Source organism: Camarhynchus parvulus, chromosome 4 (genome assembly GCF_901933205.1).
Source record: "Camarhynchus parvulus chromosome 4, STF_HiC, whole genome shotgun sequence".
Lineage (NCBI taxonomy): Eukaryota > Metazoa > Chordata > Aves > Passeriformes > Thraupidae > Camarhynchus > Camarhynchus parvulus.
The window spans coordinates 25,445,449-25,506,396 of record NC_044574.1 but is presented as its reverse complement, the minus strand read 5'-3'; the positions used below and the strand labels follow the sequence as shown (position 1 = coordinate 25,506,396).

General features: G+C 37.6%; 1 protein-coding gene across 2 annotated transcripts; it reads left to right on the top strand.

Annotated features, from left to right (window-relative positions):
• Nucleotides 1-3,377: 3,377 nt before the first annotated feature.
• Nucleotides 3,378-54,266, top strand: GABRG1 (gamma-aminobutyric acid type A receptor gamma1 subunit). Of its 2 annotated transcripts, none has more exons than XM_030947312.1 (9): nucleotides 3,378-3,611; nucleotides 20,180-20,328; nucleotides 27,908-27,975; nucleotides 41,162-41,382; nucleotides 44,155-44,237; nucleotides 45,427-45,564; nucleotides 45,693-45,845; nucleotides 48,974-49,185; nucleotides 53,988-54,266. In XM_030947312.1, exons 1-9 carry the CDS (start codon nucleotides 3,520-3,522, stop codon nucleotides 54,264-54,266), a joined length of 1,395 nt encoding a protein of 464 aa, XP_030803172.1. In that variant the 5' UTR covers nucleotides 3,378-3,519. The 2 variants fall into 2 exon arrangements, with proteins under 2 accessions (XP_030803172.1, XP_030803173.1); XM_030947313.1 differs by lacking the exon at nucleotides 3,378-3,611 and adding an exon at nucleotides 16,243-16,316.
• Nucleotides 54,267-60,948: the final 6,682 nt, after the last annotated feature.

Genomic DNA, 60,948 nt, shown 5'->3' with positions numbered 1-60,948 from the left:
CAGTGAGCTTGGGCAGAGTTTAGATGCTAAGCTGCTCAAATTAGTGCTCCTCCTGTTTGTATGCGTATTCCTCTACCTGGAGAAATTTCAGTTAATTACGAATATATGTCTTCTCTGGATTTTCCACTACTAGGCAGCAGCAGAGCTGACAGCTGAGATGTGATTTTACATTTAGGTACTTACAATCTTTACCAAATTCAACCCATGAATTATTTTTATTTTTCCATTTGTCAGCATGTTATCACTTCCCATTTTATAATTGATATTCTACACTGTGATGATTTAACAATATATTGACTTTTTTTCAATATTCACCAATCTGAAACTTTCATCTGAGAATTTTTGTGTTTCTTTTTGAAACCATTAGGTCAGTAAGTAATCAGTTAAATACAATAGTCTCAAGACCAGATTTGTAAGAACTCAACTTTTTAACATGGAAAGTTAATTGCTGACAGTAGTCTCAAGCAGTTTCTGAAAGATGGCCTTAATTTCCTACTGACCCCAGAACTATGCATCTTCTTTAACAAACTCCTGATAGACCTAAAATGGTTTTGAAAGACAGTGAATTATGAAGCTCTGTTCTTCTATTGATAGACATTAAATATGACTGAAGAAGACAGAGATGTGGTTTTCCATTGCAGAAGCCATTCTGGTTTGTTCCTGCTTAGTAATAGTAGTGATGTGAATCCTACAGTTTTGCTTAACGTTGGCTTACTTGATGATTCTGAAATGATGCCTAGCAGATCTGAAGAGACATGATTAAGTCGTTTCTTCATCTTGGTGGGTTTTTTTAAAGATGGCCTTCTTACTTCCAGCATCAGAAGGTGTTTTTAACTGAGAATTTAAATACTGTTGTTAGGTTAGCTGTGCCAGTACCAAGCAGAGGAGAAATATCTGCAGGTCTTGGTAACTAACTCACTATCTTTTAGTGTATTGTCCTGTATCAACATCTCCTTCTTTTGACATCCAACTAGGTGATTTCCCCAGCTTTTCTTTGATATTCTTTTCTATTTTGCAGTTTTAAAATTCATTTATTGCTTATTTTATTTTCTTCAGGAATAGAGACAATCTGAGTTGATTTCTTTCCCTTCATGTTTTCTTCTGATGGTGAAAGATTTTTTTGTTATTTTCTGTTCCCTGATTGCTTTTCAAAATTTTTATACCTATTTCTCATCTAGTATTTGACTTAATTATGGAATAATTTCTTCTCTAGTTTTTAGAGGGATGGATTTCTATTGTTTACATGAAAGTACAAGAAAAATTCAGATTTGGGACTACCTGAAACCAGCTTGTCCAGATGTCATCCTTAGTTTTGTGTCATTTGAGAAATATCATTGGCACTCCTTTTAATTTTTTAACAGTACTTCTATATGCCTTAGTGTTCTCAACCCTGAAATCAAATGAAAAATTCAATTTTCTCACTATTCATGCTACATGTTATTTTAGCTGTAATCTTCCACCTCTTTCACTGTTAGCAAGCTGCTGGATCATCACAGGGGTGAAATTAAGTTTTTAAGTAGATGCTCCAAAATGCTCATGTAGAAAGAAGATGTCTTGGAATCCTGTAAGTATGTTTAAACTTCTTATGTCAAATTTTCACAGTAGTTACTTTAATTGTATATCTTTCAGTGACAGGGTGGAATTTTATAGACTGGTAAAGAGCTTTAATGATTCCAAAAACATCAGAATGCAAAGACATAAACATTTATTGCATATTTTGCAAAATGCAGTTGGTTTGACAGATAAATTTATGATTAACCTAAGGACCATGACCACTTTCAAGGCAGAGGGACTTCCCAGAGAGAAGGGGACTTGGAGGTGGGCTGTGCTCATTGTCCTGCTGAGAGGGACAGCACTCCTGCTTCTTGGAGCTAGTGCCACCAGCTGCAGCAGAGGAGCTGCTTCTGCACTTACTCTGTAATAAATGCATATGCTCTGAGCTCATGCCTTTGCCATCATGCTAGGATGCTGCCTGCTGTGTTAATCCACCAGTAAAGAGACCTCAGGTCATGCAATAATATGTGCCTTTACCGTCTGCCAGTACCCCCAGGACTGGCTATTAATTTTCAAGTTGTTGAATTTTCATTTAATGCACTGCAGCTCTCTGAAGCATGGTGAGTTTCTTTAACCATTAAAGCAGTAAGCTGTATATATAAAATAATAACCAGATGATGATGTGTAAGGAAGACATAACACTGCCTTTCACAGGAAGAACCACTGGATGGAGGATTATTTACATTTCTGTACAGTGACAACTTGACTCAAAGGAGGATGATGATGATGGCTATAAAACGGTTTGCTACTTCCACCGAGAACTCGGTGCACAGGTTACTCCGTAAGTGCCCTGCGAACAAGGGCATCGCCGGGGCCAGGGATTTGGGTTGGTGACAGGCAGAAGCCGAGAGGAGAAATACGCGTTATCCAAGCGCTGGTCCCGCCGGGACGTGCCCACTCGCCCCTATTGCCTGTCAAAGCCTGCGGGCGCGGAACCTGTGGTCTCTGCCCCTTTTCTGCCTGGGGTTCGGGTGTGTGTGTGCGGGCTTGCTGGGGGCACGTCTGGCTACCTTCCCGCCTACGTCTCCGGAGAGAGACCGGGAGGAGGGAGCAGCTGAGAGGAGACACGAAGGAATAAAGAAGAAAAACCCCCATACCCTTTCGCTTTGCATGCCCTGGCGCGTTTCGCAGCGCAGCACGGCGCATCGGCCGCCTCCCGCCCGTCCCCGCGGGGCGCTCCGCGGCCGCGCAGAGCCGCCCGCAGCCGCCGAGCCTGCGCGCAACTCCCGCGGCTGCCCCTGCGCGCCCGGCGCGCCGCCTGCCTCCAGCGCGGCTCTCGGGACTGCGGCTGCAGGGCTGTGCTCCCTCTCCTGGGGACCAGCGAGGGGATGGCGGATGCCCCCTTCCCCGCCGCTAGGGCCGCCTCCCGCAAAATCTCGATCGCGCCAGACGTGGAGACGCGCAGTCCCCGCGGGTGTCCGTGCACATCCCCCGGCGCTTCAGCTCCCGGCTGCGGGTCTCCGCTAGGCAGGGAGGACCGGACCGGCTGCCTCTCTGAGAGTCGCCCTCCGAGTAGCTTCAAAAATAGAAATATTTAAATGTATATGTGTAGCTTTAAGCATGTATTTAACATTTTATACATTTTGCCTATTTATATTTACATGTATATGTATATACGTAAGGTCTTCTTCATTTCCCTCTTCGGAGAAAAATACCAAATCAATGCCACCCTTTCTTCCAGGCATGTTTCCCTTCTAGTAAAGGAGGCTCCACCTCTGCTAGGGATTGATTCGTCCAGCAGTTTTTAGGATAATTTATGAAGCAACCTGATGAGCCTATTGGGCGAGTTGCTCCGTCCTTGCAGAGTGGGTTTCTACCTGTTTGGGTGTTTTATTTTATTTTTTTCCCCCCCTTCCCCTCCCCTCCCTCTCCCTGCCGTGTGCCGGGGGGTGGTGGGATCGGTAGGGTCGCAATTTCCCAGGCTCTCCGGAGAAAACTCGGGCAAGGGAGAGCTCCTTCTCGCTCATGGATGCGTGGGGGGGCCCCGCGCCCCGCTGGATCTGCCGCCGCGGGGCCCGGCTGCTGCTGCTGCTGCTGACCGTGCGCCTGGGGAGCGGGTGAGTACGGCGGGAGCCGCACCTGCCCCCGCCGGGACCCGCTACCTGCGCATCGCGCCCCAGGCTAAGCTCGGGGGCTCCGGGCGGGGGCAGGAGAGGCGGCGTGTTGCGCCGCCAAACTTCAACCAAAAAGGTGTCGGTGCTGCCGCTGTGGCTCCTGCAGGCGGCTGCGGCGGGAGCCGGCTCCGGCAAAGTAAAACTTCAGCCGCATCCCACTTGTTCGCTGGGCGGGTTGGTGAGTCCAGGCTCGGCTCGGTGCTGGAAAAGTCCCCCCATGCCGAGGGCAGCCCGGTGCCCCGAGCTCCCGGCGCGGTGCCGCCCATCCCCGCCGGCGGCTGCGGGAAGAGGGCCCAGGAGCGCGGCCGGCGCTGCCGCTCCTGCGGCTGCTGGTGCGGGGCCCCCAGCGCGGCCGTGGGACCCGTGCGGGGCAGCCAGCGCGGCCCTGGGACCCGTGCGGGGCAGCCAGCGCGGCAGGGCTCCTGCCGCTGGGAGAGGGATCGGGCTCACGCGTGGGATGGAGCAGGGCAGCTGCCCAAGTCCCCGAAGTTCGAAACGTGCGTTTTAAGGGAGTGTTAGAAAATTGAGCTGGAGACCTCTCAAGAAGAAACAACAGTTTGGTACAGCTGCGTACATGTGTTATTAGTACCCATAACAACGAAAAGCAATGTGATAATTCAGCTCCATTAATGATGCAGAACTAATGTGAACCATTCCACAGGTTATACTCATACAAATCAGAAAGAGCACTTCAGGTATAAATAAAGGGTATTTTACTGTTGCTCAGTGTGTGTTTCTTTTAAATGGAAAACGAAGTTATGATTCTAGAGGATATAAAAATGTGTAGTGTAAAGGCTAGCAAAAAAGAGGAAAAAAGGGAAAAAATTGTTAGGCATTTTTAAAGTCCATCTAGATCCCTTCACAACACTGAATGATGTGTGAGGTATGTTGATCTTATCACATCTCTCATCTTCAGAAGGCTGCTGTGTTATCCTAGTAGAAAAAACACTGATTATACTTTTCTTAACCCGTGTCTTTTAAAACCTTTATAAATTATGGAAATGTTTTTCAAAGGCATTGATGAAAATGATGCCAGTGCAGCTGTGTGTCTTCAGAATATTTCTTAATGATCGTAGTGTACCTCAGGTGTGAAAGAAATTATCAAGTGGTTTGAGAGAAAAGAATATGCATGCTAATTTATCAGTTCAAAGACTTTGTAACAAAGGAGGAGAACTAGCCAAAAAAAAAATTATTTTGCTTTGCTTGTCAGACTGTGGTTGGGATTATAAAACTGGGTGTAGATTACTGTGGATGCATCTCATTAACATTATAATCTATAAATAAGTTGATAAGAAGTGAGAAAAAGAGGTAACTTACATGCATTGTTTTTTTCTGTGTTCCAGGACATCTCAGATAAAAGGGAACCTTTGGTATGAATATCTATGTATCTGAATCAACTGTTTTCAGCCTTGACTTTTTTTTTTCAGAGGCTACATGGAAAAATGGTGTTTGAAAGATTTCCCCCCCTTCCTTTTTTTTCCTTTTAAGTGATCTCAAATGGACATGTGTTGGAGATCATAGTTCTCTGGTATGTAGTGCATTGCAGTTCATGGGTGCTTGCTTAGGACCTTTGGCACTCTCTAAAGTCTGCTGCAAAGTAGGATGTCAATACTATTTTTCTGCTTCTTTGGATGCCTCTCTGTAGTTTCAGCCCAAGATTCTCCTTGAAGCTCAAACTAAAATGCAGGAGTAATGCTTTTTCTCAAGAGTAGACCAGGCTGCACCAACTCTGCCAGTTTTTCTAAAACTATCTTGCAGGAGCCAGTCTGCCTTTTCAACAAATATTTTTAAAAGGATGCAAATTGCATCATTTTTAGTGCGCATGTATACACAAAGTACTTTGTGCTGAGTATGAATAAAGTTGCTTCAGCTGCAACAAATGGAGCTAAAGCTAAGCAAAGGCACTGGAAGTTGAGCCCAACCAAGAGTTTATTCTATTAAGATAGTGCCCCAAAAGCTTTGGTTCCCACACACCAAAGTGTGGGAACTCTTTTCCCATAAAGAAGTTGTTACCTCCAGTTCTTCACCTTCAGCACTAACAGATCAGAATGGCCAATGCACTTGATTTAATTCCATGGGTCAGTATTTTGAAGGACTACTTTTGTCAATCACAGATATCTCTTCTGTAGCAGAAATTGGGCCATGAGTCTTTATACAGGATATGTGCAGAGAAAGAGTACTTGCCCAGCAGTTACTGCAGTCCTAAATGTCTGACAAACCCATTATTCTTGTTGAATTCAAATAAACAGATAATTGATAGGCAGAGCATAAGAACTGACAATATAATTAGTGTTATTTTCTTAGTTCCACCCATACAAGTACACCATAACTGTAACTTTTCTTCCAGTTTATATTTCTTTAAATGGTATGTGCTGGTCAGCATGCCTAAAGGTATATTGTAAGCTTAACTTAATTTTGCCCATATCTTCCCTTTCGTTTTGTAATCTGATGTTTTAAAAGCAATTATAAACGCTCTATTGAAATGCAGCTGTCAGCAAGTACAAATGTCAAGTGATATTTTCTTTTCAAAGTATCTGTTAGGAAAATATATAATACAGCCTACGTTTTCCTCTCATATAAATTCCTGGATCAGAGTTAAGCCTGTCATAACAATGTTGGTTTCTTAGTGCTTGATAATAGTGATTTACTGCTTCATTTGAACATCTGTGATGTTTATTCATTATTATCCTCACTCTTATATGCTTTGTTCATGATGTGACAACAAAGAACTTGTTATTCAGCAGTCCCAGTGGTTTAAAATACAGTTTATTTTATTGAAAGTTTGTTAATATTTTCTTTTGTTGGTATAAAGTTTAAAGATACCTAAATATTGAGGAATACTTATAGTCTTTGCACATAATCTTCTTACAGCGGTTTCAAGGAAACCCTCAAACTATGTCAAACTCTTAAATAAAGAAAAGGCTCTCAGCAAATTGAAACAAATTTTCATTTACTTTTAACTTTCTGTTTGTTAAATCTGCCTGATGTTAAAAAAAGCACCTCTGCTGCAAATTCAAGCCTTTTTGAGCTGGACAGAAAAGTTTAGAGGTGAGAACTTGTTGAGCTTGTTCTTTTTCTGAATACAGAAGTCTATCTACAGAGTGGATTACAAAGGGATCAGGAGAATAGTGAGGTGTTTTTTTCTTTGAAGCTCTAGACAGATTGTACTAATCTGGGTAAAACAGAACAGCTAATACGTAGGACCACTTAAATGGACTAGGTATATGCATGGTTTGAAAGTGATTTGCTTTGGTTTGGGCTATCTTACATATATATAAACTAAAAGAGTCATATGTGTTGCATTCACAGAAAACCAAAAGTGATCATCTCAAACCCCTTTTTTGTAGTACCATTTATGATAGAAGAGAGTAGCACTTTCTGAATTACCTGCATAACTCTTTCTTGCACTGCATCCTAAATTGGTGATGTGCATGAGTAAAATAACAATATCATAACTTAGTTGGTAAAGAGCAGCAGAGACAAGTACTAATTACAAATGACTGTAACACACTGACAGGAACCTTTCAAAGGCTGGTGGATGACAATGACAATAACTTTTATTTCTTAACAATTTCTCTGAATAGTAATAATTTGTACAGAGTAATTCAGATGCAACCGAATTAATCTGAAGATGACACAGAAGTCCTGATTTTGAATTTTTACACGTGCAAACATTATTTAAGACTGAAAATAATGTGGTGAGTTCAGTGGCCTACAGGTCAATGTAAAAAATTGATTATATATATATATATATATATATATATATATATTTATAAACCTAAAATGGTAAATCATGGAGCAACACTGAACTAATAGAGGTGACTAGAGAGATTAGGAAGGTCATCAGGAGTTCATCAGAACAGAATTTATTTCAAAGAAGAGGGCAATTTCAGTGATATGGATATGATGGAAATAAATAGTTTCTACAATATGCTTTAATTGAGGATTTTCCAGTCAGTAGGATCTGTTGGGATAATCTGGTCTTATATAAGAATGTATAAGAGGCTAAACAAAACTGGAGAATTTACCCTGGTGCCTTTATTAGGTTTGCTCCCTCAGTTTAACTAAGTCCCTGCATATAGACTTGCTGAGGAGGAATCCAATGAAATATTATATAGTATTTCTAGTCTGAGGTTTCTCTGGCTTCCAGCCAGTGGATCTCCTGTTCCCAGTGTAACCTGCTACACCTGGCTCAGCCACTGGATCCCCATGTCCATCTCTTTGTGGGGAAATCCACATCTTCTTTTATACTTCTGGTTCTGCAGGGGAGCCTCAAGGTATAGACCAATGGCTGCAGCTGCTCTTCAGGAGCAGAGTGTGGTCGGCATCCATCTGCTCTTTGACAAGATAACCAGTCATCAAAGCTACTCCTTGTTCTGCCTCTGCTGAGTTTTGCCCTGACAAGAACTCACAGTGTCTCAAGTGAATCCCGAAAATTCTTAAAGGAATCAGCATTTTGGTCAGAAAACATCCTGATGCCTTTCTCTTTCCAGCCTAGTCTTTCATAATTTGGTGTAGAAACCTTCTCACCTCAGAAGCTCCGGTTGGTCAGATTCCAAGCAGTTGTTGCAGGATGAATGATCTAGTCCAAAATGAAAGTTGTACACAAATGTGTCACAATTGGAGACACTCTCTGCAGTATGGAAATGTCCACTGAATTGGGTTCAGCCATGCTGCAGTCATATGAGCTGATCTTTGAAGCACATCCCTAGTAGGTGTAGTTTAAGAGACGACTTGATAGCCACTTACATTCTCCTCTCACATGAGTAAACTGAGATACCTACATTTCTTCAGAAAATATTTAATTACTTGCTTGACCACTTTTAAGCGCTTTCCATTTTTTTTGTCTGAAGAAGAGATAAACACAGAATATTTCTTCACTGCTATTTCATACTGCTCAGATCCTGTCTCACAGGATTAGCTCCAGTATTGTTCAGGTGTAACTCATGTTCTTTTTGCCTTGGTTGTCAAATCCTTTTCTGTGTCACTGCATTCATGTCGGGTAAGGTATGAATGGCTAATTCTGTGTTTCTAAATTTATATGCAGCAGTTTTTCTTTGTTTTAAGGAAAATAGACAGACTTAGTGGATAGGAAAAATCTGAGGTAGAACAAAGGGGATACATCCCCTTTGGATTAAATTATTTGATGTCTCAAATAGATTGTTAGTCCTTTCCTTTAATATGGTTTTCTTCTTGTTTAAGGCAGTGTACCATGAGGGATTAAGTGTTATTATTAGTAGTGGTAATGTAGTATTATTGTCCAGTTTTTCTTTCTAAATAAAGTTTGACTGGATAGAATTTATATTAGTAGAAAAATGTAGCATCAAGTGTCCATTTAGGTGGTAAATTGTCAATGTAAGTCACAATTTTTTTTTTATTCCATTGTCCAATGTTAAGTTTGCATGACAGAATAAATTATGTAGATTTTTTTAATGTAAATTATGTAGATTTTTTTTAATAAAGTGTCCTCATTGTTTTCTCTGGAGGAGAACAGTTCTTAATATCATCACCATACAGCCATTGTATATGGTTTGGGTTGTGTCAGACCTGCTGCAGGTGGCCTGTGGACCTGTGCCTTAGGTTCTTGCTTTGCCAGTGAGGGCCATCCAGCTCATGGCCTATGGTTTGTGTCCAGCAGGGGACAACTCTGACTACCATAAATTTTAGTTACCATCTAACAAGAGGTGTAATTCTTCTGTTTGAAAGATATGTGTAATGTAATACACAGCGTCAGAGAAGACAATTTTGTGCATAGAGGCAGCAAGCTTTTGATTACATGGTTTAAGTATTTCCATTAGTCCTTACAGAGTATATTCATCTTTCTATACAATTATTCATTAACTTAACTGACCTTTGGATTAGTCCATAATTGCCTAATTTTACACCAAAATTTCAGTAGAGCCTATTAATTATATTTCTAGTGGGTACATGTTGTCATTGCCTAGTTATTGTAGTTGAATGGCTTTTTTCTGTAATTTCAAGCTGAATTTAGTTATATGCTGCAATTACAGTGTGCAGTTCAATGCAAGTCTCTGGTTCTATTGCTGCTTCAGTCCTTGCATATTTCTTTGGCTCTTGTGGGAGGAGGATGGCACCTGCTCAGATGTGTAGCAGAATTTGGAACTATTTCAAATAAGTTTGGTTTTGTGAAGGGTTGTAGTAGATTTCTTGTCACCTGAAGATTTTGCAGGAAATGTATGATGAATTGTGTTAGAACAAATACTCAAATGGATATGCTGAAATACCATCAGCTTAAATGACTGGAAATGCCTTATAAAGGATTGCTCATTTGATATATTTTTTGAGATGCTGGTGATATTTTAAGCTAGAAAATTGATTTTGCAATTTGGTGAATTTTATAGTTAGTATGGGATGGCATTTAATTAGGTTAACATCTTTTTTTTTGAGGTTATGGTTCTCAGCATTCATTTATCAAAGGTTTGTTTTAAGTCTAGTTTCACTATGGAAAGTGTATCTTAGATCAAAGCACTTAGCCCATCAACAGTGTATCTGCTCATTTTGAATTTGATGGCAATTAACCTTTCATCAGTCAAGTGTAGATAATGTGTGAATGGTGTGCTGATGTGTGATACATGGATTTATGTGTTCCTGTCTTTGTGTCTTTGTGTGATGATCAGTCTGAAACTTCCAGGAGATGTGGTACTGCCATGGTTAGTACATGTTTCACATATCCAGAGAAGTTATCAACACTGTGTCCTTCCCTAGCAGTTTGGGAATATTTGACCATTATTTAATACCTGTTGTCCCTCTTCAGTTATATCTACTTAGGTTCTATAATTTGCTTTGGTTATCCTCTTACTTTCTGTTCAAGTCTTCATTTGTTTCCTGCTGCTTTGTCTAGGTGAACAGTGCACTATGGCTGTTCACATTCTGCTTATTTGATTGCGTGGTATAGCCAAAACCCACAAAGAAGGTAAAACTTACCAACTGAGAAAACAAGATTGCACCTGAAGTCCTGTGTTCAGTTCTGGGCCCCTCGTTATGAGAAAAAACATTGAGGTGTTGGAGTGTGTCCGAAGCAGGGCAATGGAGCTGGTGAAAAATCTAGAGGTTAAGTCCTGTGAGGAGTAGCTGAGGGAGCTGGGGTTGTTTAGCCTGGAGAAAAGGAGGCTCAAGGGGCTCTTATCACTCTCTACAACTGCCTGAAAGGAGGTTGTAAAGGTGGGGGTCAACCTCTTCTCTGAGGCAACTAGAGACAGGACAAGAGGAAATGGCCTCTAGATGCCTGGGGAGGTTCAGGTTGGACATTGGGATGCATTTGTTCCCAGACAGCATTGGAAGGGGCTGAGCTGGGTGGTGGTAGAGTCACTATCCCTGGAGGTGTTCAAGAAACAGCTCTGTGGCACTTGATTCCATGGTCCGGTTGACAAGGCGATGATCAGTCAAAGGTTGGACTTGATGATCTCAGAGATCTTTTCCAAACTAAATGGTTCCATGATTCTGTGAAAAGACATCATACAACATGTCCTTCAAGTTTGTAATCAGCAGACAAAATAATTGCTGCAAGGAAAGAGAAGTGAGAAGTGTGTCCTATTTCCTCCTTTGTCTGGGGTGGAGCAAGAACTGCTCAGAGCATGAGGAATAATGATTTCAGCATAATGTTTCTTGAAGACATTCTTTTTCCACGTTGAAATATTACTTTTTTACCAAGTTCATATGTTTGCAGACAGGGCTGCTGTTCTGAGGGAGCAGGAGAGCTTGGGGTAATGGGTTGACAGGAACATCATAAAAGTCATTAAGGATGAGTGCTAAAATCTTGCGCCTGGATGGAAGGTCCCCCTCAGCAGGACTGGAGCTAGCTAGCTGGGGAGCAGCAGCTCTTCCGAAAGGACCTGGAGTTGCTGTTGGAGAGCATGGCACCTTGGCAGCAGGGAGGGCCAGCAGCCTCCTGGGCTTTGGGATCAGGTACACATTCAGGAAGGTGAGGAAATTGACAGTCTCCCTCTGCTCAACCCTTGTGAAACTGCATGTAGATACTGCATCCAGTTCGGGGTTTAAACTGGAGGGAGCTCAGGAGAAGATACCCAACTGGTCAAGCAGGAGCACCTGTCCTAAGAGGCAAGGGCTGATCTGACTGGAGAAAATGTGACTTGGTGTGGATTCAGCATCAGTCCCCAGCATTTACTGGGAGACAATCCTGAAAACAGAGGTAGGCACCTCCTAGTGGTGTGTGGTAAGAAAATGAGAAACAATGGTGATGAATTGCAACAGGGAAATCTCAGCTAGATATAAAGAAAAAATTGCTAGAAAGATAATTAAACAGCAGAACAAGATATCCAGTGAAGGTTTGGGATGTCTTTCCATGGAATTTTATATACCAGCTGGATTAGGCAAGCACTCTGGTCTAAATTCAGATTTGGCCCTTTGACTAGAAGTAAACTTCTCAAGATCCCTTCTAAATTTTATGTGAAAACTAATAATTTCTCTGGAAAATTTCAGAAATCAGCTTGTATTTTTTGTTTTGTTTTGCTATGTGTGCAAAGTGCATGCTCTCTATTGTGTAGCACAAAAAGAGAATTGTAGAAATAGGTAGTTTTCTGCCTCAGGTCTCCACAACTGAGTATTTTTGTCATCACATATGGAGATAAAGATATGGTCAAAGTAAGATTGCTATACTAATCAAGCTGAATATGTTTGAGAATCCAGCAGCTCTGAAGTGGTGCAGAGAATTACCTGTAATTGGCTACAGAGATGTGAGAAAAATTGTCAATTGATTTCTGGGCTGCAGCTTGGTAGGAGTAGAGGCAGCAGTTATACTGGTCTGACCATATCAGTCTTTGGATGAACTTTCAAGGAGAGAAGATAAACTTTGTATTATGTTAGAAGATTGATGGATAAAGAATATTTGAGATGCTTTGAGTCTTTATGACAATTTAGTGAGATCTGTAAAATCTATCTGAATTAATAGCATTTGACCAGTGTTATTTCAAACAGCATGCAGCATTATGTGAAAATGGACTTGAAGAAGAGCAATTTGTGTGGATCTCAGAACAAAATTGTTCTCCCAGAAGATAGTTTTAATAGTATCTGTTGTTCCTCTTGTTAAAAATCCACATTTCTATAAATATTTTTTGCAGTCAGACTGTGCCTTTATTCAGTGCTCAGAGTTAAGTCTGGTTGTATTGTTCAGTAATTTTGAATTAATTTTTAATATAAAAGTGTCACAAAGATGTTGAAGATTTTATGAGAAATGTGATAATGCTTTTAAGTGAAGGTATCACTGAGATTAAAATTAGTTGGACTGAAGTTACTGTGTGTTGGAGAAAATGTTTAATATCTTTCAGAGATGTGCTTCAAAGATGAAATTATTCAAAAGATCTTAATCATCCAATACTTGTGATATGTATGAAGATATCACAAGGTTAATAGTCCAAACACTCAGATACATAGGCGACACTTTTTGACAGGAGTGAACGCCGGAGGTGGATGTTTTATTCTGTTATTGCTGTGATTGTTCATTTTTTTGCAACAAAGCTTATTTAATACCAAGTGGACTTCCCTATGTAGCTTATACTTCTAATCTAGTGTTCAAATGTTTCTGTGTAGGAATTCCTAATATTTTTTCCACACCTTTTCCCTGATAATTAATATCCAAATTATTCCCTTCACTAAACACCAAGGAAGAAGGAGGGAAAGAAGAAGCAGGGCAGGAAATTATAAACAGCCAGACAAATATGAAATAAAACAAATAGCACAAGGCACTACGTGTATTCAGAAGAAGAATCAACCTAACAGTATGTGGTCGGTATACTGGACAAAACATACAGGGAGTAAGTAAAACATACTTCCGTGGGACAGAGAAATACATTTTGACACACAAAAGAATATGCCCAAGTCTGGCAAGGCAGAAAGGGGGGGAAATAGATGAAAATGTTGGAGATGGAATAGATGGGGAGAAAAGAGATTTTTGTCAAGAGAATGTCTAAGCCAGCTTGGGAAGGATAAAGAGGAAGGACTATAATATCAGTAGCTCTATATCCCACAGGATTACAAGGAGTAAGTAGTGCTTTTTGGACACATATTTTCAGTAGCTGTATTTTTTTGCTTGCAGTTACTTTTATTTTCCCAGAAAATTTCTGTGACACATACAGCATATCAGTGAAGATGCTGATGATGAAATGCAAGAGTTCACTTCCACAGAATTGTAATGGAACGGATGACTATGAAGTCAGCCATAAAGTCTGAAAGATGAGTCTTGAGAGATGAGTCTTGAGAGTGAATGGTTAAACCATTCACTACTGACAGCTAGCAGTGATAGTGAGCTTCCAAGTCTTTTCTAGAAAAATGGGAATTGAGTTCTATTTTATGAGTCATGATTATGTGGTCCTAATTATTTTTTCTGTTTGAGAGTAGTATTTGCATACCTGAAAGAGTGCTGGTAAATTCTCAGCTTCTGAGGGTACTACAAGTCTATCTGACATCCATGTTTTATCTTAAGAAGATTCAAGAACATATGCAAATATATAATTTAAATTTCTGACATGAGAGTAATTATTCATTCCACACTGAAGTTGCATTTTTCTCTGTATTTAAGGAACTTTGCTCTGCTTCAGGCATTTCATAAACTTATCATCCTGCCAGAGTTCAGATTTTCGTCTGCACCTGGTCCTATGCCTTGGTCATTCACATGACACGACTAAGTACTTGCGTTTGTGTCTTCTGAACTAGAATCACCAGCCTCTGTACAAATGTCTGACTCTGGACATAGGTGTGTCAGTGACCATGTTTAACTTTTCAGCAGAGCCTTAGGTCTTTTTTCATGTGTGGAATTTGGCTAGCTCAGGTGAGCTCTGACCTCATATTGATGGGGCCATGAAATACACTTTACCACATACAAGCATATAATGCTTGGTGTTCTGGAGCAAGCTAGTGTCTGGTTGGATGATCTGTTGGAAGACTTCCCTGGGAACCTTACCTGTCTTGACTGACTTGTTATGAAGGCCAGTCTAGTTAAATGCACTATTTTGACAAACCTGTGAAGTAGTATTACTGTTTACAAAGGAATCTGTCATGTTAACACTTCAAGAAATATTTTTTTTTTTTTTTTTTTTGGGTTTAATAAAGGTTAAATTGCATTATATTTAGACAAAGGATGTATCCTGGGGAGCACAGCCAATGAATAACAGCTGTCTTACGGCATATTTCATCATTTAGGTAAGTGTCACTGTGCCCTACCCTGTGCTGGTAAAACTAGGTGAAGCAACTGAAGATCTTCAGGTAAATGAAGTAACACAACTAACCTTACTGTTTTCATTCACATATGTAAGGCAACAAGGAAAGAAGCGTATTTGTTTCAGCTTCGTCAACTTAGAAATTATCTGAAACACTCACTTTCCTCCTTATTTATTTATTAAATAATCATCAGAGTATTTCTTGTACAGAAGGATCACTATCTCCAAATAGACAAGGCCCCTATGAAGGTTGTCTAAACCTTATGGATACCAAGAGCTTGATTGAGTTGCTTGTGCACAGACTTAAAGCTTCAGCAGAGATAACTCAGGTTCCTTGACAAGTCTCTACTTTTCCAGAGGTCTACAGGTTCCCTATGAATCAGCCCATCTTGGAAGACTGGATATCCTGTGTGTTGGATAGGAATAGGAGCCTGGGAATGGACAACTAAATTGATGCTTAGCTATATTTAAATACTCTCACTTATGCCATACATGTACTTCTGTGTGTAATACTTTGACATGCATGATGCAAATAGCAGTCAGAACACTTTCACTATATTAATTTTTCTTCCAGTTAATTGTATAACTTGACAGATGTTAATTGCAGCACAAAGGTCACCTGACTGATTTTTCTCATATTTAAAGGAGAACAAAAACCTACGATATTAATGTCTGAAGAGAAGCACATTGCCTGATGTTGAAAAGACTTATTTAGGCTTTAGTCACTTGTGCCCAGAGATTTATTAGTCATGGTAATGTCTCCAATTAGTTGAAGGACAGAGAGCATAATGGGGGCACTTTTTGCCTAATTGCTGGTAGCTGTGTACATGCAGTTTACTGTTGAGTTTATGAGGGTAGCTGAAGTGTTTCAACAACAAGCATCTTAAGAGATGAGGTCTCTTTCCTATTTATAAAATCATTAAAATCAGAATTAGCACTGCTTTAATAGACATAAAGTAGCACTGTGCCATGGAACAGAAATGTTTCAATATTTGATGATGTATTTTTGTTCTCAGTCATAATCTCTCCAGACATTCTGAAAAAGACAATGAGTGAACTTAGCTGGAACAAATACATTTTACAGTAAATGGAAAGATGATCAAGTATTATGTTCTGTGTATAGTGAAATAACCTTTAGATGAACTTGGAAAGGAAAAGAATTCCTCTTTAATTAAGTTTGCCTTTCTTCTTAGGGTTGTGAAAGAGACAGGATAGTGCTACCATTAAAATGGGAGTGGAGTTAATTGGCATTAATCTTCATAGGTTTTTCAGATTTATTTTAATGGCAAAGAAGTAAAAAGGTCCTCAGCTCAAGTTAACTGTCACTAAATAATTGAATGGCATACCTGAATTTAACATTTTATTTTCTGGTTTAGAATGAAGTTTTCTGCGTTCTGATTTTCCTTCTATCCCATTCCAAACCCTGGAGAAAATGCTGGAGATACACAAAAACTTGGTAAAAGATTAACAGTTTTAACCCATCTTGTTTTCTAAAGTGAATGTTTCTTTATAGAACATGGCCTAGCAAGGTCGATTAACTGATAACACCATCTCAACTGATCCTGCAGACTTTTTACATCTGAAGTGATTTCTATCTTTAAAACCAACTAATTAAAATCTCTTTAGCATGACAAATGTTTAGCATGACAAATCTGTTTAGCATATTGGTAATTCAGATTCCTGGAAGGGAATATGTATACAGTGCCTGTCTCCTTGCCTTCACATGACTAGGTGCTCTTTTGAGGGAGTTTTGTGCAACTCCCCCCAAACCAACTGGGTTGACAGTTCAAGTTGGCAGGTGGTGTGCTCTGTTTCACTGAAGGGTGTACAAAAGACTTGCTGTACATTCTGGTCACTCCCTTCTTCCATCCAGTATCATTCATTCTTACCACAGCCTTGTTGCTGCACATCAGTGGCTGTGGTTTAGGAATCAGAACTGTAGAGCTGGGTGCCATCAGCATTTCAGAGATATTATAGTCTTTACTGCACACTTGGTGATCCTGGGCACATTATAAAGACAAGTTTAGAAGAGGGTATTCAGGTAGTGAGATGGGTTAATCTCAGTCAATCACCTCTGAAAAGGCCGGTTAGAGAGGAATAGAGTGAGAATAGCTGTTTTCACAATGTAGAAGAGCAATAATTCAGGTCTTCCACCTTTGGTTACATTATTATCTCATTCATGTTGGTTTCTTTGCTGTTTTAGCAAGTGGGTTAGTGAGTCACAAGCTCTTGTTGGCCTTGTGTACTAGTGTAGAAGTCAATTGTGTTTCTTTTCATGCGGTTGGCACTTTTTTCAGTGTACAATATTTCCAAGATAAAATCAAATAGTTCCGTGTAAATAGTCAGAAATGCGCATTTTAAACCAAGACTTGTCAGACACCAAGTAAAGAAATGTTGCCCCTAATAAAACTGTCTTCTTAAATGGATTTATTTACTGGTGCCTGGAAAATCGCTCAGATGTTGGGATGGAATTTTTCCCTCTCCCCTGGAATTGCATTAATAGCTTTCTGTAACCTGTCATTGTATACCTATTTGTAGTTCAGAGTTTTAAAATTGGAGGAGGACCAGAGATACTGCAATTAAGTAAGACAAAAAAGTGAAAAAATGAAAAGTGAAAATCTGAAATCTGTTTTTATTTGAACTTTTTCTTCTTGTTAACTTCTGGTTTATTTAAATATATTAAATTGTAGAAAAGAGCCAAGTGGAGATCAGGTTGCTGAGAGAGGTTGTGCAGCTTCCATTTTTGGATGTCTGCAATAGCCAACCTGATCAAGCCATGAGCAACCTGCTGTGACCTCAGAGAAAGCCCTGCTTTGAGCAGGAGGCTGGACTAGAGAGACCTCTCATGATCTCTTTCCAACATGATTTGTCCTGTGAATCTATAAATAAAATTAAGGACTCTTTGAAATGTCAAGATATTCAAGTGACTGTGAGTTGAGGTGTTGTGGTTGTAACTCCTGTTTGGTTTAGGTGATCATGTATGACCTCTTGTATTTTCCATTTTGGCTAAATCTCTGCTGTTCTTAATAGCATTGTGGAAAAAAACTTTAAAGAATAACAAAGTACTGTCATAATCACTTCAAATTTTCTGCAAAAAATTGGGCTGACCCAGAGAATCAGGTGCCCTGTATATGTAAGGAACTCCGTTAATTTCGCTATACTTTCTACTGTTTATGGGACGGAAGACAAGAAGGTCAGTTTTATGATGGTTATGTGCCTTTCCTTAGAGAGCTAGTTATAAATTAACTTTTAACTCCTCATCATCTTAATGCCTCTGGGAAAAGTCTAGGAATGCCTCTGCACTCTGAGCAACTGTAAGCTAATTTATAAAGTAATTAGATGCCAAAAAGTGCAAGCAGACCATAAATAGATATAATAATAATAAAAAAAAGCTGTGTGGCAACAGCACATGAAAGAAGTAGGTAGCTCTGAGGGAGAAAGAGTGTACATTTACAAAACTTAGCTTCCCAGTTTTAGTGCTCCCATTAGTGGGATCCTGCTAATGGGAAATGTTAAATATTTAATATCTGACATTTCTCCATGTAGTGCAGTAAAGATTAAGTATTTTATGGTGCATTTCAATTTAAAAGAATGAAAGCACTTTTCAGGCTGTTACAGGGAAGCTGTCAGTGAGCCTTGTATTTAGACTGCGTATTACTTTCTGCTATAATAGACTCTTTCAACTTGTTTGCAGCAAGCTAGGTATGAAAGTTCTGATATCTGAACGGTGCTTTTTGTTCATCCTCTGGAAACCTATTGAGCTGTGGCAAGGTTTCCTTTCTCAAATTAAGCAGGCATGCCACAGCCACTGGGAGTTTCCACAGCCATGACAGTTTTGATTTTCAGTGAGACTTGCTAGTGTTATCCAAGAGGTGATGCAAGGCCTTTCTATTACAGACTGGTTTGAGGCATTCCCACAAAGGGCTGCAATAAAAGGCAGGTATGCCTTATCTCACTCTGTCCTTTCCTGACTTTTTCTGTCCCTTCTTCACATGGAACATACTGGTGGTCCTCTTTCCTGTAGTAAATTTGCTGAAAATTTCCACTCTTAGTTTCGAGGGCAGCATATGTCTGTGTAATTTAGAAGCCCTTAATAAAGCAGTAACATTTTTAGTTTTGGTGTACAATGTGAATTGGCACAAGGATAGTAATTTAATTACTTTCTTTTTACTGGAATACTGTGCTTTTGTTGACGTTGGATCTGATTTGTAGGGGCTGCATATTTTCTGTAATTGCTAGCCAGTGCCCATTTGTGAAGCTAGGTTGTGTGACTGTTAGTTACTGCTGTCAGTCTCAAGCAGTTTGCTTGACCTCAATAGCATTTCCTTGAAATAAACTGGATGAGTAATATAGATAGCAGTTTTTAGCACTGGAGGAATACTGAAGTCCATACTCATTTGATTGAAATGGAAAGAAAACTACTTTCAGGCATTCTTTGACCTTTTGGTGATATCTCAGTGAATTTGCAGATGCAACCAAGGTATTGCATTTTTTTTAATGATCTAGGGATTTACTATCTATTGCTGCTTATCTAATTAAAAGATAGGTAATAAATAAATATGTAATTATTTTCCTTGTACAATTGTTTCATCTTGATAAAATAGGTAGCTAACAAATGATCTGAAAATGGAGTACCATTCCTTTCAGTTAACTATACCACGTATACGTTCAGAGACATAATTGGCATATGTCTGCAGCTTCTGCTTCTGCCAATGCTTAGTTGTAGCACATGGATGTAATGCTTGCTTGCTTAAAATGTGAATGGAGTTTAATTAGTATGCCAGTCTTATTTTTTTACATCATATAACAGAGTCTACTAGGAAGGAGATTCTGTTGATGCTTTTTTAAGTAGCATACAATAGGTATGCTATTATGAAGATTAAGCATCTCTGAGAAATATCAGCAGCATTACTTGGGAAAGAAATGCATGTAGGGAAAAGCTTTGGAATTACACTTTTGTTTACAAACAGGAAAAGGCTGACAGTAAGATGATGCCTGCTGCTGCTTTTGTGGGTTTGATTCATGGCTTGAGTTTTTCTATATGGGTGATGTGTAAATGCCTCTATTAACACTTACACTCTCCACCATCATAAAACAAAATGTTGGTAAATATTTATATATATATATTTTGTAAATAAGGGCCTGCTTCTTTCTTTTGGCATCAGAATGCATTTGTGTTTGCACAAACTATTCTAAATAGTGTTCAATGTTTTTATCTCTATCTTCTCCAACTCTTGTTTATTCAGTTTCACTGTGTCTTGTGTTTTTCCCAATTTTGTTTTTTTTTTTTTGTTTTTTTTTTTGAATCACACAACATAGAGCTGATAAAGCAGATGATGAGGATGATGAAGATCTAATGGTGAATAAAACATGGGTCCTTGCACCAAAGATTCATGGTGGTGATGTAACTCACATACTGGACTCCTTACTTCAAGGATATGACAATAAGCTTCGGCCAGATATTGGGGGTAAGCTCATAAAATGGTTCAGTGTAATAGAAAATGTGAACTAGAGATGGTGTGCATTTTGTCAAAGATGGCAAAACTATGCTTGTTGCAATATTTAAAACTCAATATAGCAAGCTAAATGTAAGAATAATAAAATACAGTAATTTTCTGGAACTAGTAAAAAAATGTTCTATACAAGATAAGACCTCATGTTCTATTTATAATTTTTTTCTTATGGAAGGTATTGGTTTTGGGGGACAGTGAGCAATCTGTAATAAATCACTAAAAGGCAATTGTAATTTGCTTTGTTTAACAAAGATCTTCTGTCAGAAGGAATTGTAGATATAAACCAGCCATGGCCATTTCAAAAATTGATCTTAAGTCTTTAGAACTTCATTAGAGAATTATCCCTAGACATTTTATTCTTACTGTAGGAAATTCATTGTGTCTATTTTGAGCAAATATAACTCAACTCAATTGTCTTCTTCCCTTAGGTAAGATTTTGAAAAAAATTTCAAGAGTCTAAAAATATAACTTAGGACCCATTTTTAAGTGGAATATAGGAAGAGAAACTGCATTGCTATAGATCAAAATTTGCAGCTATACGAAGGCAATTTTGTCTTTCAATAGTCAACAAAGCATCAATTTGTATATAACTATTAAGCATAAATATTTGGAAGAATCTTGTTTTGAAAACATGTAGTACATGAAACCTTGCCAGCTACTTGCATGCAGGATCAAATAAGAAAAACAATATATTTTCTCTGAGTTTGTTTCCTGAAATGTGAAGGAAGAGGTGGAGGACATAAGTATTTGTGATGTACCTGGCATTCCCTATCAAAGGAATGCCATGTAAGTCTGTAAGCTGTTTATATATTAAACAGCACAACAATCTAGACCTGTTTCATTTATGTAGGGGAAGAAAAAGACACGATCTCAAATTATGCATCTTCCTTTGAAAGCTTCTGACAAATTGTTTTCTTTCCCAAACTTCTTAGTTCTGTTTTATTGGTGACTGCTATCTTAGAGATGTTGAAAGGCAATAATTCTCTCCCTGTCATAATATAATCACATACGAATCTCATGAAGTTTGGTTTAAGTCTTTTCCTTCATGTTAATTTAATTGAATTACTAAAAACATTTAGACAACACGAAAAGTCCTCCAGCATGTTTTTCCTTAAATTCTCAATGTGTGACAAATGTATAGCTCACTGTTGTTTTTTTCCCCATTTGATGCAACGGGCAGAAAAGTGATTGTGAAGAAATAAACTGTCTCTTCTAGGATTCCTTCTGATGATTAGCTTGTAGGTGGGGATGAAAGAAAAGAGAATTTTCTTTCTCTTCTCTCCCCATAAAACTTACAAGTAAATGGAACAAATACAGAGGAGGAATTTATTCTGACATGTCAAATGCATTTAGATGGGCATGGAAGAATTTTGATGTAATTCTTACCTTTATTTTTATGGTTATGTTCTGAGTCTTGATAGGACAAGAACTGTCTTTTTGTGAGTAACTCAGTGTACAGCTTTTTGGATTCAAAATATCAGTTCCCAAAAGAAGACACTTAGTTCTAGATTCTCTTTCATAAATGTACCTCTTCTCGTAAGTTCTGTACCAATATGACATTGGTATCTGGGGCCTGCATCCATCCACTACACTAGAATAAAAAGTTCATTAATAATCAGCCAGAGTAATGAAAAAAGGAAACATTTGGGAATATTCACTTTGTTTTGAAGAAATGTTAAGCATGATTCTGCCACGAGGAAGAAATTTTGGACAACATAAGATGAAATTTCTGACTTCAGGTGAAAGCACTGCATTCTGTCCAGTTGTTTGGGAACTGCAGCAGATATTTGGCAGACAGAAAAACAAAATCAGGCTATAGTTTATTCATCTTAATCTGCTTCAAATATGTGGATAAAATCTGGTGTCAGATTCGTTCCTTCAGAGTGTATGTCAGTTCTTGTACAACAAGGTCATTGAACTGGAATTTTCATTCTCTTTCAAAACATTAGAATCCCACAGAACATTCTTATGATTGAATTACAAAGCTCATTTACAACAGCAACATTTTTTGTTTTGAACTTGGACTTCTTGGGTTTGAATCCCAGAGCAGAATTTAGTTTTCTTCCTGATGTTGACTCAGAATTTCAGCATCTCACAGTGAGATACAAGTTTCATTGTTAAACATGCAGTTAGTTGAGGGACATGCTAAAGGAGAGCCAAATGAAAATTGGAAATTTGGAGGCAATACTGAAATTTAATAGGGGAAAACCACTCTGTCATTTTCTGTTTGTCTCATTCAAATATCCATGAGGTGTAGTAATTGCTTAACTTTTACCCTTTGCTATGTTTAGTAATCTTACTAGCCTTTAACTCAATTTATGTAGTAGTCTTGAGTTGTTTGGAGCATAAATGTTCTATTAGTCTTCTACTCAGTATGAAGTAATAGTAGTTATCTGATAAAGTCTCCTATCTGTGGTATAAATATGTGTAATTACAGACACAACCTTGGAGTGTTGATATACTAATAAAGCAGTATTATCTCACTGTAACATTATCTTCTAGGTGCATGATTTTATAACCATACTGTTTCAGCTCTAGTCCTGCATCAAAGTCACTATTATTTTTGAACTTTCCTTTTTAAAGGAAAGAATTCTGTCTTCTCATTTTTCACCCCTCTCATCCTAGGGGCACTGATCTATTAATATTATCCTATCAATGTACAGATAATTTTTTGCAGCAGTGATATGTGTATGTGCGAAATACAACTGCACTATCTGAAAATTTAATTAAAAATAGGAAACAGTCATCACATATCTACAACTTTAGTGAGTGTTTTCATTAACAGTTTGAGACAACTCATCATTGATGGAAATCTTAAGAATGGTGGGAATTTAAGGATAATTGCTCATGGATGTAGAAAAATTGGATACCTAGAGAAATGTGGATAGTTGTTATTGCCCCATAAGCAGAACATGGGTAAATAATTACATCTCTCAAGTGCACTAATATGAATAGCCATGTTCTAAGAGATATAAAGAATACATGGAAAATACAGGGCTTTCAAACAGAAGTGCTAATTCTCAAAAAATAAATGTATTAGAAGGTATTCTGTTGAACAGGTGCTCCTAGTGTAGCAGCGATGAAAGTATGATATAGGCAGAAAAGTAATAAACTCAAAATGATGCCTAAAGATTTTTAGATTTTTATATATTTTTCATATATTTGTAACTTTGCAGACTGTTAATGCATAGTTATAACTTCTAGTACTTTTCCTGACTTCTCCTATTTTTTAACAAACTCTTACTAATACATTCTTGGAATTCTATTTATTAGTCTAGCAAGGACACTTTGTTTTGCACCATACATTCTAGATACAATAATGTGGAGGATTAAAAGATTGGGGGGCTCCAATGGAGCAGGACCTGGGGCAAATTACCTAGCCAACTGTTCTTCTAATTGGACAATATTTTTTAGATATACTAGTTAAATAACTTTTTAAAAATTTTAGAAATACTGTAGCACGTGTACATACGCCATATTGTGCCACCATGAATGCTTTACATTTCCATTTCCATTTCCATTTCCATTGCTTTTACATTCTCATTTTAACACTGTTTGGAAAGGTTTTGAGTTTTATTCCAGGCAGCAAAACAAGTAGGAAAATACCAAGGCAAGTTTGAGAGAGATGTATTTTGAGTTTAAGAAGATTTTCCAAGAATTGAAGAAAATCAAAATACAAGGGCAAAATGTAGAAGCACATATTCAGGGAATGTTGAAGGTATTGGACGTGTGCACTGCATAGAAAATCATGGAAATAATAAAAGTGGTGGGGTAGGAGTATCTGCAAAAGATGGATTTCTTTTAAAAAGAAGTGTAAAAAGTTTGGAGAGGAGAGCTCTGCCTTCATCAAAGTAATTTTGAAAAAATTCTTCAGAGGTTGACCTGGAAGCCTGCTGTAGACACTTGAGGCTAAATTTTCAATGTAAGTAGCCATGTAAGTAATAATCATAGATAGGTGATTGTTAGAATTGTATTATTCCATTAAAAGCTATTACAAGTTGAAGGACTCTGTTATTTCTGAATATGGTAGTCACCAAATTTATTGCTGAATAACTGCTTTATCACTACAGGGAATGCTTCTTTAGGCAAGTAATGAGGAGTTATAGAAAGCATGCTCAAAGAAAATAAGCCTGGATGAAGTTAAAGTGGTCTTAGTTAAAAAGCATAAGAAGTATTAATTAAAAGCAAAGGTGATGTGACTTAGACCTTCATTAGAAAATGAGGGAATTGTGGTAAACTATGGGGTTAGTGAATTTAGGTGGACTACCATGCTCTAGGTTAATGTATTGAAGTAATAGATTGGAGGAATGAAAATAGCAGAATTAAGGAATAAAAGGTGCAATGTTCTAGACTTTTACAATAATGATAATTATTTGTGTCAGGAGATAGATGTTTATAGAATGAGAATAGCTGATAAGAATAGCTCTTAAGTGTAGCAAGAAGAGATATATCAAATATTAAAAGCTGAAAATTGAGCCTACAAAAATATAGGCTAAAAACCAGGCACTTTAAATATCAGGGGCAATTACTAAAATAATTTGTCAATGATTGAGATAGATTTTTATTGCTATGATTTTTCTTATCAGGAATAAACATTTTTCAAAATTTTTAAACCCAGAAGAAGTTTAGTCTAGTGAAAAAAAAAGTCAAAGCAGGAAATCAGAAAGTGAGTATATCTCTCTAGACTGGGCTTACCAAACAGGTTCCCTGGCTGCTGTAGCTACGTTAGAAGCTGACCTTATGGTCAGCTGCTCCTTAGTGCTCTTCTCTGTCTGTGTCCCTCTTCCTCTTGAATATGCACTCTCACCTTCTTGCTTTACTCTAGCCTGCATCATACTGTCTTTCAGTTTAAATATTTAAAGTGTTCAAGCCCTTTCTCCCCTTGTTTAGAACACTGCTGCTCTGCACTTCATGCAGGATGTGTTGAATAGCCTTCTTCCTACTTGTGTTTTCAGGGCTGATACCAAGTTCTAAACTAAAATAGGAAGCAGTCGGGGTCAGAAAATCTTCTTAATTTGTTCTTCTCAAAGTATCAAGAAGGTATTTTCCTCCAGCATTTGTCATTTTTATGAACTGTTATCACTTCTAGTTCAAGAACACAAGAAGTATTAATTAATCCTTCTATTTCAGAAGTACATTTCTCTGTACCATACAGAAGAACTAAGGTAACAAAATAAGCTTCTTGCAGTTCTCGAGTTGAGTTTCTCTCTCTGGATCATTTATGTCAATTAAAATAATTTCAACAGAGACAGATTTTTAAACTGTTCTCTGGCTCTTAATACTTCTTACAGTCTTACTCAGAGCAGTATGGAAAAGACAAAATTAACTGAGTGGCTCACTACAGGAAAGCCCTTGTGGCAGATGAAGTACTGCATGATGTAAGTTGGAATTTCTTAAAATTGACACAGCCCTCATTAAAAATTGTGTCACTGACAGAGCTTGAAACTTAGTTGTTAATAAACATCCCAGTGGCTGGTATATCTATAGTGTGGTCTCATAGGAAATTTTTGATCAAGAATAATGATATTTTGAATTATTTTAGCTATTCATTTTTGTAGTAAAGCTGGCAGATGACACAAAGACTGTTGGAAAGAGGGAGGCTGCATCTGCAGAGTATTTAGCTCCTTCAGTATAACTGGAATTGAGAGGGGAAAAAAAGGAGATGGAGGTGAAAGAATCCTATGAGTTGTATTTCAATGAAGTATTCAACATTACTTGAGGAATAAGGCAAGATACACTTTGATCCACCTCCTTGTGTTCTGGTCTAGCAGTGGAGCTGCTGTTATAAAAATAAATAAGATTACAAATTAAAGGAAGAGGACATCCCTTTGCAGAATGTGATATATGTCAAAAGGATTATGTTATACATATGACTATATACACACATAGTAGACTTTTTTCTTACTCTGATATTTCAGTCTGTGTGTATGGCTTCTTGTGTTGTCTCCCTTCCTTTCTGAGCTCTGCAGAAATTGGAAACATTTGCAGCTCAGAATCAAAGAATAACAGAATTACAGAATATTTTGAGTTGGAAGGGACCCATAAGTATCATTGCAGGAAGTACTTGTTTTTTCCCCCAGGAATAAATTGGTTTCCAGAATCTGTTTAAACTTTCTCTGAAGCATGCTGGGGACAGTATGGTGATCAAGTGACTCTGTACTCTGTGGTCATACAGAAAATCCTTTGTGCAGCCTCACTAGTGTGTCTCTGTCAGGCTTATGTTCACACCATTAACCAGATTTGGAATCAGGGCAAATTTCCTCCCAAGTGAGCTTGGCAGGGAAAAAGTATCTTGGGATATTTAGGAAATGCATCTTGCCTGTCATTGGCAAGGATGTCACTGCTACAGTCTTGCTTTGTATATCTGTTAAAAGTTTTCAGAAATTAGGTTTGTTGTTAAACCCTTGGCTTTTGCTGTATATAAAGTTAAATCTGATGACTGAGGGTCCCTCTCCTATGAAACCAAAATGCCTTTTTGTTTGTACATTCTCACTTTTTTTATCTGCAGCTTGAAAGAGATGCTTATTTTATTGTGCCATACCATAAAAGAACTAGCAGAGCTCTATTATTATTATTCCTCTTCATTCCATTGGGTACAAGGACATATATTCTCTTGTGTCCACATTCTGGTACTCCAGAAGATGCTTGATAAAATGATGAAATTAAAATGCATCCTCTCCTCTTTCATTTGTGCCCTTTTTTGTGTATAAACCAGCTAGGAGGAAAAAAATGAACTGTGAGAACTTCCTGTATTCCAGGTGTGCCTTTTATGGACGCTCTTAGACTTTGCATCCTTCTGAAAATGCACAGAGTAGAGAGCATATTCTGTGATGGAATACATTTTTAAAAGTTTTTGGTTTTTTGTCTGCACAGTGAGAGTATTTTCCCTGTTTTTAAAGAAAAATAAGTTTCGTAATGTTTACCTTTTAAATAACTTTAATTGATGAGCTTTCAGTTTGGTCTTTTAGCCAGTGTAATAATTAAGCTGATGAAAGAGCATTAATAATCCCTAAGTGTGCTGTAGCATTATGACTTGAAGAAACCTGTAGTGAAAAGTTATTTTTTATCTGTTATATATTCTCAGTAGAAATTGATAGAAGGCACTTCATATTGATTCCTTGCAGCTGATAAACACATTTGTCCCAGACCCCATGGCTTGTTGTATGAAAAAAATGTTCCAAACTTGTTTTCTTTTTAGGACTGTATTTTTATGTCGGAAGAGAGTTTTGGGGTTTTTTTGTTTTATTTGTTTTTCCTTTCTCTGCCTTTTTTATCTATCTTATATTGATCAAAAAGCACAGGTGGAGATTGCATTATGAAGTAAAAAGTTCAAGTTGATATTTCTAAAAAGTCATATGAAATAAGACAGCCAAATCATATATGATCCTTCACAAAATGAACAAACCAGAATTTTTTGTTCTGAATCTAATAAAAGAATACCAGATGCACTGTTTTTAGTTAAATAAATTGAATTGCGCTAACAATGCACAGAGTTAATGAAATATGTAATTATTATGGTTACTATTTTGTTTAGTGAGAACTACGGTGATTGAAACAGATGTCTATGTTAACAGCATCGGTCCAGTTGACCCAATCAATATGGTAAGTTCTGATTATTGACACAAAAAATCATCTGCATGTTGCTATGGGTTAATATTATGAAATAATTCTAATCTCATTCAAATTTTTCTTTATTTCTAACTATGTATTCTTATGATCTTGGATATTATTATAGTTATTGCAGAGATACATTTAGTCCCTCTGTTTGAAATTGTTGTAATTTTAAAAATAGTTTTTCTTTTAGAAAAGTGAGATCACAGAGAGTCCATTGTATCAGGTCCTTGTTTTAGTTTGTGTCGAACATTTCCACAATATTTTTGTATATCTGGCTTATCTCTGGCCTGGTTTGATTTCCTGGAGCTACTCTTCAGAAAAAGAACAATTGATGCAGTATTTGACCAGAACTATTTTCAGTGAAGTGATCTATTGTTTGTTTGGTTTTTCTTCAAATTCATAGAAATCATAATTTGAATTAACTCTTTTGTCCTTCTTTTTCCATTTAGTCTTCTGTGTCCTTTTCAGTGTGTGTATGTATACATGACTGGTTTCCTAGAAGTTAAGAAGTACATCTCACCTAGTTTGTGGTACACCTATTGAGATCTGACCTATCTGTTCAGTACCAACAGTGAAGTAACAGCACTTAGGAGGAAGTTGGGGTGTGGGATTGTCTTAGTTCTCTTAGATTGTGTGTTGTATGAAATGGGGGAGGCTTTAGAAAGGCCTTTTGGCATGACTTCTGCCCAGGACTAAGAAAGGGCCTTGGCTTCAGGTGATTTTGGGTTTACCTCCTTTACTTCCTCCCTACAGAATTGCTGACAGTATTGAATTTGCATGACAGAGAAAAGTTTTGTTCAGAGGCTGGAACATGCCAGTGCAGAGGGCTTCTGAGAATTTCCTGAGAGTGCAGTAATTCTCAATTATTATTAAGGATCTTGTGGTTTAGACATATGTCATCATGTGGGGTGGAGAACAGAAACTTTCAGTGATAAGAAGCCAAGCAAGAAAATCCAGTGGTACTTGGATGCTGTGGGAAAAGATGCAGGTCTGTGGCAAAGGATACTCATTCTAGCATGATGGTCTAACCAGCTTAGGGTTGGCATTGCCTGGGGCTGTGGCAGGGAAGTCCATGTCTCAGGCCAGGACTGTATGTAATGATCTGTGACAGAGCATAAGAGTGACCGAGTGGGGGACATTTTCCAGCTTCCAGGTCTGGTGTAAGTGGTGTCTTTGTTTTGTCTGTCTCCCTTCTGCAGTTTTTCTCTTTTGCTCCTCTCTGTCTAATCCTCTTCTGAATGAACTTACTGTGGAAGCAAACTGTGAATATGTGTAAGGAGGATCTAGCAGGTGGTAGAGACTTCTTTTTCCAGTAACCTGTGCAAACTCTTCAGCCTGTGGCCAGCAGGTATTGCACACACTGGGACTGAACATGAGCTATGCTTACAGCTTCAGTTTTCTGGTTTTAGAGAGCCAGCACATGGCTGGCTTTGTAGAATAACCCTGCCCCTTCTCCCATGCCATCCTCTTGTCTCTGCAGCCACTGAACAGTCTTGCAGCTATGGTTCAGCTATCAACCATGACCTCTTGTGTGCCCACAGCTCTTCCCACTGCTTAATCAGCCCAGGGCCTGGGAGTATCAGCCATGGAACTATGGCATGTCGGCTGTTTAGGGGCCTTGCCATGTCTGCTAGAGCTGGGCTAGACCTGGGTGGTGATGTCCTTGCATGCTGCTAGTAAAATCCAGCCATGCTAGCTTATAGTGCAAGGTGAGGATTGGCATCCTACTGAAAAGGTAGGTTACTTCACTAGAGAGTGGGATCCTAATAGTTAATAATGGATTTTTCTCTCCAACCTTCTGATTTCTCTTTAAAGAAAAAAAAAAATGAAATACATCATCAAAGGGTAATAAGGTAAATGTTACTAAGACATAGAACTTTAAAAACTATTCGATGCTTTTTAAAAATGGACAGAAAGTACTTAGCAATTTAAATTACAGTCTGAAACTACTGTGGCGCTTGTAAAAGGGCAATTGCTTTCACTGGGTTTGCACTTCAAGAATATGGCTTGTATGAGCACCTAACCTCAGTACAGAGATCAAATCTTTGTAAAAATAAGTAAAACCATATACTTGAAAAGAATTTGATTAAGGTTTCCCCCAAAAACGTTTTTATTCTGGGAAACAACAGTCTCAGCAAAATAAATAATAACAAATTTTACCCTGTAAGCTCCTTTTATGGGAACTGTTGATTTCATTAGGAAGGCACTTTCCCTGGAGTCAGTATTCTTTGAGATTTTTAACTAATAATCCAAAATTTATTTCCATTTCTAGGGCTGTCCTTAGCCCCTAATTTGATCACTTAAATAATACATTTTCTGTGATTTCCAATCCCCATTGGATTACCCATTTGCCAGATACATTAATTCACTCTGTCAGATGATGTCCTTTAACTATCAAGTTTGGACACCATATGGCATGACATAGAGCCTGTTTTTTCTGACAGTGATGCTGAAACAGCATATCTGGGAGTATGTTTGTCTAGAAGCTTTAGAGAACATGTATGAGTACTGAACATATATGAATACTATGAGAACAAAGAGATTTGTTTTTTTAATTGTTGATTTTCCTGTTGCTATTTGATAAACTTCCACTTTTATAATTGAGGTCTACACATAACATTCATTAGAGTTTGTTTTTGAAGGCTGCTGTATTTTGGTTTTACTATTTAGCAAGATCTACACAACATTTTAGATTCTATAGTCACCCCATGATTAAGATGCATTTTCCTAGAACTTGTGATCTCTTCAGGCATCTGCATCCTGAGTAAACACTTTAAACAAGTGTCTGGATCACTAGAGTATTTAGGCTTCTAATGCTAAGTCTAAAGATTTTTTAATCTGTCTTTTAGAGCTAGTCTGTGCTATGTATTGTGCAACAACCATGTAAAATGCAGCCAAGTGCCATTACATGGCACATTCAGGACTACCAGGGCATCGAGCCCAGCCAACGTGGACTTGTGAAAGTAAGGTCCAGATTGACCAACCAAATCTTCTCCTACGACAAAGTGACCAGCTTAGTAGATGAGGGGAAGGCTGTATTCTATCCAGACTTCGGTAAAATATTTGACACCATCTCCCACACCACCTTCCTGGGAAAACTGGCGGCTTCCTGAATGAAAGGAAGATCATGAAGGATGAACTTTGGACCATACATGAGAATTTATGACATTTCCTAAAGGTTGTGTGGATTCAGTGTGCAAGAAATGGAAATTCTTGAAAAGTCAAGTATATACACTTTATGCAAATTGGTTTAATTCTCTTTCAAATGGCAGGAATTCTGTGATCAATTTGTTCATAAGACAGGACAAAAGTACCAATGGGTCTTTGAATATTACCTGTTTTTTATTGTACTGTATCTTCTTTGAAAGAAGTTAGAATTGTATTATTTTTCCCAGTGTACATTTTTATTTCAGTTAGGGAAGATGATCGATTCCAATCATTGTGGTGCCTGTCAGCACTGCAAGTGATCATGGTTAATTGGCTTACTCAGATGTCTGTTTGAGATTGATGGATGCTGTTCATGTACAGCAGCTGAGTAAATATTTTTTTCAGTAGCCTTCAACACTGTGGGCTTTTTTTATGGAATATACTTAAAAGTCAAACCAAATATTTCTGCCAGCATTTCTTGTGTTACTATCTCTAGAAATTGAGTAATACTTCACAAGTACAATTTAATGATTGTTCTCTCTTTTTTTATTCCCCAAAAAGATTAGCTTTAATTGATTAATCTGGTTCTTGCAGTTTGATTACTGTAATTGGAAAATACCTCTAAGATTTTCTTGTTCAGGGAGAATTGGCCAAATACATGCAGCATTCTGCTCATACTGGGACATAGCAGTTCCTTTTCAGCAGCTGGTCCCAATTCCTGTGATCAATTTGAGGGGAATAGTGAGGGGCGAGGGAAAATGCAGTTACTGTACAATTAATGTACTGAACAGTTACTGTACAGAAAATACAGTTACAGTACTGTACTGTACTCACAAGTGTTGCTGTAGCCTTCTGAAACCAAAGCAGAGACCAGACATCTTTTCAGTCCTGACTTTAAACAGCATTCAGTATTTTTCCTGTTTTTAGCTGCAGTATACCAATTGTCCCTTAATAAGTGTGAAGCCAGGAGAGGTACTGAAGGTTCCACACAAGTCACTAGGAAAATCCATGCTCTTTGCTGTCAAATATGGCCTTCTGTGTGCCATGTAATAGCATTGCTATGTAAGGCTGCAGTCTTTTTGTGCTGTGGTTTGTTCTTAAATCTTAGATTAGTTCATGCTTTAGGAAATACTGGTTTCATACTGTACCACTGCGTCACTTAAGCCACAGCTGGCATGGTGGCAGTAATGATAATAAACAATATAGTAGTAGTAGTAGTACTAATACTACAACTACTGTTTATTTTTACTTCACTCCCCTGATTTCAGTAGAGTGTGCCAGCATAGTGTTTGGAAATCCTGTTTGTTTCTTCTCAGATTCATAGCATTCACAGCCAGACCAATAACCAAACTGCCTCTGAAGTACCTGAGCTTTCAGACATAAGTGCTCTGTAGTTGCATAGGGCTAATCTGTGATTCTGTAACTTGTTAAAGAAATGGCAGGAATGCTGAGCTGTGGACTTGGATAGGGCCAGACAGCAATTCTGAAAAAGCTTCCTTTTTACCGGTGGTCATTCTGTCAGTGTGTTGTGATAGTCTCTTAGTTTCTTGTGTTTGTAACACTGGATCTGTTTAAGTATTGATGTGAATGTATTTCTTAAAGCTTTTCCTTTGTTGCTTTTGCACAGTATGTCTTCCACGGTCACCTTTTCGTCTCCTGTGCTCAGTTTCTTCTTAGAAGTTTCATGCACAAATTTAGACACCTTTTTTTGTCAATAGCCTGTTATTCTGTGTCTCCTTTTGTCCTAAGGAATCTAAATTCTGTCCTGTGTCACTCATATGTGTTCACAGTTGTTTTGTTAACTCAATATAGCTGAATTACAGCTTTAAAGCTTACAACTTTTCACCTCTTGTTCACTCTCAGTTGCTGTGAATAATTGTTAATTTATGCCATTGAGGACTGGAATCTAAAAATTTTCTATGTGATGAGTCTTAGAACCAGGAGTAGTCTCAATTTTAGTCTTGCAAATTCTGACTACAAAGGGATTTTATATTTATTTATTTTTTAACCCATTACATACAAACTCTTGTCCAAATCCCCATTGTTACGCTACATATTTCTGTAACCTTTCCAGTTGCAGATTGGCTCCACTCATAGCATCTAGAGCTGTCCTACAGGTAGAATTTTCCAACTTTCCACTTTTTCTATGGACTTATCTCTTGTTCAGGTTCTTCTTTTGTCTTCTCTTTCATTTGATTTCACACATAAACTGTTCCCTTTCACTTTCAAGGCAGTTCAAAACCTGTCCTCAGCGATTTTTAGTTGGGTTTTTTTTTCCTCAAGAGGCCATTTCGTGCCTCAGATCTTGATAGTTTCTGCTCCCATACTTTCAACTTTTTATATCAATTTCTCCCAAGCTGCCCTTTATGCTTGAAAGAAACTTCCTATAAATGTCTGCAAAGCAACTTCCTTGTTTCTCATTTTGTTTCTGTTTAAACTTACTTTTCCTTTTGCTCGTTTCCCATTTTTCCCCCTCGTGAAGGTTACAAAATATCACAAAGAATTAAGCTCATGTTGTGCTAAAGTTGCTATCTGTAATTATGCCCCCGTTGGCTTTCCAAATCTTGCCTTTTATGTTAAATTCAGGCCATCAGCTCCTTGCAGGGGTTATGTATCCTGTATAAGCAATATTGAGTGCATAGTTCAGTTATGATCTGAGATGATCTAAACCAAGAGTAATGTTAGTGTAAGTATTACACATCACTTCATTGAGAAGGCAAAGGTATTGACTAGTGTTAAAGCTAACCCAAACAGCACTTCACTCTTTCTTTTCACCCCAAGGCTGCACAGACTGCTTGTCTGCTTGGATGTATATTTGATCTTCCTGTGCCCTAATATATTCTCCAAATACTTTGTCTTCTTCAGCTGTGTTGTGTTCCTTGTGTCTGCAGTTAAGACAAGATCCATTTAATTTTTTGTCTGTACCCCTTTTCTCTGTGTCAGCTGTAAGACAAATATTTTGAAGAGCATTACACACCTATTCTTTAATTCCTTATCTGTCTGTCTATACGGACATACATCGTGCTGCATTCCAGTTGTGTGAATAATTCTGCTGGCCTAGATTTGGGCTGGGTTTTGGAGAAGAGAGGCAGAGGGTGTGCTTTGATTGTTGCAGTAGCTTGTAGCAGCTTGTTGTGATAGGGGCTGACCTCAGCAGTGGCTCTTATCACAGGGGTTTTCGTGGCCCTTCCGCGGCTGTGCACCAGCGAGAGCTGCTGTAATTCACTGGCCCCTACAAGGGCTGCTGTAGCATCTCTGCTGACACTACAGAACCTCCTTCTCTCTAAAGGCAGGCAGATACAGCTGGATGTTTCTCCTCACAGCATGTGCTACAGGAAGTTCACTTTGCTGGCGGGGGAATGCTCTGGAAGCTTTGTCCTGCAGCAGCACCTCCAAACTGTTTACCAAGAAAGTAACCCTACCCCTGGAGAGAGTGTTGCCTTGCTCCCTTGGCAGCAGGGCCTACTGCACTGACCAAGTAGCTATTTAGAAATGGAATATGCTTTTGCTGATAAGTGAATGCAGCTTCACTGCCTGTTGACCATGGCTACCATTTTATTCTGGTTTTGCCCGATTTTAAATTTCACTGAGTCTTTTACACCTGGGTGCTTATTTAGACCACCATGGAGAATGCACATTTAAAACATTTTTTCTTGGGCTGTATTGAAGTGTGTCATTCACAAGCATACAGTAAATGCTGATTGAGATGTTGCCTTTTTGAATAACAGTGGTGTCTCAAGTGTAGAGTTTTATCCCCACAACAGGTTATGTTCTTGAGAACAGTAAGACTAGTAAGGAAGTAGAGGCTCCTTTTAGGAAGTTCTTGATGGCTGTACATGCTCTTATATGTTATTTATCTTGTATAGTGTAGCAGATGATTGGTGTTTGAAGGCAATTTCTGCCCCATCAACCAGAAAACCAAATAGGTATACTGTATTTCATGTGCGATCGTGTATTTTACAGGAGTTGCAGAGTAGAAACCAAGCCACAGATAATTCTGTTTGCCATCAATGTTGGGATTTTTAACCATGGCAGGAAAACCATGTACATTAAAGACCAAACAGTAAGTGTGCGATTAGTCTTGCTTTGAAAACAGTTTCACCATGCTGAATGGTGAAGTATTCCCTTTGCTTATAAAAGAAAACTACAAAACTGTGTATGCTTGAGTAATGTAAGGCTTTGCTGTTAAAGTTGCCTGTGAGTCCAGTTTTGGCTAGAGTGCCTCTAATTACAGCAAGGTAAATGCAGCTGCTTACTTTAGAAAGTACAGTCAATGGAGCAGGTAAATCACTATTGACAACCTCTAAGGCAAATCCTTAATCCACCTATTCATGTGGTTTTGTATACATTTATATTTACGTGTTTGGTGGTTGGTTTGTTTCTATTTTTGTGGGGATTTTTGTTTGGTTGGGTTTTTTGGTTGTTGTTGTGGGTTTTTGTTTTGTTTTGTTCTGAGCTCTCTTCTCTAGCTCTTAATTGAGTTTAATGTTTGTTCATGAGAGCTACTGACTGAAATATTAAATTTTCTATTGAAAAGTCAAAAATTTTTATGTATTTTTTGCCATGAGAATGTATATAGATTATGTCTACTTCCTCTCCTCATGCTCTCTTCAAATGACCAAAATCTGAGCTGATGAAATAAAAGCGTAGATTTTGCTGAAGTGCTTTAGTTACTTTTCTAACTAATCTTTTCGCTATTGGCAAGATTTTAATGATAATTCATAATCTACAAAACACTGAAATAAGTCTTGCCTTTGTTATTTGCATCTGTTAATTTGCATGTTCAAAATAAAGACTAGATTAGCACACAGATGCCAAATTTTGATGTGATGAGTGAGATTTTTTTCCTGAATTGTGACTGTGTAGGTCTTGCTGTACTCCCTCACCTTCTGTAGATATGATTTGCCATATTTCCACTTACCCTGTGGATATGTTCTCATAGCATCCTCCAGTGTGATTATCTGTACAGTTATAGCAATCTGACTGATTGAAACTCGGGAACCAGACACAATGCACTACTGTTCACTGCATTTCCTGCAGCCCTCACCTCTTGCATAGCTGCAGCATCATTAGTGTAATATTATAGGTATGTGTCAGAAGCACTGTGGTTTGTTGGATCTGTTAGGTTTCACCCTAAGGTCAGTAAGTTCAGATTGCTTTAGAGACCAAACAAAAATGGTTTACTAAACCAAAAAATTTTACATTTGCTTTGGTCTCAGCCATGGGGAGTAAGTTCTGAAACCACTGTTGGCCCTGAGGCAGCTAAAAAAAACTCTTTAAAGGGCTTTAAAAGTAACTTACCAGGCAGAGTAGCCACATTTTTAACATTTTGTTAAGAGAGGTTATACATCAAGGATAGGTTAAGTATTTTAATAAATTACTTTATAGCCCCTTATTGATGTTCAAAGAAACTTGGGTGAGGGAAAAGGTAAAGGTTACGAGTGTTTATTGGTACCACCCTGAGCAGATGAAGATAAATTGACTAATGCTTGATGTTTTATTTTGTGCTTACTTCTTAGGAAAGCATGTGGTTACTGGTTTTGTTTATGACTTTTTTGTTTTAAAATCTTTTCATCAGAATACTAAATTGGTATTTGGTATTAAATCACATCTCTTATTGTGAAAACATATAGGCTGGTAGAATGCTTTCTTTAGTTTCCCGTTCTTTTTTTTTTTTCTGAAAAATTCCCTGCCTCACTGACATTGAATTCCAGTTTAAGAAATTAGAATGCTGAATAGAATGATAAAACACCTGACTAAAGTCATATCATTGTTAGTTCAGCTACTTTGAGGGGCTCCATATGAAACAGATTTCCAAATGTGCCATTACAGGAACACTGATGTGCTCTTCACACAAAATTTTGGATCTGGTAGAAAAGCTGGGGTGGGTTTCTGAGCAAAGATGAAATTATAGGAATATGTTTTTATTTATTTTTCTATGAAATTCACTGGTCATTGGCTGCATTGTAAGTCTGTAGTTTGCAACAATTTTTTTAGTTCTGAGTTTGGTTTTGGGACTCTTCCTTGATTTTCTGTTTCAGAAAGCAGAACTAGGCCACTTTCTTTTGTTCTCAGACAAAAATGTGTTGCATTTAACATAATCCAGCCAACAATTTAGCTACTTGTTACTTGCCTTCTCCACAATTTTTTTTATTGTGGAATATCAAATCAGTTGTTGGACTCTCAGGAAAATTTCCAAGAATTCTTTCTTTCTTTTTGCTACATTTTTCCTATCCTTACTGATATTACACTGGAATTTGTGTGATGCAGTTTATAAAGAGAAATAATTGTATTAGATGATATCTGCCTCTCTTTCTTTCACAGATTTCCAGTAAATAAAAAAAGCAATCCACTGACCTGTTTTGAAGTCTGACTTTGATTGAACGTTTCATGACAATGAAACATATTGAGGATTTTATTTATCCCCCTTCAGTTGCTGTTCCTGCTTTGTTTGAAGTAATTATTTTTATACATTAAATGACTTCCATTCAGGTTATGAATCTGTTTGTCAGTAGTCACAGTTTGTGCCCTGCCTGGCCCTTTAATGGTAATCTCTGATTAGTCACACTGTTCCCAGCCTTTGGAGTTTGCTAAGATCTTTTAGAGAGGAAAGAGATGGAGGAGGATTGAAGTTATCTGTAAATAATTAGGCAGGTGGGCACTTCATGCCAGCTGTGAAAAAAAAGTACTCAGAGATTTAATCAAATGCCAAATAGGAGTCAATACGTGCCATTGTTCTTGGACCTTGTGAGGCTAAATATGAATAAGCTGTGACTAACGCAGCCATAGATGGATTCCACTTTATTCTGCATGCCTATTTTGCCATTAGTTTAATTTGAAAGAGAGGGTAGTAAACCAATTTTTATGGTTGCACAGGGCGTTAAATGGTGAGTTTCATGAAAGACTAGTAGAAGTGATAGGAGTCTTAATTTTAAATTTTGTAAGAAAACAAGGAAAGCAAGATAGTTGGCTAGAAAGATTTGTTGCACGAAAAGAATATTGTATAAATCTTGTTGCTGTCATGCTTGCTTTGCAATCTCTGAAAAAAGATAGGGCTTTTATTTATCTTGTTTCAGAAATAAAGTACTCTCAGAAAAGACTGTATGGTGATTTTTCTACCTAATTTTTAATAACTTTTAGGGAACCAGATTTACCTTCTTAAAAGGAAGTAGGAAATATTTTGGGCTAAAAATGTGATTACATGTAAGATGCATTTTGTGAAGAATATGTGCTGCCTCAAGATGTGTTATGTACCCTCGAAGACAAGAGAGGACTTAGGGAGGCACAGGATAAATAGATGTGCTGAAGAAGTAGGTAGTAATGTCACCAAAGCAGATGGTAGAAGTGGAATCAATGTTCTTGGGTGAAATCAGAGCACTGTCTCTGGGTCCCTGATGAAGAGCAGGGTGAGCTGTTGCTGCCACCCACCATGAGGCTGCAAGTCCATGTCTTTCAGGTGGGATGCATGGTAGGATTATGCCTGTAGTTGGCTGATTCCAGAGGGAGAGGGAGAAGGATGTGTCTGAGTGCAGAAGTGTGAACTTACACATGCAGGACGAGTCTCTTCAGGTGTGTTACAAGAGGCTAGCACTTGGATCTCATTTGACATTCAGCAAGATGCTGGAAACAAGATGTCACTAATTTTCTGACATTAAATTATTGTGTAGTGGGTTATTTTTGAGCAGTTATAAATGTATAATGAAGAATTATTGTTAGGGGTTTTTTGTGTTTTTTTTTTTTCTCAAGGGCTTTCCAAAGAGCTCCTCTAATACATGCTGGTTTAATCTGAGATAGAACTATTTTTCTGCTTAGTAGCTGGCACAGTGCTGCTGTTTGGAGTTAGCAGGATACAAACTTGCACATTTAATACTGAAAGACAAAAGAATACAAGCAAGTGAGTCTGCTGAGGCCATTCCCTTGTTCTTTGTGTTCAAAATAATCTTCCTTTTTAATTCTAATTTATTAGGGTGGTTGGTATTCTATGACAAGCTGTGTTTTCTTGCTTGGGTGGATTTGACTATAATGACTCGGATAATTTTTTTCCTCAAACCAGGCATTGCTACTGTGAAGTGGCTGCTAAGAGTAGCACCTTCAAATTCAGATGGCCTTCACTTTTCGTACATTTCATCATGTCTGTTGATTCTGCTCACTTCTTTTTTTCTTTCTCCTATTTGTATTGTGTAAAGGCAATGCATAAATCTTTGTTCATTCTGTCCCATTAAAGCCCTTTAAAACACTTCTCTGGTGCACTGCCTTGGGCTCTCCTTTATACTACAGCAAGGCAAGTTTCATTTTCAGTTGTAACTACAAATGAACACAGAAAGCTGAATTTTAAGGTAAAACACATCCAGGGTTGTCACAGGTATCTGTATTTCTGTTTACAGAAAAAGAAATAAGTCAAGCGACTTGTATTGATGTTCAGAATCTTCCTCTGATGGCAGTGACTCTCAAGAAATATGCAAAGTTTTATAACAAAGTCACCTTAAAACTGCATTTTTATAGTATTTTTGTTCTCTCTGTCTCTCCACTCTTTGCCTCATGCATTACTTGTTCATAACCTTTGGAAAACACTGAGTTACCAGGTGGTAATTCATCTGCCATACATCATAGAGCAAGAGGAAACCTCCCTCTAGCATATCTGTTTCCTGAATTTGTACTTCTCCCATCTGGAGAGGTGGGAAAATTAAGAGAGATTAAGATAGTTCTGGAATATCTGCCTTGGTACTTCTCAAGGATGAAGTGCCAAATTTCTCACACTTTCCTAAAAGATGGGTGGTATCAGTTGCTGAAACTAGTGAGGAATCTGTGACTTGTACAGTTGGCTGCTGTGATTGCTTAAAAGGAAAATGAACAAAAAAATCCACTCCAATCAATGAAACCTTCAGCTTTCATGTAAAAACAGAATTGATAGACTGCACTATGCATTTTTATTGGCTAAGTAAACTAGTACTAGCCCCTTTGGCTCAAGCAAGAGTGTGAACGCTGTCTCTTCCTTGCTTTCTCCTGTCCATTCAACCCATAACTGAGAGGTGAACAACCAGCACCAAGTGTTTCAGCTTGGCCTCCAGCTCTTTCCCTGCAGGGAAGCTGCTCAGTTCTTGTTGAAGCCCTCATGGGGTGGCTGTGCAGGAAAGATCACATCTGCCATCGCTAGTGAGACTGTTGCCATTAAGGTCAGAGTATGGTCTAGAGCTCTGACAACATGGAGAGCTGCTGCTCTACCCCTTTGTCTGAAGTGCAGAAACAACTGGCTGGATTCTTCAAAAAGAAGAATTCTTTTATGCATCTGTATTGATATCCCTCTCAAGTTTTACTGTGTCAAGAATTATTTCATAAAATAGGGTTACCTTTTATCTATTTATTTTGTTTTTCACCTTTCTTTTCTGGCCATAAGTCTACAGAGGAATTTGATTTTCTATTACAGAAGGAGCTTCTTTGAGGCTTTAACAAGTCAAGTGGAATTTCTTCAGGGAAATTTCCTTCTTGATTATGATTATGTATACTTTTGTGTGTATGTTGGTAGGGGTACAAGGCAGATGGTAACAGATAGTTCTGCAAATTGCCATGCTTAATTTCTACATACTCATGAATTCTTCATAATATGAAATGTCTTGAAAAATGTTAAACTGTGTGTTGAAAAGTATGGGGGAAAACATAGAAAGCTTGCTTTGTTTGGTTCTTAAAAATATAGCATATCTGTCTTAACATAGTCTAACCCTGAAGTACTTAAATTTCTGTCCAGGGCCCCTAGAGGTGATTGCAGTGCACAGGAACCTCCAAGTTACACTCCATCACATATCTTCTTCCTAATGTAATCAGTGTGTGTCAGGGGAGAGGAGGTACTGACAGAAGGCTGTGTGCATCTTTTGTCTCTCATTCTGGGTTCACTGGCTGCTGTCTGCTATGCAAATGGTAATACAAAAGAGAATAGAGGAAGTGGCTTTGGATTTATATATGAGTCAAAAAACAGTTGGCTTGCAGGCGTTGGTAAACGTAAACATAGATATGGTTGTTTCTCTGTTTTTAGGAATACACTATAGATATAATTTTTGCCCAGACTTGGTATGACAGTCGTCTAAAATTTAACAGCTCAATGAAGGTGCTTATGCTTAATAGCAATATGGTTGGAAAAATCTGGATTCCAGACACTTTCTTCCGGAACTCAAGGAAATCTGATGCTCACTGGATTACAACTCCAAACCGTTTGCTTCGAATCTGGAGCGATGGAAGAGTATTGTACACTCTAAGGTGGGTTTTTATTATTTGGGTAGAAAAATAACCAAAACATATTCATGTTATGACCAGGAATATGAAAATAATGAATATCAATCAAATTCCTGCCATCTCTTTTGTTATGGACCATAGGAATTTGCAAGGAATTGATTAAAAAAGAAAATAAAAAAGATTATTTGATCATGCAAAAATTAAATTCGTAGTATTGAAATATAATGCAGAGATAATTGACTAAGGACAACTGAAGGTAATAGCAAATTTTGATCTCATTTAGTTACAGGCAAGATTTAAAAAAGGATACTATATAGTATATAGTATCATGGTGGTCTGTCACTAATATATTGCAGATAAATTATTTTTGGTTGAAATACTTTAAAATCTAATTTCCACCAAATTATATTCTGTAAGTAAAATATTAAATGCTTCAAATAATAAAAATGATAAGAAGTTTGATTAAAGCTAAGGCCCCAGTCCTGCGTGTACTACTTAACATATTTATGCATGTAAGCTATTAAAATCAACAGATCTATTCATCCAGAATAGGCATAAACAAACATGTTGGTGATAATTCTACTTGGCAAATGGGAGATGCTTGTGCTGCTTTTAAGCTTAAGGCTATCTGTACTGATTTTTGAGTCACTTTTCAAACAGTTCTTGAAAGGCTGTAGTCTACAGAAAGTATTTTAGGGTCATCTCTGTCATATTTTCTAAATATGCTGAACAAATCCTGTAATAAGTCAGAAGCTGATCAAGAAGTAGTCTATGCAGAGGATGCCATAAATATGATTTTGGTCTTAAGAGTTTATTTATTTATCTATTTATAACAAAAAGTGGCACTTTTAATTACTTTTTTCTCCATCATTTATGCTGTGTTCATATGCAGTATATGTTGTATGAACAATGTATAAATTTCTCATGTATCAAATGTAAGAAGAATTAGAATGTTTTACAAGGATTCTCTTCACTTAATTTTTTCTTAGTATGCATCATTTGAGAGCATACGGGCATCTCTGAAGAGCACTTTTAAAATGGTTTATTATGCCAGTTGCTATTTATAATAGTCTCTAGAGAGTCCCTTCTGTTGACATGCTAATTTTTTTTTCTTTTTCTAATTAGCAGTTGTAGAGTCATACTTGGACTTTACCCTTCCATTGTCCATTCATTTTCAATGAAAAAAATTCTTCCAAAGAGATTCAAAGTAACAGAAAGAAATAAATATGAGCAAAAAATCATATAAGCCCTCAAAGAGCTATAGGTTAGAATTTCTATGTCAGAGTATGAGAAATAAAGTGCAATGAGCTGGTAACAGAACAGCAGAACAGGTTTTCACCCTGCACTGCAACACACAAACATCTGTATGGGTGAAGATATGGCCTGAATTTGACCTAAGGTAAAACAACATTTGAGAGGTTCATATCTGGCTTGTTGAAGAAACAATAATATGATCTGACAGTTCTCCAGGTTCGTGGGCTCCTCTGTATCACCACTCTCTCCTTGTTGGTAATTCAGGGGGCAGATATGGTGAAAATGTTAACCATCCTTATTGAATCTCCTCTGAGGGTGTCCTATGGTCTGTCCATTGCACCATCTGTGATTCCAGATCTAGTTGTGGTGCTTTGAACACAAGGCTCAGCTTGTTTTCTTTTTCTTTGAGTGTTTAACTATCCAAAAATTGAAAGTGGAAAGTAAAAGCAATAAATGCATAGATCACAGCTGACAAATTTGAAAAGGATCTCTGTAGCTATGCAAATATTCTGCTTGAAAGTGTGGGGAAGGGTCTTTCTTCCTCTCTCCCACAGTGTATGCTAAGAAGTACACTTTTCCTTATAAACCTTTGGTCAGGTCATAGTGGCAGTTTGTGTAGAACAAATACTTTGTTCAGAGACTTACAGAACTATCTGTCAGCATGTCTCAGAGTCTTTTCCTATCTCTTGTCTAATATGTAAGCATTGCTCACAGTCAAATATGTGAGCATTATGGCAATTTTTAAAGTTGATTTTAGAAGACATTCTGCCTTTCTATACAGTGTTGCCAACAAAGGAGGAGGTATTTTAAATGCAAAGAAGTCAGTTTGAAGTCTAGCCCATTACTTTGGCTTACTAGTGAAAGGTAGCAGAACTGGGTTTTGCACTTAATCCTTGGAAGTCCTGTAGAAATCTCTGGTAGCATTTTCAAAAGCAGAAAGTGATTTAGTTCAGACAATTATGAGTCCTAAACCAGTTCTAAAATGTTTATAAGTTGTGAATTATTTGAATGCCTTAGACATTAAATAGGTAGAAACACAGTTTGCTTTGTCCTATCCAAATACTGTTTTCACCAGAACTGCTTCCATGAGTATAGAGCAAGTCCAGTGTGCCCCACAATTTTTCTCTTATGTAAAGCCACCAGATACAATGATGCCAAGTGCAATTTGACTTAATAAATGAGTTCTAGAAAAACTTCCTATTTGTGCTATCATAAGCTCCTCTCCTTCCCCTGTCTTCAGACCCTAATTTTTATCCCCTGTTCCTTGTAGAGCTGAGAGGTGCCCCCAAATCAATTGAAATGTTTGAAATGGCTTGAAATATGAATTGAAACAGCACAGATCCTCAAGTTGCATGCAATAATAATTACTGTTTTGTTCTTTGGTGCTAATGCTGGATGTTGTTTTCTGATACACAGGAGGCTATTCATAATATCCAGTAATTGGCAAAATTTATTTCTGTGCATGTTGTTTACTATGTAGTATGAAGTGTCTGAATTCTTGAATATAACCATTTTTATTTTTCCCCTTCATTTTCTAATTAGGTTGACAATTAATGCTGAATGTTATCTTCAACTTCATAATTTTCCTATGGATGAACACTCTTGTCCTCTGGAGTTTTCAAGCTGTACGTGGTAAAACACTTTTGTCCTCTTTATATTCAGGCTTTATATTTACTTACATTTTGGCATCAGAAGAGCAAATGTTTCCTTTTTAAAGCCTTGAGACAAAAGAAAGAACTGACCATTCATGTTTTGATTGGATTTATTGTATTATTTAATACACTAATGAATTACTTGAATCACATGTAATTTTTGCAACTTTTAAAATAGTCTTTTTGCTTAGGAGTCTAATACAGTGCCTATTACAGTTAATGGAAATGCACTGTCCTGGAAAAACTTTGTTTTCTTATGCCTGCAACTTTGAGTTAGTTCCATATGGTGTACTTAAAAGGAAGAATAAGATATGTCTTCTTCAGCTTCCTTCTATAAATGCTGAATCAGTAAAAGTCCTTTTCCTTTCAGTGGAACTTGGTTTATATGAGCAAAACCACTACCTTCAGGCTCTATTTTTGATGCAAACTATGTTAAAAAAATCCTAGGGAATTGTGCTATTGTAATCATACAATCATTAATGTTGGAGAAAAACTCCAGTATCATCAAGTCCAACCTATGACTGAACACCAACTTCTCAACTAAACCATAACACTAAATGCCATGTCCAGTCATTTCTTCAGTGGCTCCAGGGATGGTGACTCCACCATCTCCCTGGGCAGCCTGTTCCAATGCTTCACAACCTTCCAGTGAAGAAATTCTTCCTGATATCCAGCCTGACCTCCCCTGATGCAGAATTGAGGCCATGTTCTCTCACCCTGTTGATGGCTGCATGGGAGAAGAGGCCGACTCCTGTCTTGCTACAGCCTCCTTTCAGGAGGTCTTCCCTAAACAATCAAATTGTGTACTAAGAAGTGTGCTTTTAAGTTCTTTCTGATCATTTAACGATGATGTAATGACATTTATGTTTTAATAGTGATGATTCTGAGCCAGTTTTTATTACTGGAGTTTGAGAATACCATGTAGATATTTTCTAAACATTTGTATCTACACAGTTTTTGATTGATTGTACATTTACCTAGACTTAAAATTGAGAACATTTATTTTGTGGTTAAATTTTAAGTGTATCAAAAGGACTATAGATGGTCTCAGATCCAGTTTATGTGCAGCCCTGGTTTAGTTTATAAGTAACTTCAGGGTTCAGAAAATGATCTTTGATACATTCTATGGCTGAATAATTGATTTTTTTTTGTTTCATTCTAGATGGATATCCCAGGAATGAAATTGAATACAAATGGAAGAAAACCTCTGTTGAAGTGGCAGATCCAAAATACTGGAGGTTGTATCAGTTTGCATTTGTAGGGCTACGAAATACAACTGAAATTTCTCATACCTTGTCTGGTAAGGCAAAGTGTTGAGTTTTATTTTCTGCAATATCTATTTAGATCAAACTTCTAACATATGAAGATACAACCAAAAACCATATTATATGTCATATAAATATTTTTATTCTTTTTTTTAATTTTTAGGTGATTATATTATTATGACAATATTCTTTGATCTCAGCAGACGTATGGGATATTTTACTATTCAGACATACATTCCTTGTATACTCACAGTTGTTCTTTCATGGGTGTCATTTTGGATCAATAAGGATGCAGTTCCTGCACGGACTTCTCTGGGTAAGAATGTCTTTTCAGCCTTGAAGGATCTGGTACTCCCAAGGAAAACAGATGTGCAACAGGGGGTAAATTAACCACAATTTATTCCCCTTCAGATTGTGACCATTGGTCATTCTCTCTTTTGAACTGCAACACTGGGAGTAGGAGAATCCTGCTGTAGTTGCATGGCAGAGTTTAAGGAAGCAAAGCTGAGCATGGAAATCCTGATCAAAGTTTGTTGGTCTGCTGTTGTTCACATAAGTATGTTTTTTCTTTATGGTTTTTATATCATCTCCAGGCATGTGGCAATTATTAATCTGACACAGCGTTATGGAACAAATGAAGTCATTACTACATGACCAAAAATAGTGAAAATCTGATTTAGCTTTTTTTTTTTTTTTTTTTTTTTTTTTGTGTTGTTGGCATTGGTTTTTTTGGTTGGTTTTTGTTTGTGTGTTTTGGGGGGTTGTTTGCTATTTGTTGTTTTTTTTTTTTTTTACTAGAATTATTCAATTATTCTTTTAGACCCAGGATAGGACAGAAAATTTGCAACCAAAGTTGCACTTCAAGAAGTTAAGCCTATAATTCACAAAAACTCCTGCTTTTACTACAGACAGTTCTGAAGTTGCAAGTTGTAATGCAAAGATAATTCTATATTAGTGTCATCTTGGCTGACCTGTTTAGCGCGGTGTCAGTCTGCTGAGTTTGACTGTTTGGGACTCCTGTGCTGCCTTGGAGAAAAGTTGCAGTCCCCACATAAAGCCTGATAAATGGGTACATGGAGTGCACAGGACACAGCTTTGAGCTTAGCAGGGACAGATGCTTATAGTAGAACTAGTGACAGCAGTCTGACCTATTTTGGGGGAGGGGTCAAGAGCTGAGAGTTGTATCTTAGGAAGTTAGAGATGTGAGTTAATTTTCCTGATCAGCTGTATTGCTGTGAACACACCATTCCCACCCTACAAGATCATTTGCTACTAGAAGCATGAGCCCACACTTTAACTCCTTTCCCACTGAAACTGGACCACCAGCAAGCCTGCCTGATCAATGAGTCAAGAGAGAAAGTAAGCAAGAACAAGCATGGCTCAGTAGCCTAATGAAAAGGTAAGGGAAGAAATTCTCAGTCTTGGACCCTAACTTTATGTTGTTTGAAAGTGCTGCAAAATTTAGTGAAGAGAGTCTAAAGTCTCAAATAAATAAGTGAAAATTACTTTTGATAGTTTTAGACCTTGATGCAGAAGTTTCATCAGATTTCTTTGACTCATTGAACATCATTGTGGATTCTGATTAGTTTCAATACAATAGTTATAACAGGAAGAAAGTGTTCTATTGGTATCCTTCTAGTTCTGTATCCAGTTGTTTGTTTTTACAAAGTACTTTTTATATGCCATGAACCTAGAACTCTGATGTCACAGTTAAGCTGAAGATTTCAAGCTCTCACTTCAACAGTACTAACCTTCATCTACTAGCCTTCATCTACTTGAGATGGAATACAAACTTTTGTAATATCTTATTTACAGCTCCCTGCAGGTAACTCTGAACTCTTTTCCTGTAAACATGCAAAAGCCATCACTTGACAGCTTATAGGATGACTTTTCGTACATGCAAATGTTCTGGAGAAGGAGAAAGAGAGTACCTGCCAAGTAGACACATTCTATGGAAAGAGAAATTAATACAAGAAAGCCAAACCTAAGCCAGGTTTATTATAGCAGGTAGCTGTTTTGCTGTTGAAGGTTTGCTCCCTGTGACAGCCCCCTATGCCTTTCACATAGCAGACAAGGCTGGAACAATTTGTCTCTTTTTGTCCTCTCTGAACGGATGCTGGTCCAGGGAATGGTGAGTGCCATTTCCCACCTGGAAGGTGTGCTGGGTCTGGTACCCTGAAAAGGCTGGACCTTTTTATCTCATATCTGTTGAAAGATCCTGGAAGTTTGTGGTTTCCCAGAGCAAAAGATTTGGGGTGATTACAGATATTTAAATATTTAGTTATACAGAGGAAATGCCAAATCAATTTTCAAAAGTATCTGGTGAGAGTGAAGTACTTTTGAAGAACACTGGTTACCTGTTTGCCCCTTTAGGCATGTAATTTCATTGGGAAATCTCTTGGAAAAACACTACTGCCTTCCTGCTGCAGGAGCAGTCCATAGCGACCAGTGATTCCATGCTTTGATTTGTGAGCCATAGACAGTTTTAATCTGATGTAATGCTTTTTTTGTTTTTGTTTATTTGTTTTGTTTTGGTTGTTTTTGTTTTAGTTTTAAATAATCTTGTGCATGTAAATAACAAATTATTTGTGTGTTCAAATATTGCTTTTCAAAGGAAAGGTCACACTTAATTTTGGACTACTATTTAAATGGATTTGCATCTCCCTGAAGCATCAAATATAAGAAGGAAGTGTTAAAACCTTGTAAATGCTAAACTAATGAAGAGTGGTATAGTTGAGCATATATTTTGAACACATAGCTATTAAGGCCAATTTGTTCTTTTAATTAGCTTGTATGTAAGTGAATCAAGGGAAACATTTTCTATTACTTAAGACACAGTGTTGAAAGCATATCTATCTGGTAACTTAGACAATGAGGCCAGAAAGCCATGAATGTCATCAAATTTGATCTTCTATGTCTTCTTCAGAAGCAGACAATTGGAAACATTATTAATTTTTCTTTTGTTTACCAAAAGCTTGAAATCACTGATAAATAATACACCTTTTATTTCTGAATGCATTTTTTTAATGTTTTAATAGTCGAGCTAAGGGACTTCCTTGTGCTTGTAAAATCTGTGTGCTTATTTGTACCCCTATTTCTACTGCATTTATGTGTACATTTCATGTCAGATTTATAAAATTTCACAAACTTAGTCTCATTGTTTGTTCTGTGTGAGTTGAAAACAGGATGGATTTAAAGGGAAGGGAAAATGTGCTGCTTTCTCTATGATCCCATGGAGGATGCTGCATCCATAGGGATGGATTCTTGCCATAGCACCAATGTATGTGAATGTAATCAGTGATGAACCCACTGACCCCTCCTGTGGGTCAGTCCTTACATGACTCATCAATTAAATAAGAGCTAATATGATTACTTTTTTTGGTGACAATATGATTTGATTACCTATACATTTCCCTTTTTCTGTCTTTTTTTCTTTCTTTATAGGGATCACGACAGTACTGACCATGACAACGCTGAGTACAATTGCTAGGAAGTCACTCCCAAAGGTTTCCTATGTGACAGCAATGGACCTTTTTGTTTCAGTTTGCTTTATTTTTGTGTTTGCTGCCTTGATGGAATATGGCACCTTACATTACTTTACCAGCAACAGAAAAGGGGTCAAAGGAAAGGAAAAGAAGGCAAAATCTAAGCCATCAGTAAGTTTAGTCAAACAAGAAAAAAAAAGAAATACAGAGTGTTTTTTATTGTAGCATTCATTTTGAATGACTGCTTCTTAAATAGAAAAGCTAATGTTGAAAGATAATTAACACTAGTATTTATTTTTTCTTTTTTTTTTTGCAGTTGGGGGCTTATACTAATTTTATGTAAATACAACTAGTGAGCAAAGGGTGATTTAGATGATTTCACATATGTGAATGAGGACACATGAGCCCAAGGTGGAGAGTGGTTTGATATAATATTCTATGCCCTTGGTGCTTCTAGAACTGCCCATGAAGTGTGTGCCCATGCAGATGGTTCTGTAGGGGCACAGGGCTTCTGAAAACAGCACCTGGCAGACCACAGCTAAAACTGTAGCAGTAAAGATAATGTGCATGGACTGAAGGTATGAGGATTTCTTTGGATCTGCATCACCTAACTTAAGACAAGCTTTGCAGAGGAAAAAATGCTTGTTATTGGCCAGTATTCTGAATCCCACAACAGAAATTCTATCTTAACTCTTTTTAAAATTGGCTTCTGTGTTTCTTTCTGGTTAAATTAACCTTCTGCTTTTACAAGTTGATATTTTTATGGTAAACCTCTACACATCTCAGGATCAAGTATTATTCAATTTTAAGTCTTTCTGCTTGTGTGGTAAGAATATTGTAACTTCCAAAGAATTTATTGTTGGAAGTCAGTACAAATATTTAAAGGTAGTCTTTAAAGTAAGAAAACACTGAAGAGAATAAGATAAAGGAAAATTTTATAAAGCCCCTTTCCAAATCATCTCATCAAAAGATGCAGGAGCATACCCGAACCATAATACCAGAATAAAATCCAGAAAGTTGCCTTTTCTGGATGAAGGCTGAATACCAGCTCTGTATGAAGTGAAACAGAAATTGATAAGAAAACACAGAAGTAATTGCAGGTATGGAAGTGCAGAAATCCTGTTATGAACCATATCCATTCTGCAGCTCATGTCAGCAAGGACTGGTGCACCCATTTTGACAGCACTGCTGTGGGCCTCTCTTTTATGGGGACACTGAGGCTGTTGGGGCTTGATTCCAGGGAAATGAGAGGTCTTAGGCTTCATTTGGTGAGCTGTTCCAAGGGGATCAGCTGTGTGTTCAGCACAAGGCCAGTGGTGAAGTGTTAATACTTCCCTGTGCTGCCTTGGTCAGACGTCACTGTAATACTCCAGGAATCCTGCACAGTCAGGAAAACTGGAAAATGGAAACCTCAAACCTGCTTCTTGTTGGTGGTAGAAGCACATGTGGGAGCAACAGAAGAAGAACACAGGCTTTGGCAAAGGCACAGTTGAGTTTTGAGGGTAAAAGGTAAGAGAGCATGTGGGGGCATCCCAGTGTCAGCACAGCAGATTCAGTTTCAGGTTGCTGCTGCAGGGAGGTCTCAACAATGCTTGGTGAGCAGGGAGCTGAGTGGGCATGCACAAGACAGAGAAGGCAAAGATATCAGGATGTACTGCTGTATTCAAACCAGGCAGATACTAAAGATCAGCTGCTGACAAATGGAAAAACACTATAGTAGTTTGCAAGAATGCTCTATTGAATGAAATAATGCCACTTTGCAGAATCTGTTCACACATCACCCATGTGTGCAATAATCTGCCAAATGCCTCGAGATTTTTAGTGCATATGAAAATTTTAAATGCAAAATAATGATGAGATAGAAACTATGAAACTTACTGAATAAATAGCTGGAATTTGCACTAAGATTAAAATTAGCAATATAATACTAAAATACTGTTCAGTTGTGTTTTACTGGGTGCTTAAACAATGCTTTTTATTTCTGAGAAGTTGAAAAAAGAAATCTTTTTGCACAGAGTTTTTTAAGCATTTTATGGCTATAAGACTATACAAAATTAAGAGATAACACAAAGAAAGGGAGAATTAAATTTAATATACTTAGATGTAAGGATTCTAATTTGGTAAAAGCTTTTCTGGTGATGTTTTATAAAAAGATGTGACTTTTCTTGCTCCAAATAAGTAAAGAAGGCATCTAATTAGTTAATAAGTAATACCATTACAAATCCTTTTCTTTTTATTATTTTTTTCCTTTTCTTTTCCCCCTTTATTTTTGTCAAGGACTTCTATTAATTCTTTTTGTCTTGTAGTTATGGATATGTAACTCAAAAAACCAGTTTAATTTTTAAAGTCAGTTTAATTCCTTCTGAAAACTCACAAGTTATTTTTTCCTTGGGAAATTTGCCTTGCACAGATCTTCTATTTCTACTGCAAAATGCCATAAATGGTTACTATTCCAGGAACTGATGCCAATAAGCCACAATAAGTGATCTTGTGGAAAAAATGGCAAGATTTTGAAAATGATTACAGCAGTTTTATCTTAGAAAATATGTGCTGGCATCATTCAAGAAAGGTAGTATAAATTGGCTTATGCAAATCCACGTCAGTAAGGATGATGAGTTTGGGCAGAAAAGATTGAACTTAATTAGTTATGGATCTTGTTCTGATCATCATTTCACCTGAAATGAATGTATCACCTGTGCCATGTTCTCCACAGACAATGGCTTTCTTTTGTACTTGTATTAGTGTTACTGCAGAATAATTGGGGTTTGATCCTATCAGACTGTATTATAAATGATCTCACAACACATGCTGTTTTATCTACAATTTCAGTAGGCCTATCCATAAAAAGTTAGCATGTACTTCTATATCTACATGTTGTGGGTGTTTCGTTGTTTTGGTTTTGGTTTTTTTTTCAGTTTCTTCCAATTTATATAAAGGCATTTTCTTGTTAGGTGTAGGTCTTTTTTCCTTTTTTCCCTCTCATTGCCTCTTAGACACATTTTATGTATTTCCTGTAGGTAGGTAGCTAAGCCTACAGGATGAGTGTGTCTGCCTCTCTCAAGCCACCTCTTCAAACTTGTAATTCAGTAGCCACCTCCAGTCTGTGCTGGTGATGTGAACAGTGGAGAGCAGTACTGTAATTTTTTCCTTCTCCCATCATGTTTCTGTGTTGAGGATTCCTGTTTTACCCCACTAGTAGAAACAACTTATTCCATAAATCTTATATGGGCAACAGTGAGCAGAGCGGAGTAGGTGTGAATCAGAAATAAGCATCTTTCCCTGTTTATGTTCAGCAGAATAAAGACTGTTTCTTAATTTCCAAAAAAAATGAACCTATTTTTCATGTTTTGTAACAATAACCCCCCTTTGCAATGCCTCAAATTAGGATAGAAGCATGTAACTCCTGTTTCTTAGTATTGTCAGTATTTTATCATAACTGAAAAGAATAATGAGGTCCTTCAGGGTGATAATTAGCTCCCTAGGTCATCATGTATAATCAGTTTTGAAACAGCAGTCTGTGTGAAACTTTCTCTGGTAGAGACACTTATTAAATAAAGCTATTTGAAAACATGATGGATGCCACATTGCATTAACACCATCCCTTGGGATATTGGGTGAAATGCCCCTGAAGCAAAAGAATGTCACCTTAACAATGTATAGAAGTCTGTGTACTGGCCAAAGTAACTCCCAGGAAGTGGGACTTTGAAGCATAACAAGAAGCTAAATGATGGCTTCCCACTTTCCATATTTTTTTCATGTGTTTTCATTGTCTATCATGTATAATTGGTTAATAATATCCAGTTAGATTTTCTCTCTGCTTCCTTTCCTGCTGTTTTATGTCCTTACATGACAAAATATGAAGAATGTGGAAAAGAGAGAACACAGTATAACAGTAGTGTTAATGTAACCCTTCTCTTTGGTCTGAAGATTTTAGAAGAGATGCCAAATGTGGGTTGGGTGGGGTAAGTTGAAAGATTACTATGGAATAGTTTAAAACAGCCGTGAGACTTAGAAAGAGAAGATAAAGGACAGATGAAGAAAGAGAATATATTATGAAACAATCAGGAAAACAAGGATGGTGCATATAAACTGTGGAGAAATGAAGAAATAAAAGGGGAAAAGGTGGGTTGTGTTAGTGTAAGTAAAAGGAAGGTGGAAAGGCAAAAGTCACAAGTAAGGGAATAGCAAACACTATATGTACTAGGCAATAAGCCTCCCAGATTTTTTTGATGACAATTATAACATTTTATGCTGAGTTTTTATCAGATACAAAAAGGTTGTTCTGACCACAGAAAGTAAAAGTAAGAATTAAGAACTGAATTAATTGGTGACTTGAGTGGCATTCTCCTAAGGAGTCATGTCTTGGATTCTAAAGGGGGGCTGTATTGTTTAGGGATTTAACATTTGAGGGTTAGATGGCATAGCCTGGTCTTACATGTCTCAGTCTGTTAAACTTCCCCAGCAATGCTGTGTTAAACCCCTTAGCTTCTTTATTTTTGTGAAAATGTAGCTTCCAGAAACACATCTAGTCTCCTAAGGACTCCAAAAGATGGGAGGACCATCATTCCTTTGTTAGTGGTGATTATAATCTGCTTGTGGACTTGGTTGTGACCTAGTTGTCAAGAAGTGACTGACTTTAAAATGTTTGTCTGTGTTGTGTAGATGGGATCAGCTAACCCTGTCTGTGTGACTAATTATCTGCTATTCCCAAATCCCAGCACAACCCAGTTTTCACTGTGGCGGGTGAAAGTAGTTCATGGTCTTTTGCCTGCATGCGCTAATTACATATAGCAGTTCATAATTTTCTAAGCTCCTCAAACTGTTTTCTTTAATATAAGAATTTCTGTATATTTTACTGAAGGTGATTTTATTGCCAGGGAAATCCTATGGAATTATTTAATGTGAGGATAAAAGCACACAAAACTATATCTAAAAGCACACAAAACTATGTTTCCTTTTTTTTTTTCCTTAAGAAACCACCTGCAATTGCTGTTCGACCTGGATCAACACTAATTCCAATGAATAGCATTAATCATCTCCCTGAACGTGATGATGATTATGGATATGAGTGCCTAGAAGGAAAAGACTGTGCCAGTTTCTTCTGTTGTTTTGAAGACTGCCGCACAGGATCTTGGCGAGAAGGAAGAATACACATCCGGATAGCAAAAATTGACTCCTATTCTCGAATCTTCTTTCCAACTGCCTTTGCATTGTTCAACCTTGTTTACTGGATTGGATATCTTTATCTGTAAATTTCAGAGGTTTGACAAACTCAGAAAAGAAATATTAATTGAATAGTCATTAATACTTTTAACTGAGCAAAGATTAGAGCTGGTCCAAAATGACTCAAATTGTTTGTATGCTTTAAAAATTTGAAACAATGAGAGGAAATATGATGATGTAGTCTCCCTCTTGTGATCAACTGTAGAACTGATACTGCTATTTTGAAGAGAACATTTTAAAATAAATATCCCTAAGATTTATCTTTCCTTAACACACATACATACTATCTTTTTCCAGCTCTAAATGCAGAATCACAGACTATGCTATTTAACTGAACCAACCTACATAAGCTCTCAATTTTAATCCTGGGTGACAATGCAGAAGGATTTTGTAGCATCTCTTACACCTTTGCAAAGAAAGCCTTAATTAAATGGATTAGTTACTCTCATCCATTTCATCCATAAGGCGATGATTTTGTTAATCCCTAATTTTAAAAAGTTGAAATGTAACATTTCTCTTTTCAATCAGCCATTTGTTCTCTCCAGTATGTTAAAAAATGTGATTAGATGATAATGAATCAATTCAGATTTATACAGAATGCAGATATAAGAGCAGCAAGGAATGGATTTATCAAAACACCCAAGGATAATTCTGAGCTTGTTTTATCCTGACCATGGATAGAGACTTTTGGCTTTCAACCTTAGATTACGTTTATATCTGTACTCCATTTCCTGTTACTTCATTGTCTTGAGTTCCCCAAAGTTGTCCAAGAGGTCTACAATTTTCAGAAATTCTTATCCAACTGCCATTGCCTGCTCATTTCATGGAAAGATGACTGGTGTTGGCCCAGATTCTGGCCATTAAACATAATGATCTTCACAAACTCAGTATTGGAGAAAAAGTCATAACCCTACATTTGCAAGAGTTCGTATCAGCAGAATTTGGAAAGCCTGTAACAGTGCTGTAGTCATGGTACTCAAAGTCACTGTGTTAAATCCCCAGTCCTAAGAGTGCAGTGTGTGATCTGGTCCCCTCTGCACTCAGCATGGTTTTGTAGATCTGTATTGTTACTGCACATGCTGCTCACTGAGCCAAAGACAAGTGGAAGTAATGTATTGAATGTGTGGTGTGGATTGCTGGGTAATTACCTTCTTGATACTTGTTTGTTTCTAATGGAAAAGAAGTGTTATGGAGAGGGGCTTAAAATCATCTTTATGCATTGCTGAACCTTCTCCAAGATGGGATGCATCACCCCGAAATCATAGGACCAGCTGCCCATCCTTTCCGTGGTAGAGCTTTGGTAGAAATCCTTCAGTAGTAGTCTTTCTTGACTGACCTCTTGTTGGTGTTGACTATTGCTGCCTGGCAGCATTTGGTAGCTAATTTCTATTTCTAAATCCATTGTCTTCATTATGGAAAAGTGCAGTCTTTCCTCCTTTCTTAAAGACAAATTGGTCTCAAGTGAGCTTGCAAAAATCACTGTAAAATTAAGATATGCATTAAGTAAAAGTCAGCATTACACAGAAGACCTTACAGATCTTTAAAGAGGATTAATGGGATTAGTATTTGGCTGTAGGTGAGGCTGTTCGGTACTAAAGATAAAGACATGATTAATAGCTAAGAATAGAAAATGTTGCATTAAGGGCTCCCCCTCTTCCCCCCAATATTTCTGTTGAATATGCTCCCTCCTCTGAATTTCTCAGAAGGGATTACTGTATTTATAGTCTAATTGGTACCAGGCATAGTAAGATATGATATACAATACACATTTCAGAGGAAATGTTATTCCAGTGTTCAGCCCCAAAGTTTAATAACGAGTGCGAGATTATGTGCAGTTGTTGTGGAAGGAGGGGTGACAAAAGATCCAATTTTAATGAAAACTTTATTTCAGTATTTAGCTGAGGAAATACAGGAGTGGTTAAGAGAATCTGAAAGCACTGATGATGAGGTTGGCTGGCATTATTTGTGGTATGACCTTTCTGAGCACCAGCTCTCCTGACTGTTGGACTGAGTGTAGAAGTGGGGTATCATTAATGGCACTGATCTGCTATAATTTATTGGCTTTTTAGAGTCTCGTTTTCATAAAATGTTCAGTCCAAGAGAAACATGTCAGTTTGTATTCCATAATGTAGGTTGATGCTTTTTGACAGCATGCTGAATGCTTTCCTCTGTAGGAGGGATGAAGGTGGCTTCAGCAGTATGTTGGATGCTTGCTTGAAAAGCAGTCAGCTTGCTGTACAATGCAAGGCCCAGATTTAGTGAGTTCCTGAGGTTCATTAATTCACCTTTAAACAAAGGAAACTTAAAAGAACTTGGCACTTCACTAGAGGAAATACAAATTTCACAGCCTGGTCTCCTCTGGCTCGTCTAGTTAGCTTTTTCTGTTCATGTGGTTGTCAGTTGCCAATCAGCCTCCAGTGACTGAATTGGAGAACTGAAAACATTCAGAATTGGCAAGGGATGGATAAGAAGTCTTTCATCTCTAATTTCTATGGAACAATGTAGTGGAGTATTAAACCTATTGAGTGTTATAGCTGTTTGGCTTATGGCTACACTTGCTTCTGTCTGTTGACAAACTTTTCTGTGTACTTCATTTGTTTCTGATGAAATAATTTTAGTTTCTCATAGTACTGTGAGTGCAAATAGGAATGAGAATGCAGTGAACTGTTACATGGCATGTAATAAATGTGTTATTTTAGTCCTATGCATTTTCTTTCTAATCTGCATGTAAACACTTGATTCCAAGAAATCTAAGTGATACTTTAAAAAATAGCAAGAAACAGACAGTATAATTAATTGGAGTTAGGTGCTGCAATCATTTTTCAAACTTACCTGGATAAAAAGTTTGTTTACTCTTAGCTGGGATCATATTTTTTGGGAGTCATATTATTCTGACCATCACTGCATAAGCACACACTTAAACACATTCCTAATTAGTACTGTTATTAGACCAGAATTCAGAAAAGGGAGTTCTTATGTACTGTCATAAAGAGTGATGCTATCATGAATTGATGCCATTAACACATGCTTAATTTGCACTAATTTCAATAATGAGCGTTCAGTAGCTCAAATAATTGAACATTAAGGATGTGAACCAGAGCCTTTTCAGTAAGAGATTTTCTTGTTGAAAGAGAGGGACATAAGAGGAGAAATTGCTGTAAAGGCAGAGAGGGGAAAAATTCTGGGTAAACTGTTCTATACTGCAGCTATCTTTGGCATATCTTGAAATGTATTTTTCAAAAAAGAGACTTTTCCTTGATATTTCTGTATTAGTGTTTACCAGTTTTCTGTTCTAGTAGTGAGTACAGTTCAGTGTGTTATTTTTTGGTAAGGTTCTGTCTATGATTGTACCTCACTGAACTTTAGTGCATGTCTTCTGTGTCTGAATAAATCTGGTTTTTGTAGTGGCAGTGCAACCAAAGCATGAACTCTGGGTAGCGTATTCTGTATTCACATGTTGATGTGCTTCAAAGACTTTAACCTTATCCAGTTTTCTGGCATTCAGAGATATAGGATTGTGTTAGACTTTGAAGGAGAATCACCTCCAACAGTATTTTTAAAACTATCTGTTCTCTATTTGGTATGGTAGTAAAACATTTGTTTAAAATTGGTATAGGAATTATGCTTTGTAATTTGTGAACACCTTGCAATCAAAAGAGAACAGAAGGAGTCTGGATTTAAATATCTATCTGCCTAAAGTAAGATATGTTTCATTTAATTGTATCAGTCATACTTTCTGTCTACTGTTTCCAAATAGCTGAGAACTAGTGCAAATGCATTTTTCTGTTACTATAATTATTTTTGTAGAATTCATTGTAGTTCCTCTCAGTTATAACTTAAATATGATCTTTCATGTTTATGAAATAATACTGTATTTTTAGTCATTATAATAGATACAGAAGATAGAAACTAATGTACAATTCCACAGCTGAAAAATCCAAAGCCAGGGATCAGAACTACTGTGCTTCTGTTCCTAAAAAAGCTCAGTGGATGTCCACATGCCTCATGAATGTGCTGGAGGGGGAGACTGACTCACAGGGAGTGGTAGAATAGTCTCCAGACTGTAGAAAAGGCTTTTGCATTGGTTCATGCCATGAATTTGCTACGAAAGTGGTTCAAATGGAGGAAAGGAATAGATCTGTCCTCCTTTTTTCAGCGATCTCTTATTTCTGCCTCATTTCAGTCACCAAGAGCAGTTCAAATAATGTGTTTGCTGCCAGATGAAACAAAACCAGAAAAATTATCTTTATTTTACTCTTAGTTGGTTAATATTTCACACAGATGGGTAGGATCATCTGACTGAACACACAAGATTATGACCAACTTTTTCTCCAAGACAGGTGGTGGGAGTTTGCAGCTGGAAGCTGAAGGATGGTTTGTTGTGATATGCATTTTTCATTCAGTTGAAAATCTGCACTGAAAACTGGTGGGAGGAAAGGAAACAATGGTATGAGGGACAGATTGATGGTGGCAGTGATCCCAGAATCAAGTTACATGGCTATGAGTGACTTAGATTTAGTTCATAGGTTTCTCGCTGGTATTTTTGGTAATTCCCTTGATTTCTCTGCAACATAATTAAATATTTCTAATGTTTTAAATAGAAAGGAAAATATTATGTATTTCCTATACATTAACTACAGACTGAATGGGCAATAGAAAGCTATCTTGAGTGAATATTCTGGTCAAATGTTGAGCAGAAAACAGAGATCAGGTTAAATGAGAAAAAGCTTTTTTTTAGTCTCCATTTATTATTGGAGATAAAACCATTTTTAACATTACTGAGCATTAATTTGTGCAGTATGCACTGGGAAAGGCCTAGGACCCAGTCTAAACTGCTGTTAGTCCCCTCAAGGGCTAAAATATTTGGGAATAGAAACCTGACTCAGACTGCATTCAGTTATCATCCCCTAGTTCCATCAGGAAATGAGAAATATGAATTGTGATTATACCAGACATGAACTAGGATAGCTGGGGTGCTCCAGGGAGGTTGGTTTCTGGTTAAAAGGAAAGGTCATTTCTGCCTGAGACTGTAATTTGAAACATTCTTCCCTCAGAAGATGCATCTGTGCTGTGACTTCCACAATGATGGAAAAGCATCCCTGCATTTAATGTTTATCTTTGCACAAGAGCAGTTTCACTGAATTGACTGTCCTGCTATGAGGCACTGAGATATTCCCTGTGTGGTATAGAAGAGTTTTGGTGGCACTCCTGGGCAAAATGTTTAAATCTTGTCATGGGGATCAGTCACAGTTGTCTTTTGGATGTTATGATGCCTGTGAAAAGGCAGTAAATAAACTTTTCAGTTTACTTACTAGTAGAACTCACTGAGAAAGCCAGAGGGGTAATGAAGGCTTTAGCAGAAATCGCAGATGGTCCTTGAGGACAGGAGATTGGCTAAAACTGAAGCAGACCAAATGATACAGCCCTTTTTATCATAGATGGGTCCAGTTCACTAGTAATGTGTTGATTCTGAAAAACCTGTGAAAGCCTCATGGTATTTTAAGGGAAAAAAATCTGTAAAATTCTTATTCCCCTTCTCAGTGACTAATCTTGCTCTGCCTGCAGATTGTGCTTATGGTACATCAACCTCACTTAAGCTGTGTGAAGAGAGCCATGGGGAATGTAAGACAGAAGACCTGTAAAGTGTTCTACCTTGTTCTTTCTCAGCTCCTTTTCTTAGTCAAGAAAAGAGGTTCAGAAGGGTAGGCATATGGCATGTGCAAATGACAATTTTTCTACTGACAACAGGGCCTGAGTCCCACTGACAGGATCAAGAGGGATGAGACTGCTCACAGTAATAAGGCTTCTCTTTTGTAATTCTTTGTAGTACCCGCTTTTCTATGCATCACTGCTGGCCTACCTGAGATTCAAAATATTTTTCAGGTTGGAAGCAATTCTTTTGTGAATTTCTGGCTTCAAACAATGTCTTTATCATCAGGGTTTGAGCATTGCTGAATTCAAAAGGAAAGATTTCCTCTTGAAGTTTCCTTGTCCAAGCATTGCAGATAGGAAATGTCTTCCTGCCAAACACTGGAAAAGTGATTTTCAGTTGATCCTGCTAAGGAGACAGACTGGCTCTTGGGGGTGGAATTCCTATGTCATTTAGACATGAGAATGTTGAAGGCTGTTAAAAGCAATGACCAGTGCTGCCTCCACAGCGGATGTATTACTTTTGCCAATTTGATATTTAAAAACAAAATCCAAAACTGTTACCATGGGTGGGAGATGAGGATGAGTCATCATTTTACTACAGATATCTATTTCCCTTTGAATTGTTTTTCTTCCTTAGGAAGGTGGTTTATAGGAGTCTTTTGGCTTGTGAAATACTCAGAAAAAAGGTGATGATCTCTTTAAAGTCATGTTAGTCCATCTGCCCAACGATAGCCTAAGAGCAGTAGAATTGAAAGCACTTGCCCTATAGTTCAGATGTTCCAAGAAGGATAAATATGGAAATTTGCATATTCATAGGCCCAGTATTAATATATAATCTATGTTCACATTTTAGCCACTGAATAAACTCTTAATGCTTTGTGCATCTTCACAGTATCTTTTGTATTTCCCACTGTTGGCCACTACAAACACTTGGACTCTTTGTCTGAATGTGAAGAGTTGTGTTAAGATACCTTTGATTACAGTTTAAATTGCTATAGAATATGCTTAAGAATCTGGTAATCTCATAGTGATTCCTATATTTAAAAAATTGAATATTTT

Coding starts and splice junctions, on each gene's coding strand:
- GABRG1 (XM_030947312.1), top strand. CDS start 3,520: ATGGATGCGTGGGGGGGCCCCGCGCCCCGCTGGATCTGCCGCCGCGGG. Junction 44,238..45,426: donor TCCTCTGGAGTTTTCAAGCT/GTACGTGGTAAA, acceptor GTTTCATTCTAG/ATGGATATCCCAGGAATGAA. Junction 45,846..48,973: donor TCCTGCACGGACTTCTCTGG/GTAAGAATGTCT, acceptor CTTTCTTTATAG/GGATCACGACAGTACTGACC.